This window comes from Amblyomma mixtum, chromosome 9, assembly GCF_055824585.1.
Source record: "Amblyomma mixtum isolate Tamu chromosome 9, ASM5582458v1, whole genome shotgun sequence".
NCBI classification, from domain to species: Eukaryota; Metazoa; Arthropoda; class Arachnida; order Ixodida; family Ixodidae; genus Amblyomma; species Amblyomma mixtum.
Genome location: NC_143020.1, coordinates 23,638,013 through 23,710,101, shown reverse-complemented (window position 1 = coordinate 23,710,101; position 72,089 = coordinate 23,638,013). Strand labels below are relative to the sequence as shown.

The 72,089-nt window shown below is 45.7% G+C and overlaps 1 protein-coding gene across 1 annotated transcript; it reads left to right on the top strand.

Annotated features, from left to right (window-relative positions):
* Positions 1–46,101: 46,101 nt before the first annotated feature.
* Positions 46,102–60,884, top strand: LOC149328513 (uncharacterized). The gene is made up of 3 exons (XM_089560691.1): positions 46,102–46,274; positions 55,808–56,128; positions 58,990–60,884. Exons 1-3 carry the CDS (start codon positions 46,199–46,201, stop codon positions 59,283–59,285), a joined length of 693 nt encoding a protein of 230 aa, XP_089416817.1. The 5' UTR covers positions 46,102–46,198; the 3' UTR covers positions 59,286–60,884.
* Positions 60,885–72,089: the final 11,205 nt, after the last annotated feature.

The window sequence follows — 72,089 nt, the reverse complement described above, 5'->3', positions numbered from 1 at the left end:
TCATTCATTTCTGTGAAATCTTACAGTCATCATTGAGATATCATAGAATATCATACGAATTGCATAGATTGTATGATATTCTATGATATCTCTATGATGACTGTGTGATTTCCCAGAAATGAATGACATTTGAATGATAATTTTATGTGATTTGTATGATAAGTCTATGACATTTGTATGATAAACTGTATGAGTTTATTGCCTCATAAAACTTTTTTCAGTAGGGATATCATGGATGGACGAAAGAAAAGAGCGTCCCCTTTGAAACAGTGTAGTGGCGGTTGCCAGCATGCTCGGCTTTTTATTCTATATTTTTGTTTAACTGCGCTGTAAATATATACTAAATCTCGCCGTTTTTTTTAATACGCTTTCCTACACCTATAACTTTGTCAGTTCCTTGCTTTTTAGCCATCAATCTTCGATTCACTTTTTGCAAACTTCAACAGCAGATTTTAGCGACAACAGCAGAGTTTAGAGAAAACAATTGCCATGCAAGTACTGCATGACCATTGTTATCGCTAAACCCTATGTAGGAGCTCAGGAAATCTTAATGTGCCTGCATTGACATCCGTATGGATGTCATTGCCTTTGATGATGAGGCGCTCAATTGTTTCTACAGATTTACCGCACATAGCAGATGCGTCATCTTCGTTAAGTTTATTTTTGTAACTGCGCGTTCTAAGATACCCAGACTTAGCTTCAAAGAGTAGGGCACTTTGGAGTTAACATGCAATGATTCCTTCGTGATCTGCTCTTCGATTATTGAACAGTTCTACATTATGCTTCTTTTCGATTGAAGTAATTCAATATTTACCATACGCCCTTTTTTAGCTGTCGTTTAATGCTCCTCTCCGTACTCGTGTCCTGAAAACTTGTTGGTTGGTTACCTAGTACATTCCATCATTATAAGTCAAAGCTCTTTCTGTATAACTCTTTAAATACTTCCGCTGCCTACCTTTTATCATCCAATTTTCTCACGAGTTCTTCATATAGTATTTTATACTGAGCTTCCCGTGCTCTGAATATGCCCACATCTCTCTGTACTGCCTCGATTTTCGTTTTTGCCGCGGGCACGTGGTCGGAATCTTCCTATGGCTCTGTGATTTACTGTGATCTATTATTATGTTCCATACGAGTTCCCTGTTCACGTAGTCGTATGCACCGATTATGTCCAGGAAGGCTAAATACGGAGGTTCGTTTTCCGCCTTAGCTATTTCTGGGCATTGGGTAAGCACGAACAGGCTATCATCTAAGCGCCTACCCCTTCTGAACCAGTTCTGAAGTTCTTCGAGTATCATATTACTTTCACCCATGCCTTTATTTAAAATATCGACGCCTGCATTGATGGCCTGTATATAACAGATACGATCGTAACCAGTCGGAAGGACTTGATGTTAACCTTCCTTTCCTTTGTTAATAAAAATCGTTTCACTGCCTCCTCCAATGTGCGGAACTTGCTTATTTGTTGTGAGTGTCTCCTTGTTTAGAATTTTGTCTATCCCTGCAGATGTGAATTCAGGAATATTTTCTCCTGCCTTTTTCCAGTTAAGACTGGTTAGTTCTAAGCTGTTTTATATTGGGCCGTCCTGTGTGGCTCCCTCATTTGGGAAGATTGCCCTATCGCCTCTTCTAAAAGACATGTATGAATGACGCAATGTTGTTCGCAGCGTCGCGTCCCTCTAAACATTTTTCCTCAGCAGCTTGAGTCTGTTCCTGCTTTCACCGATTCATTTTACGCAGCCAGGTTATATGGTTTCAAAATTTTCGCGGCCCCCTTTTTGTTGCATTGCGAACTTCAGAGAGCCAGCGATCAGATGACTGGGTTATTTTACCTTCGCCGAGGACGTGACCTTGCTTTCGCTTTTGTCGATAAGATTTACATTTTTCGCCTATTTCCTCTTCACATAACTGTGCCTTTTTAATTTTCTGTGTTTCCTTAAAACCATCCGTGGTTATTCACTGGCCTCCTTAATTTCCAAACTCTACCAGATTCGTGGCTTATTCTTTCCTCTCTAGCCACTTACTATTTTTTTGTTTCATTTCTGTTTTGGGAAGCAGCTCTAATATTAATCTTACGTCTATATGGGGCGTGTATCTATACTCCTTCCTCTATGCCGGCTGCTATTAGCTCTATTTGTTTTCGTTTAATTTTGCGCTCTCTTTTGGACCTCTCAGCTCATCTCTTTCAGGGCTCCTAATTGTAGACTAAAACGCTAATGATCGCTTCTCACACTGGACTCCCCCTCTTCTTCTATTTCCATTATTGCGAGCTTGCTTAAGATTCCCTGCGACATTAGGCATCAGTCAAGGGGTGTGTGCCTGTTACAAAATTCCCACGTGATTTCTCCGTCGCATTTAGTTTCCCTTTTTGCAATTACTACATTGTGCTGCTTACAGAAGTCTAACATTAACTTCCCCTTCGAATACGCCTACCCATCCAGATCCCCGATGTGTCCATTCATGTCACTCAGCCGAGTAATATCGGCACCGTCTCTAAGCTGCTTTATATCGTCATTGAGGCACTTAACTAGATCGTTGTTTCTTTGCCAGCATTCGTCCTCGGTCCCTAAAAAAACCACCCCTGCCATGTCCTTTTACCGGTAATTATACATTGATACAGAGACATGTTCTTGGCAAGTATACATCATTGTTTGCCAATCTTTTCCTTGAAGTATCAGCATACCTACCCCTCCTCCCTTGTTCTCCGTTGATCTTCTGTTGCTCCCTTTCCAGAAGTAGCCATCATAAAAAAGTGGAACTTCGGGATCCCTGAGACTTGCCTCGTATTGCGCGTATACACCAACTTCTTCCTTTAACCGTTGTGCTATTTTTGAACCATTTCGCTCTCTTTCTACCCCCTTGAATAATGATGTGACTGATCCTGGTGTCAAACTTCTATATCGCAGTTTTCTTCCTCGACCTCTTAGAGGCCATTGTTGGGCTCACCTCCATTGTTACACTTTCTACTTCACTTCTAACTACCCCTACGCCCTGAGCCGCCGTGGACCCCCTAAAAAGATAATGCCCGGCCCCATCCACGTGGCTGGCGCTGGAATGCCCGCCATTATGGCTTCTGATGGTGAGGTCGGCAATTTTTGTTTCTAATTGATCAAGCTGTTCTTGAAGTTTTTGCTTCTCGGCTCTCTCTACCTGTAGCTCTCTTTGTAGAGCATCCATACGTAACGCTAGTTTGGTGTACTCTTGGCCAACCGCTTTGAGGCGCGCACTTAGTACGCAATATTTGCGTATAAACTGTTCGCCTTCGGCTTCTTCTAGATTCCAAGCGTTTTTCCTTCAAATTCACCGACGCCTCACATTCCTTGCAATTAACCTTCAGTTGTTTGACCATCTTACCAGCACTCGATCATTGCTACCACAGAATGCTAGAATATACTACGGGCTAAAAAACACTTGCAAACCCGTGCTAATATAAAATACTGCCTACTGCAAATAAGGATCACCTGAGAAGCTGGCGCACAAGTGAGCGCGGAAAATCCTAGCGTCCCTGCAAGAACAAACGCGGCCGCTGGGTCACTGATCTAAATTCTGCTCACTAGCCTGCCCTTCACCTACCTACCTTACTTTCACGGTATTAAAGGAAGATACTCTTCTATTTGAGGCAGTCGTGTTACCCCGGCAGTGGACAGTCCGTCCATCTCCGGTCACACGCGTAATAGTAATCTTCTGGCGGCGCCATCTGTCGACGACCAGCCGAATGTGCTGCGCTCCGAATTATTTTGTGGGCGCCTGCAGACCAAGAGTGCCCTGAAATCCAGTGTGGCGATGTAAGTGGAGTGAAATTATCTGTGGAATTTAATATATTGCCACGCGCCTAACGCGCCGCGCGGCCTCCGCGCTGAGTCGAAGACGACGACGAAGCGGCGGTGGGCTCTCGAGGCGCGCTTGTTCTGTTCGGTGTCCTGGAACCTGGCGCTGTAATTAAAAGAAGGCTCCCAGTCTTTGGTTCTTCCCGACGCCTATCTCCACGGCCCCTCTGGTCGTGACAATATCATTTTAGTCTGTATTTACATGTTGACAAGGTTGCCAACAAAAACCGTTCTGAAGTTTTAGGTCTGTAGTAAGGTCTCTAGTAAGATCGAATTTTACAGGCAGTGGATACTGTCGTCTGCAGGGTGATGGCGGACAGAGGGGAAAGTTGTTGGCTCATCGACATTGTTTGAAAGATGATCAGTGGCTGTGGTTGATGAGCCTCGGATACCAACTCCAAATTTGGGAATATCATAAAACGTGTCTTCTGTGCGTCCAAGCTGGCTCCCAGTGTCTTGTTGTATGTTTCATAATTCAGTTGCTATATGTATTCGCTGTAGATACCGGATGGTGTTGAGTGAAAAAACTGCAGATAGTATAACACAAAGTCTAAAGAATGTCTAACACATTCTCTTTTGGTTTCGATTTTCAACTTCTGGTGCTCCCCATTTGAAGTTAGGCACAAACTTCGCCTTTAGCGTGGCACGTAATGCATTATGACTGAAGGCGTTGCGCGCCTTGAGCCAAGGTAGCCCTAATTCGCTAAATGTTAACGAGAAGCGCACCGTATCCCACCACATTGAGCAGCATTGCTCAAAAGTCGCTGCGCCGTACTTGTGCAACAGTGGCCCTCCTGCAGGGACGGCCTGTATACTCTGAAGGTTTGAGCAATACATACTAGCATTTTTCTCATACGCCATTGCGTTATATCTTTAATTAAATTGGTTCGATTACAGTACCCATTCTTACGGCCAGTTAAGGATGCAGTAAAGAGGAGAATAATCCTGTTAGGTGTTTCCGAGATAACAATTATTTTTGACAGAAAGCTGTTCACACTCTCGTTTATGAATGATGCTTTTCCGCGAGACTGCCGACACTCAATTAGGCAACATTCCGGTTTACAGCTGAAGATGGGGGAAGAAGGGCCACCACTCTGCGTTCAGTATTCACCCGAGGATGCTTCAGTGAAGTTTGTAGAAAACATCGACGGCACATCAACAGCACCGCAGAAGCAGAAGGGAGTGCAGAACAAGCATTCTCGCAGAAACCGGCTCCTGCTAATTGTGATAATATCCTTACTTGTATGTTTAACTGCTGCCGGACCCACTTTGACGTTCTTTTTCCTTCGTCACCCTGAAAAGGTAAGAAAATATTTTCAAGCAATTCCTTTGGGTCAAAAGGAATTCTGCTCGTTCCCATTGGGAATACCCTGGAAGGAATACATCAGCACCTTACAGTTACATTTGCTGTGTTGTGTTCGTTGTTTAAACAAAACAGCTCATATAACCTGTTTTTATACGGAAACAATACTGCTGATATTCTTTTATGTGAAAGTAAAATCAAACAGGAAATCACACAAGCACAGCAATGTGTGTTCAAGGAAAGTACATATTTGTCTCTCTTTTCATTACTTTGCATTGCTGTCTTGAAAATATATGTGCTGTTTGCAATTTGTACCTCATGGGTTCCGCTCAAGTGGCCGTTTATTTGTCTTCATTGGTGGTGGGGCAGTTAGTAGGACGACTATGTCAAAGTAACGGACTTGGTTAGGCGTTCGTACTTGTACTAATTTGCAACCGGTAGCTAATTAATCTTTAGAAGACCGCCGGTCTTAGATGTTTAAGGCAATTCTAGACGTTCAAATTTTAAGGCACAAGCCTTTAATGCCTCATCGTTATAAGCAGGAGGTGTCGACAGAAATTTCACGCTTTTCAATTGGTCGAAACGGGCGTGACGTCACATTTCGCGAATTTCAAACGGGGCCAATTGTACTTTGCCTAGTAACCATGCAAACAATTAAAGGAATCGTTAGTGATGCTCCAAGTAAGTGGAACCGAGTTTAGTCAATTGCTTAATCACCCAATTAGCCTAATTAACCTTTATAGTCAGGCGAGACAAATAAATAAAACCGAGTAAGAAGCCCGTCGGGGTCGGGAATCGAACCCCGGTCTCCGGCGTGCGAGACGAGCATGCTAACCACTCGGCCATGCCAGCCTTTTTTATGCGAAGCATGCTACTTTAGCTACCACTTCAGCCCTTCACCGTGGTTATGCGCCTCCAAATCACGTGACACGATGATGCCACACCACGTGACACGATGACGTCACGGCAGTGGAGAAACGGGGGCCCACCTCGCGCCGTCGCTGTGGTTGTTCGCCTCCAAATCACGTGATACATGACGTCACACCACGCGACACGATGACGTCACGACAGTGGAGAAACGGGGGCCCACCTCGCGCCGTCGCTGTGGTTGTGCGCCTCCAAATCACGTGATACATGACGTCACACCAAGTGACACCATGACGTAACGACAGTGGAGAAACGGGGGCCCACCTCGCGCCGTCGCTGTGGTTGTGCGCCTCCAAATTACGCGACACGCTGATGCTTCGCATTCTCCAGGCTTAACCAAGTTAAGCCTCAGCAATTTTTTTCTTTATTTTCGAGATTGACATGAAAACAATAAGACCACTTCAGCTACACTTGAGCTGATACGGGTGAAGCTCGATGGTTCGGAATGAACGAAGGCGTGTCTAGTGAATACGGTGTCTTCGTTCACTCCCATCTTCCTCCCTTCCGGTTACGGTGAGGTTCAGGTGTCCACCGAGATATGAGAGACAGATAAATTTCCTTTCCTCAAAAACCAGTTTACAGACGAGCAAGGCGTAGAACCGAACGGGCGATGGCATTCTATACACTCTCTGGCAGCGTTGCAAGATTCTGTCGCGTTTCACTCTAAGGGGCGAAGCCTAAAATCTTAACAACGCATTAGCGACACCAGCAGAAACACCGCGCTTAAGGCTTTCGCCTCACCGCAGTATAGGTGAACAAAGTGCCCCCCTGAATTTTTTGTAGAAATGTGAAATTGCATTGAAGGCTGCAAAAAAAAAGCTTTCATGATTTTTAGGATTTTTACTTGCTTTCCCAATTAAATGTTTTTGCTGTTGTTTCTTACGTAGTACCCCCATCCGAGGGTGTGTAGGCTACATTGAGTAAATCAATGGCATAAAGTCAAGTGAAAAAACACTTTTTGTCCTAAAGTTAAACACCAGGTTAACAAGCTTTGAGGCATGATAAAATTTTCAACAATGACCTGTGCAGTGGATATATCCGTTTGCATTCAGATTGAGTTATGACTTTTTGTACCATCTAGAGAGTATACGCTTTCGGATATTGCGAAATTCCTCGAGATCAAGTCTGAGCAAAAATTTAAAAATCGCGAAAATAGCCTTAATGATAGAATGAGAGAGAAACAGTTAGGCTGATATTTGGGAACATTTTGCGAGCGATCAGATAGTACTTACGGTACTCAGTTTTATGCTTCAGGGTATACCATGTTATACACAACCGAATGAGTTTCGCGTATCTTTCCAATCATTCGCGGTACCAAACCAGGAAATATCTGTTAAAAACCCCAAATAATTTTCTGCGAACACTAATACACAGCTTGTTAATAATTATGTTGTAAGTGGTTTCATTCAGCTTCAAATCACACAATATGCATTTACGATTGAAGAGGAGGTGAAAATTGGGTAAATTACAAAAAATTACTCAACGATGTGTACAAAATCAATTCATTCAAACCTCGAAAGGAAAGACCAATTGCATTTATTATCAATCACATGCCAGCTGCTGATCTAAGCATGCAAAAATTTCCTCTTGCAGGTTGCGAACTCTGAAGACCATGCTGCCTATTCTTGTGAGTTTCCTTTTGAAAATTGTGACCGCTTTTGCACAGAAGTAGAATAGTAGCTCTTCATAATAAACTTCGACACTATCCATTCAACTATAAGCGATTTTTTCTCATCTTATTGGAATTTCTTATTGACTTGATAGTTTAAAATGTTTGGTTAGCATTAATATCCCGCAAGTCACAAAAGAGATCAAATGTGCTTAACCTGCCGATATCAATTTTATGATTTGGTGAAACCGAAACCACCAGTTAATCTGTATACAGTGACATTTCACAGCCCCATCTGTGTATTCATCAGCGTCTCAGGGTTTGAAAGGTGAATTCTACAAATGGTGCCGTAGTACAACATTGCCGGCGTAATAGTTTCAAACCAACGAATGACGACACAAGGTGAGATTTGAGTTAGACTTTATATGAAAAGCTCTCATTAGCCACATAGTTGCCTCTGGTGTCAAAAAGCTTTACGTCCGATGCCTGGTTTCTGGAGTGGAAAGGAAGGTAGGTATAACCACAATTTTGGGGGATCGGAATGACATCGGAATGACATCGCGTGAACAGTGAGGTAGGACAACTAAGTCACAAACGTAAACAAATCCGTCGATTGTAACTCTCCCCGTACACCGGCCAACAGGGGTGATTAGGTGCCCACCAGCCGTGCGAGTCTGAGGCCCAGTCCACGCGGTTAAAACTTTCCTCAGTTCCTTTTCTAGCCCGTTGCTCATAACCGAATAGTCCGCTCCCATATCAACCAATGCCGTAACTGCTAAATCGTCGATATCAACCGGTAAGTCCGCAGCTTCACATCCTTTGTGATCGTCACGTGTCCTCGTTTGATAGCCGTCGTCTGGTCGGGAACGCGATGGAGGATGTTCGGCTGTTCGCTCGTCAGCTGCCTTACCTCCGCAGGCCGCTGGGTCTAGTTTCCCCGGCGAGGACTCGGTGTGCGGCTGAAACGGCTTGTCGAAGGACGGGGAGTCGGCGAACGATACCGGGTAGAGGTTGGTGGGCGGTAGTCAGGGCGAGGGAAATCAGTGTGATCCCGGCGCGTTGACAGGTGCTCCTCAATTTCGCGGGACCGTTCGCCATTGAGCGGACAGGGGACTCGCGGATGAAATCCACGAATTCCAGCTCGGCGATAAGGGCACCACCACAAGATATGGCCAGTCTCACCGCAGTGGTAACAAACGGGCCGCTGCTCAGGTGCCCGCCACACGTCTGTCTTCCGCAACCTCGCTTCGGCCAACACAGAGATAGGCGGGCGCCGCGGCTGGAAAGCAAATGGGCTTGCAATCCAAGGGGTGAGGTTGCAGTTCTGCCGGAGTACCGACGCGTACGTCTGGCGCGGGGGCGTCGGTGTAAGGGCAGCAGGAGAAATAGGTTCAGGGACCGCCTGCTGCACTTCCTCTCGTATAATTTGTGCTAACGACGGACACTGCGGCTGCAACTGGGCAGAGAGGTGCATTTTGTGCAGCTCTTCTTTGACGATAGACCGAACCAGCTCCCGCAGGGTGAAAGCGGAGTCGCTGGAGGCTGGCGCAAAGTCGGCAGTAGACACAGTGTTCACTGCGCGATTGTAATAGCGGGCACGTTGCTGCAGTGTCTTTTCGACGGTAGTGGCTCCAATAGAAATTCCGAAGTGGCGTTAGGTTTGTTTCGCACAAGCCCAGCGAACAGTTCTTCTTTTATCCCACGCATCCGGTGACGCACTTTCTTTTCCTCGGCCATGTTTGGATCCACCCTTCTGAACAGTCGTGTCATGTCCCCATAATAGATTGCGACGATCTCATTGGGTCGCTGGTTTCTTGACTGCAGCGCCGACTCAGCTCGTTCCCGGCGGTCGGTGTTAACGTAGGTCGCCAGCAACTGGCTGCGGAACCATTCCCAAGAAGTAAACGTTGTCTAGTGGTTCTCGTACCACGTCCGCTCCGAGTCGTCAAGAGCGAAGTAAACATTGTGGAGCTTCCGCTCCGCATCCCAGCCGTTGTACCTGACAACGCGCTCTAACTGGTCAAGCCACTCCTCCGCGTCCTCAAACACTTTGCCATGGAAGGTCGGCGGCGTTCGCGGCTGGAGGACCAGGAAATGAGAAGCTGAGTTTCCGTTGACAGCCGTAGCTGCCGCGTCTCCGTTGTTAGCCACAGCTGCCGCGTCAGTCCTGTGCGTCACGGCTGGAGCCCTGGAGGGAATAACGGGCCGAACTCTGGTGACTGACCTTGGAGTCGGCGGCATTCATCCAGCGGGCTCAAGACGCCCGCCAACTCGCAAGGTGCCGGATTCGACATCAACAACAACTCGACGCCGGTCGCTACAACCTCCGACACCTACACGTTCGGTAGGAGTCCGGCGATTCTGTGTGGATATGGACACCTGTGCGCAGTCGCGTACTCTCCTAAAAGCTACTCCGACGCTACTTCGGTCCGTACGAGGTGGTTTGTCGTGTTAGTGACGTCACTTACGAAGTTGTCCCGCGGGACACGGCCTCCTTACCACGTCGGTGCCATCCGACCGGGACTGTGAACGTGGTGCGCATGAACCCACCATTTTACCAGTTTAACAGTTCTCCGTGTTCTCTGTCTTCCGCCCTCTATACCGAACATTACCTTTGCCCTGCATGTTCCTTCCCGGCGTCGGGCCGCCGCCTTGATGGAGGGGGTAAAGGCGCGTGCTCACGGGAGCGCGCCGACGATGAAGCCGAAGTGTGCGTGTGTCGGTCGACGAAGACGAAGTGTGTGTGTGGTTCGGAAAGCGAGTGAGCCATCTTGTGAGTTTTCTGCTGTGCGCTGAACTTTGCTGAACCTCGAGCTGGCCAGTCCTGTCTTCGTTACAATATATATATATATATATATATATATGCACACATTTTATCATTGCATGATAGTCGCGTAACATGAATAGGGCATGCATGTTTTGTGCATAACCTCAAAGGTGCAGTGAGGAGGAATCTGAACTCGTCTTTCTGCCGCGGGAACTCGATCCACACGTTCATGGCATTCGTAGAAACTTCGACTTATTGCCCTGTGTGGCCGATTTCGCTAATTAAATCCAATTAACGTCCGGCTCCCACTTTATTTTTGGAATTCTCCTCGTACGGTGGGCGGAGTCGACCAACGCGTGGAGTGCCTTTCAGCCAGCTCCGTGGAGGCTTTGCTTTCATTTTATTTTATTTTTTTGGTTTCTGGGAATAAATAGTTTCATTCGCCGATAATATAGCAGCGAAATAAGCCCGCAGAAATAAAAATACGCGCGGATTATTTGCTACTACGGATTACTGCATATCACTCCGCCGATGGAAGAGCGGCAAGCCGCGAGGGGACTGGGTGAAAGGCGCTCCACGCGTTGGTCGACTCCGCCCACCGTACAGGGAGAATTAAAAAAAAAAAAAGGCGGGAGCCGGACGATAATTCGATTTAGTTAGGGAAATCGGCCACACAGAGCAATAAATCTAGGTTTCTAAGAATGCTCGGAAAGTGTAGATGGAGTTCTCGCGGCAAAAAGACGAGTTCAGATTCCTCTTCACTGCACCTTTAAGGCAAGCGAGGTGAAGTCTTGGGCATTGTCTCTTTAAACATGCATTATGCACTATGCTTTGGCCAATTCTTCCAGCAGCTTCTTTTTGCTCTCAGCAACTGTTTGGAAATTTCTCCCTCGTTTTCAACTCTACTCCATGTGGTTATTTGCCATCAGAGAAGACTAATACTTACAGCTTGCAGCTTGCAGCTTACAGCCTGCCGTAGAACTCTGAATCCCTTGGGAGATCGGCGCGAAAATGAGTGATAGCTGCCTCAGTTATGATTTCTAACAGGAGAAAGACGATGCGAGGTTTTGTGGTCATTGAAAAAAGGGTACACAAGGCGGCAAAATCGAAATCCATGTTTTGATTGGTTTGGTTTGGTTTATTAAGGTTTAATGTCCCAAAGCAACTCAGGCTATGAGGGACGCCGTAGTGAAGGGCTCCAGAAATTTCGACCACCTGGGGTTCTTTAACGTGCACTGACGTCACACAGTACACGGGCCTCTAGAATTTCGCCTTAATCGAAAGTCGGCCGCCGAGGCCGGGATCGAACCCGCGCCTTTCGGGTTAGCAGCCGAGTGCCGTAACCATTGAGCCACCGCGGCGGGGCTCAAGTTTTGAAAGTAGTCCAGACTGCTCAAAAGTTCGCTATTGAAAAGGAGCAACTTTCTTGGAATGCATTGGATGAGACTGGTTAAAAATAAAACAATTTTCTAAAGGTCTACTGCTACAATAGTCCGTTTCGGTTGAGACGCTCGTCTGGAGTAGACGTTCAAAGTGACTCTTAATATTTTTTACGATCGCTATAAAAAAAATTGCATTTCTTTATACTGAGCCTGCCGTCCTTCCAATATAATCACCTACCATTTTGTGTTTTGGGAACCACACAATGAAAGCAGGGCCCCTTAAATAAAAGCGCACGTGTGATTTTTTGTAGTTGGCAGCAATCTCCAGCAGATATGCGTCGACATTTCATTTTTTGTGAAAACGACGATATAAAGAAAGGCCTCAGTGAATAGCAAAATGCTTCAATACTATTTCCAGGAATGTTTAGGTACTTCATGCCCTCTCTCTGCCCTGAGTTCTTAGAAAAAATAAAGTGGTGCGAATTCTTTTTGTCTGCCTAGCAAAAATGTCTTCACTGCTAAACCTCTCTGCCAGCAGATAGAGTAGAAATAAAATAGTAAGCAGTCAGCTATTAAACTTATGAATCAAATATTGATTTTTGGTTAAATAAGCCACTCATTGCACAACTAACTTAGGGAATCCAATAGTCAGCACTGTTTTTAAGACAGATTATTTTTTCGTATTTCAACGGCTACAATGCTTATAAAATAAATTTAATTTTTTTTTCCGAAATGCCCTACTGCTTTTTGCAACCGAACTAAAAAGCTTCGCGTATCCAAAAATATCGGTCAAATGTAGGAGAGACAATTTGGTATATGTTGGCTAGGAGCAGCTTGACCAAGGATATGTTATTGGGCATGTGTCGCCAGCTTCTTTACGCAGCTATAAGCCAATTTGCTGAACACTTTACTTGCCTGTGCTGGAATTAAGTTCAACGCTGTTGTAATGAATGCATAAATTCAAGTGCCGAACCAAAATTAGCACTTTCCAGAACCCGGAAATCTTAAAAGGAACATCTGCGGCCATTTATGTATATATAAAACATCAGCTATCCATGACCACCAACAAGTACAAAAGGCCGATAGGTATGAAAATTTTTTATAAAAAAGTTTGCTGCACTCCACAGTAATTAACCAATTTCCATGCAGTTCTTCCGGACGTCCTCAACCTAAGCCTAGCATCTTCGGCGGATAACAACTTCACCGTGACCTGGCTCCGGCCTGAAGCCAGATTTGACTATTACAAGATTGAAGTCACCCAAGAGAGTGACGCCAGCCGTGGAAACACTCAGCCGCAACTTTTGGGCGCTTGCTCTAAGGGTACCATCCTACATCCCCAAGAGACCCACGTCACCTGCAGCGAACTTCAAGCTTGCGAAAAAACCAACTTTACTGTGCACACATACATCAATGGATCTCCGGAGCTCACGTCACATGGAGTTACTCTTGAAAGTATTTGCCTTCCCGGTCAAGGTATAGTTATCTGCGGCACAACTATTTTTAGTCGGTACATCTTGGCATCAAATTTGTAAGCTGGCACATCATCTGATACTTTTCGCCGCTTTCTAAGTTTGGTATCAGTAACAATGGGCTCCTTTGATGACAAACTTAAATCAGGATGTTGCCCTCGATTTGCTGCATTTACGCTCAACAGCAGAAAAGTGCTTAACGAAAGAAGTTGAATTTCTGTTTGTTCAGGAAGGAGCAATGCTTATCAACCCATGGACAACGGATCACTGTCGAGACTAAATTAAAGGGCTTCTTTTATTGTTGGTTCAGAAAATATGACAAAAAGAAGAATCCGAACTCTCAATCCTCATTTCTCTCTCCCATACGTCCCTTATCTTGAACGGCAATAGATATTGGACTTTTAAAGTTTATGGTTTTTGGGTGTTCAACGTCTCTAACCGAGTGAGGCTATAAGGGACGCTGTAGCGAAGGGATGTGGAGATTTCGACCACCTGGGGTATTTTAATCTTCGCTGACATCGCACAGTACAAGGGCCTCTAGAATTTCGCCTCCATCGAAATTCGACCGGCATGGCCGGGACCGAGCCTGCGCCTTTCGGGTTAAGAGCCCAGTGCCATAAGCACCGAGCCACCGCGGCGACTTAGTATTAGACTTTTAAAAAGCACTCTCAATAAATGAACCAATACTGAGCACTTAAACTATTTAAATGAGTTGCGTTGTCGGTCTTAACGTGTGCACAAGCGATATCAACTGCTTATATTTCAAATTCGCACTCTCCCTGCAGCATAAGAGGGTTCTCACGCAGCTTCCACCCTCTCCGTTCGATGACGTTCTACGTCACACCTGCGGTAACTCAGGACGTTCTACGTCCGCCGCTTGTGAACGTGGGTGGCGCTGATGAACACTCTCAAGTTTAGGTTACTTGTAAACATAAATACCCCCGAAAGCAGAAGAATTGACAGCCGTCGCCGTAGCTCAGAGGTAGAGCACCGGACGCGTAATTCGGAGGTCGTGGGTTCGGATCCCACCGGCGGCAGGTGGTTGTTTTTTCTTCTGCTTTTCTAATCAGTTATCTTTAAACGATAGCATATTCAGTAATATTTTAAATTGATCAACACCACAAAATAAATAACTTAAAAAAAAATCCCCTGTGCCCCTTGGTTTCTGTGGCTGTTGGCTTCTGTCATATTTATAACGAGCCCCTCATCCCCTTCCCTTGTTTGCTTAATTGCTTAGCGAGGGCCTCGATTCTGGCAGCCTTGACGCCTTAGGAAGCATAAGAGGGTTCTCACGCAGCTTCCACCCTCTCCGTTCGATGACGTTCTACGTCACACCTGCGGTAACTCAGGACGTTCTACGTCCGCCGCTTGTGAACGTGGGTGGCGCTGATGAACACTCTCAAGTTTAGGTTACTTGTAAACATAAATACCCCCGAAAGCAGAAGAATTGACAGCCGTCGCCGTAGCTCAGAGGTAGAGCACCGGACGCGTAATTCGGAGGTCGTGGGTTCGGATCCCACCGGCGGCAGGTGGTTGTTTTTTCTTCTGCTTTTCTAATCAGTTATCTTTAAACGATAACATATTCAGTAATATTCTAAATTGATCAACACCACAAAATAAATAACTTAAAAAAAATCCCCTGTGCCCCTTGGTTTCTGTGGCTGTTGGCTTCTGTCATATTTATAACGAGCCCCTCATCCCCTTCCCTTGTTTGCTTAATTGCTTAGCGAGGGCCTCGATTCTGGCAGCCTTGACGCCTTAGGAAGCATAAGAGGGTTCTCACGCAGCTTCCACCCTCTCCGTTCGATGACGTTCTACGTCACACCTGCGGTAACTCAGGACGTTCTACGTCCGCCGCTTGTGAACGTGGGTGGCGCTGATGAACACTCTCAAGTTTAGGTTACTTGTAAACATAAATACCCCCGAAAGCAGAAGAATTGACAGCCGTCGCCGTAGCTCAGAGGTAGAGCACCGGACGCGTAATTCGGAGGTCGTGGGTTCGGATCCCACCGGCGGCAGGTGGTTGTTTTTTCTTCTGCTTTTCTAATCAGTTATCTTTAAACAATAACATATTCAGTAATATTCTAAATTGATCAACACCACAAAATAAATAACTTAAAAAAAATCCCCTGTGCCCCTTGGTTTCTGTGGCTGTTGGCTTCTGTCATCTCCCTAGATTAGTAATTCCTAAATCACATGGTTGCATATCTGCCACCGCTTTACTTAGGTTTCTTGTGCGGACATCAAGGAGAAGTTTAAAGACGCCCAAATAGTGCGCAAGAACTCAGTTATCTATGAATTTATTGATGTACTTTACACTTCTCAACTAGGCTACCGATACAAAAAACGACAGAGGAGGGAGGAAGTTATTTGAACTTCTTTAGAAGATTACCGTGACTCGAACATACAGCACAAAATAGGACTCAATGTAGCCTTCCTGCTTTTCCGCTGACAACGCTGCTCAGTGACAAGAAATTGCTTTGAACAGCCTACTCAGTGTTGCAAGGAATACGTGATTAGTTCGAAATTTTCAGAGTTAGGTGAAACTTGAAAAACCTTTGTAAATACGTTCCCACTTGAGTGGTTGGAATTCTTACCAGACAGAGAAATGTTTGCACACAGCAGTTTACATCGAGCACGGATGTAAATTGGCCATTTTCTTTTACGAACACTTGCTGGATGCGCGACGATGTAGACCCTGCGCGGTATTACAATGTGCTGAAAATTCTTTTATATGTAAATCTATTTCGTGTTTACTATAGAAGAAGGATTGTTATACATAGGCAGAAATGTCCAGTGACACAACGTGAGCGTTTCTGAAACAATGCATTGTTTTATAAATAAATCTTTACGCAAAAGGTTAATTTATTGCGTGTAATAATTTTCTAAAATTATATTATAATGAGGTATTCATACTATTGAAGATATATGTATTTACGCTGCTAGGCCAGTGATAGTGGGAAGTATTAACCACAACCAAGTTTTTGGACATATTCGAAATGAGAAATGTCTCACTCGATACTCGGCATCCAAACAAATGGGTCGTATTATACTTTCAAGTTAGCCATATTTTTATTAAACATTATATTTTTACTTGTTTAAGGTTAAAATTGCTGCGAATTTACCCGACGATCACATAGCCGCTATATAGGACATAGCCGGCGTGAGTTTTGTAAGATATGTTCGAACAGTGGAGAACAAACACATACTTACATGACGACACAGCTACATTAGTGTTGCTATAAATTTGCTTCGACGAAGTCCAGTTCACAGACGACAAATGGGCAGATTTGTGCACCTAATTATGTTTAGATTCGTGTTACGCCCACTGCACCAATGCTGGCTTCTAAGATCTGAATAAACAGGGGAATTATGACCACCGTTATTTTTGGAATAAATTACACAGTCAATGGTGAAAATAGAATTCAGAAAGGTCCATTACCTGGTAAAACTTTACATACGTGAGAAAGCAGAGGGCCCAAGAACGTTCCCTTCCCCAACGTAAGATCAAAGAGATGAAAAATCCGAATCTATATATTTGGCCCTTACTAAGAGTGATCACCTTGAAAGCTATGATTGGAAATGTGCATGTAAGCTACCCGCTGCTTAAAGGCTGCTCAATTTTAAAAAAAGACCGCCGTGTCAGATATTAACAAACAGCTTAAAAAAACACATAACCGTGCAATCTGCCTCAGCCATGTACTGAACGATGCATTCTATGCATCGATATGAAACATATAATTCGAGTTTCGCAAGCTCAGGACTTGCAGTAACTGTAAGGGTCATTGTTTGAAAAGCAGACGCAGTCTTAAACGTAAACCGGCTTGGAATAGGTGACATGATGGCTTTTGCGTAGAATGCTACTGAGTGACGGTGGTCGAAATTTATCGCGGCAAAGTTTTTAGGCAAAGTTGAGCAGTGCAGTGTCTCTCCCAGCTTTCTAGTAATTGCGAATACAGCCTACATTAAGCGATTGAGCATACAGTTTGGGTGTAGATATAATAGTGTTCTTGAATTCGATATTAATCAAAACTTTAAATAATGCCATCAATGCCACAAGATTAGCAAAATGTAAACTTTTAAATTATCCCCAATTCGCATTTGTAGGACTCATATTGGCCGCATCACCATCACCTCTGGGACTCATAGACGCAAAAATAAAGTTTAGCTGATGCTGAGAAAAGCATGTTTTCCTAAAATGCCAAAAGCTGAAGTTCCAAAGAAGGGGACAGCAGTGTATTCTGTTTTATGCGACGATTTTTTTTACTAGGAGAATATATAACCATGATAAAGATTTTGTTACTATATACTCTGCGTGCACCAAAACGCCACCGATGAGGCTTTTGATGCAGTGTAGATTCCTTGACGTTCTTTTAAACGAAATTAAGATCGAAGGACAACGCTGAGATTATGAACTTTAAATGTGCACGCTCAGGGGTTTCTTCGGTACTGTTCTCAAGACTCGAAATTGGGTCACATTAGAAGAATAATGACAGATAACTTGCTCTAGTAAATGACAGGCCAAGACCAGTTAGTGTATCAGGTGAGGCATTGGCTATGAGGTCCTGTGTGCATTGCAAACTGGATTTTCAGACATTATACGTGCTACACGAATGAAATTTGAATACTGAAGCAAGTAAACATGATAACTGTGGCAGAGACACCCCTAACTGTTTACGCTAGAACACGTTTGCCAGTGAGCCGCAGTTTAACTGCGAAAAGAGCCTAATGTCGCACGAACTAGAAAGGAGTGTTAGTGAGAAACAACCGTTCTTGATGCTTCCAAAACTATAGCAATGCACCCTTGCTGGAAGTAGACCAACTCGTGAGACTCGGAAAATCACAAATCCAATCGTTTCTTCCGCATTGATTTAAGACCAAACAAAGATATCTTAGTGGTATTAATGCTACCATCTTTTGCTACTGCTTTGGTGACGATTTAAAAGGTTGTATTTTATTTGGAATAAAAAAGCGAAATAGAGATGTGTGGCTACACGGGTGTTTAGAGCATGTTTTGTAATGTGGAGCAAAGCTTTACGATTGTTTGAACATAGTATTCTGCTGATAATGCATAAGCTTGCGCATTCAACATCCCGTCCGTGCTGTTCCATTTTGTATACCACTTTACAATCAGAAACAGAGATTCTCAGTCTCTTGTATGTTCAATTGCAGACCAGGACCCACCCACAAATGTCATCTTGACAGGACTAGAACCGACCCTTTCTCGTCTGCAGTGGGAGACGCCGGCGAAGGTATTCGGCACACTTAACCGATACATGGTTAAAGTTTGCAACACTTATACAGTCTGTGAAGAACAGCAGGCCATGAATGGCTGCACAGAATTCGAGACACGGGATACGTGGCTTGAGTTTAATAGTACTCCAGGCACAAAATACTGCGTGGTGGTCATCGCTACCGTGAAATGTGGAGTGGTGGATCTCTCCAGCCGACCGGTGGCAGCATCGTTCAGGACACCCTTGTTCGGTAAGGTTTTACTTTTGTAACACAAACTCATCTATTTGGTACTTTTGGACATGGAAAAGGGAACAAAAACACCTGTCCTTGTGAAAGCGTTTGCATTCTACGTAGAAAACATTAAGGATGTTCGGAATAATTGCGCATAGACAGCATAAGCATAAAAGCAGAACATGTGTACACCGGAGTCATGTGAGGCAGATGCTGCTGAGGAACTATTCATATGGAGAAAGAGAGAGAATGAGCGGGAACAGCTAATGCGAATAACGCTATTAACGCCAATGATAAGGGGCCAGAGTAACCTTTGGGAAAGAAAAACAGGTGCCTGATAAGATTGCAGTTTTAAGCTACCTCTTTTTACGACCTCTATCTATAATTATATTTTCCCTATTTATGGCACTGTGAATTTCTGGAAACGATTCAGCTGGAATAGCCATTTCGCACTGTGGTGTAAAATCTTGGTAGTTAGCGACCTTGGCTCCCTGTGTGCAAAACGTTGGCAACAATTGCGCACATCATCTGCAGTTTTTGTTGCCAAAAAATGTGCAGGAAATGTCTCATTTTTTGCAACTGGGAAGGTAGAACGCCATGTATTTATTTAATTAAAATACACTTCAAAGGTTCTAGCCATGGGGTATTACTACAGGAATAGTTTTTACATCAAAACTAGAGAAAACATGCATCGCTTAATATAAGAGTATAGTTTTTTTTAAATGAATTTTATACAATGCTGTGAACTAGAGTGGAGCAAGGCATCAGCAAGAAGATCATTCAAGTCTTTTACGAAAGATGCACAGTAGTGGTGGGAGACAGCGTGTAAACTATTCCCCACAACAATCGCATAAAGTTAAAAAATCATACTTAGATCCGAGCTTCACAAAAATTCCACACCATTTTGTCCGATGCACTAGCATGGCTGTAAAATATATTTTACATTCCTGACGTGAAGCAAGCGTTTAAAATTGCTCACTCCTTTTCATGTTCAGATCAATTGGTTCCAAAAAGCAGGAACTGTTGACCACATCCGTCTCAAACATGCTTGTGGGATAGTTCCTCCAAAATTAGCACATGTACTGGTATGGAAATTTTCCAGCAGAACTGCAATGTGGTGATGCATTGTGGATGACGTCATGCACCACTCCCCATTTGTCTTCTCCGCGTTATTACGAAACCGCTCTATCTAGGCTAGAGATCGCTCCAAAAGCCCAGCTCCCATTAGTCACCGCCGACCAATAATCAAAAAGAGGGGGTTTCCATAGGAGGTGATCAACCGAGGAAGGGTTTCTGAACTATCTCAATTGTTCAGGTTTCCCAATACCGTCTTAGATGAAGTTTACAAACCGACGCAAGATATCATCACGGGATAACAGCGGTAGTTCTCCGCCAGAGTCGTTGCAATATTTCATCCCTAGCTCTTATTCTGCGGTAATGGCGATGAGCTAGCTACGCTGGGATAAATTCTACAAATGGGTTTTAGGTAGTAATATTCATTTATGATCACCATGCAACCACAGTTTTCGAAAGATTTAATCACGATCTCAATCAATGCACTGTCCATTCCATTTATGCCCAGTATAATAAAAAGTTTATAATGCATAAAAGATGCATAGCAGACTTGAATAGTCACAAAAAGGCGCGTACGACCCTACTGAGTTAGCAACTGCACTTCGCATAATTTCACAGGAATTATTTTTTAGGCTAGCAGTAATCATATTTCTCTTGCCTTGTAAACATCAATGTACAAAAATGCACACTGCTGCGGTCATAAAGCTCGAATAATCTGTGTACTAAAACTATTATGAACGTTTTTTGCTGTATTTCATTAAACTTCAGCCAGCGCGTATTTCTTCCCTTCCTAATGTATTTTTGTACAGGAGGCTTTGCAAATATATATTGTTTCGCCATTAAGCTACCGATTCTAATCACAAATATGAGCTTTAAGAGGCGGTTCAAAACGGACTAATACTTGGATCAATATAGTATGATTATTGCATGAAGTCGTAATTTCTAGGCACTTATACAAAACTGATCAAATACGCATGGTTGCTGATGTTACTAGAAGCTACTGATTAAAATCTTATGGAAAGCATTGACTTAGAGGCAAGACCTGGTATACACAATCAAATTCAATGCAAGCGGCTAACATTATTTCAAGCCGCAATCAGCTGCTTTAATAAGGCTTGACAGGAACACGCAGATACTTTTTTAATTGTGCAGAAAGATTGTGGAAGAGAGTTATACCCATGGAGGATATTACATGCGTTTAACTCAAATCCACGTCTCTAGAAATACCAGAGTGTCTATTTCTTTTTAGAGGGCCCGAAGCGGGTCTCAGACAAAAAATGTGCCATCTTCTAAGCACGTAAGGCTCGAATATTAAGAAAGAAAAAAAATCTTATCTCGCCCCGCACCTATTGAGGTTGTCTAATTGCTTCTTATAAAATTTCGTCCTTGTGCAGCTTTTCTGTCGTCAGTCCCTATGATTCTTTTTATGAATTTCTTGTTCACAATAGCCTTATTGTTTGAAATACATAGGAGAGGTCTGACTTTCCGCTTTCAGCACTTCTTATCAACTTCGGATTTTCTAGTAGCCTAAGAAAGGAAAGTCTGTTGAGTCAGGCCCCCGTTGGTGCTCTACATGCTCAAAAATAAGCAGTTTTCGGACTGTTGTTATTATGAGTGAAATAGCGCTCATTAAATTTAGATCAAAATGACAAAATATTCTCTCACAGAGCCCCCTGATGCACTCAACCTGAGCCTTGAAGACGTAGTACCTGGCTCCTTTACCGTATCATGGGAGAAACCGGCGGCCAGCTTTGAAAAGTATTGGATAGAAACCGTGCACGAAAAGACCAGCACCGGCGACTTGAAAAACTACAACGCTAGGTCCTGTGCCAACGGTACCATGCTTCCTCGAAACCAGACGCGAGTTACCTGCGACGAACTGGAGACCTGCACAACTGTCAGCTTCACCTTGCACACACTCGTCGATGGGCCTCCGAAGCGCTCATCGAGAGGCGTCACGATGAAGAACATCTTTATTCCAGGGAAAGGTAACATCCTTTTTTTTAATTCAATAAGAAATTACCCCTGTGAAAAATGTGTCCATGACCCAAGAGTAAAGATCTGGTGCGAGATTACGCATCTTATTTATCAGGACACAGGGATCATGGCCGCATTACCGCTATCTCTTTTCTTTACACATTTGTTGCGTTTCTATAGGTTGCATCCGCTTTTTCGAAATACTGTAGACCGACCTAAATTCAAAGCTTTCGTGAACGCCCCAATGAGTCTCATTTTGCACGCAGGGACTTTCAAACAATTTTCATAGCTGCATAACTGTTTCTTGCAGTTGCAGCCAAAATTTTGCTCTTTATTCCTTCTGGCTGCTTTTTTTAGACTTTGATACATTAACAAATTCTTTACAATCATTTTGCATGCAGGATGTCAAAAATAGCTGAATCAAAGGCATGTGGCCCGCATAATCTTGCTGTGCCAATTTTTAAGCCTGCACTGAAATTGGGGCTTGGTGAAGTCTACAGTGGATTTTGTTCACCTGGAGCTAAAAAAAAGAAATTGTTCCAAGAACACCCGTTAAGGATGCGCCTCAAGAAGCGATTGACCGAAGCTATTCAAACAACTTTTTTTTTTAAGACCCGCCAATTTGTTATTACAGTGGACTTGTAGATTATATTTGTGACTTTTGTCTCCCTTTTTTCATTTTATTTTAACTGAACTATTCAAGCTGTTATCCCTGCTCGATTTTTCTCGGTGTCAGCGCTCCACCGGTGCTCCCATTCAACACGGTAGGCGCACTCGCAATTCTGTTCACCGAGTATCAGACACCTGCTTCGAGTTTGAATGGCTGTGGTGTTTCCGGATAACCAAATATCACTATAAAGCCCCTTTGAACCCTTTGTTCATATTTTCATTCCTAAACTATAGCCCAGGTGTCCTCCAGGTGAATCCATTCTACTACTACTTTTTTAGAACTGCTGATGACAGCTAAATAGCCGCGCTGGCAGATTCAGATTTCGACATGACTTTCGCAGCGTACTGCAACGTATTCAAGATTGCGCAGGAACCCATAACAAAGATGGTTGTATATGCACGGAGCACGGCCTGTGTGCAAGGCGTAGTCCCATGACCGCGGGCAGAAACTACGCGTGGTTGTGTGATGAAGGCTGTACAAGCTTCGCAAAAGAAAAACAACAAAGGCAGCTCTGGGCACATCGCGGAGGTGGTCGGATGATGCAGTAGGCGAGCAGCAACGCCGCTGAACGGAAAAGAAAGCAATAGCGATGCGTCAATAAAATTTTTGATACTACTACCTTTTAGAGCGCTCACTCCTAATTGCTAGCTTTTCAGTTTAGCCCTGTCGTCGTCAGTGTCGTTGTTGTCGTTAGCGCACGCAACACCACCAGCATCGCTTGGCGGGTGTAAAAGTACACAGAGGAAATCCCGTCACTATTTTTTAGGAAGATGGGCTCACTTGAATAGAACACAGAGTGGAAGGCAATGAATGTAAAAATAGAAAAATAGAGGTGGGAGACAGAAAGTGGGGCAGAGTAGAGAGAGAGACCATGGTTGTCGACGGGCGTCCGCTTGAGCGCCGGCAGCTGTTAGTTCGGAGCTTACCGCCTAACAAGGCTTGGTACGAGCACACCCGAGCCCATATCAGGGCTTTGTTAGGGGTTCTCAAGGGAGAGGCTCTGCAAACTCTGTTTTGTCGTCTCGGGGGCAAACATAGTTTCGAAAACCGCAGACTGCAAATAATGTGCCGAGTTCCTAGGGGCGTTCAAGGTCAAGTTCGTACGCTCTAATCGGGATGTCTATGGACATCTGCAGGTTATCAGTCACGCATCTTAACATTATTTCGAAGTAAGCGCCATTCAGACTGTCACTGCAGTCCTGGAGAAATTGGGATTCAGCTGCTGCTGTACCGATTTGCGAAAAAAAAACACGTTAGGAAAAAATTATTTGCCCACAGAAAACAGCTAACACTAACACTTTCGCGTTGCGACCATACAATCGCCCTGTGATTTTTTCTTCTGCCAGAGGTATCTTCTTGTATCAGGGAAGATTTGCACATTTAACGGACTCCTTGAATATAAATTTTGCCACAAAAATTGCCAGAGCTCACACCATTTCCCCTGAAGTTATCCAGTGATGTGCGGAGAGGATACTAGCAAGATTCCTGAGTTAAACTGTGCATTTCAAGGGACTTAGAAAGCCATAACAGGGTGCAGCAGAAAGTGAGTTGGGCAAATGAAATTAAGATGTTCACACATATGACAGGGTGTAGCTTGCACACTGAAGTGTTTTTGTCAGCTGATTTGCAGAATCATTTGTTCAGCAGGGTAGTTACCAAAAGAATGCAGAAAACACCTGTCCTCATCTCAACAATGCATGTCCATTGATGAAGCATTCTAAAGCATTTACTAGGTTGGTCGTATTGAAAAATTTTATTTATTGATCCATAGATCTTCGTACAAATTGTTCAGTTATTCTCACCTGAGTCGCGCACTCACTATGCATCTGGGTTTTTTTCCAGCCCCGGAATCGCCTACAAGTGTAACCGCATTGCAAACGGGGCAATCGGTGGTCCAGCTGAACTGGAAACCTCCAGTTGCTACTTTGTCGATCAGCGTTGCCCTCTACTCGATCGAGGTCTGCGAATCTTGCTCAGGCGGTGAACGGGGCCTCTGCTGCTGGACTAAGAACACTTCGCATCCTTCTCTGGCGTTCAATCGCACCGAAGACGAGACCTTCTGGGTGCAAGTAGCAGCCGGCCGACAGTGCGGCGGGGAGGTGACCTGGAGCAAACCAGCGAAAGCAGAGTTTGCCTTCGGTAATTGGATGATTTATAAGCTAGGCACAGAAGACTTGTCATTGTAGGCGTTCGCAGTAGACCAGGTACCACGTAAAATTTGTGAAGTGAAGATGCGCTGCTCATACGGATGTTACCCTCTCTATGGATATTTAAATTCTTAACTACCTGAGTGACAATACTTGATGTACTATCGGGGACAAAAGTGGTATACTCCACGCGGCGGGAGCCGGAGCAACGGAAAACTGCATTGCAACGCCACCTGCAGGCGGCATCTCGTACCCAGACAGCCAATCTGTGACCTTAATTATCAGCAGCCATGTCGCTTGGCTCGTTTCATATATATATATATATATATATATATATATATATATATATATATATATATATATATATATATATATATATATATATATATATATATATATACATGGTCTGTTCTGAAAGTAGTAGGACTGGTTTTTTCCTGGGCCAAAGGGCGGACGAGAGGTGGACTGCGCGTGCAGGATCGTTGAAGGGGGATATTGGGAATGCTGGGGAAAATCGGCAGTCGGGTCTCGGCCGTTAAAGAGAGGAGGTCGCTTGTACTGTGAACCCCTGTCGAAACATCTCGTCACGCAGAATCATCGAACGTTTACTGGATCAGCAATACGCGATCAAATTTTGAGTAAATCTTAGTAAAACGGGCAAAGAGACTCACAACATGATTAAGGAGGCCTACGGTGACGCTTCCATGGGTAGATCAGGTGTTTTCGATAGGCACAAGCTTTTCCGAGAAGGTAAAGAAAGAGTGGAGGAAGACGACCGCTTCAGACACCCTTCGACCAGCAAGACCAACGAAAATGTGTAGCGAGGGAAACATTTACTTAACAGTCATCGTATAATGAGTATCAGAATGATTGCTGATGACTTTAGCATTCCTCAAACCCAAGTTTTTGGGATCGTGACAGAAAACTTATCCATGAGGAAAGCGTGCGCGAAGTTGGTGCCGGGAGTGTTGTCAGAGGAGGAAAAGGCCAACCGGTAGGATTTTCTTCGTCATCTGAATGAGGACCCAGATTTTTTGTCCAGCACAAGGCGGCAACGCTGTCTCAGCACCCCTACAGCCTCGACTTGGCCCTGCCAGACTTTTTTCTATTCCCGAGAATAAAATCGACCCTCGAGGGGAAGCATCACGGATCGGTAGAGGTGGTTCAACAGGCCGTGACGAGGGAGCTAAACAGCATTCCGGTCCAGGCGTTCCTGGCGGCGTACGAAAACTGTAAAACTCATTCGCAGCAGCGTGTAGGTGCGGAAGGGTGGTACCTTGAAAAATTGTATTCGTTTGTACTATACTCTTGAATAAATGTTGTTTAAAAAAATGAGTCCTACTACTTTCAGAACAGACCATGTATATAGTAACCATAAACAACGAGCGCCGCGAAAGTTTCCGTACATTCTGCGCCAAACACCTCCATTCATTTCGAGAAGGTTCTGAGAACACGCCGGTCAAAGCATACCAAAACAAACCGAATCTCTGAGTGTCACTCGCCATTTCTGTTCCTTTTAGATGCCAATGTAACAGTAGTGAGACGACTTCATGCTGCAACGTTTAATGCATTATTAACGTTCCAGCCCCTCCGGACGTCACGGCGTTACGGGTGACAACTAGTGGGTTCAATGTGTTCACCGCTACCTGGAATCGGCCAAATGTGCACTTCGATTATTACCTGATCGACGCTACCGGCACAGATGAAGGAAGCAAGAACATCGGAAACAATTCTCTGCAATCTTGCGAAAATGGCACCATCATTCGCCCGGAAAGGACGCAAGTGACATGTGGGCTGTTTAAGGTGGACTCGATCGTCAGTTTGACAGTGCGCACGCATAGAATGGGACCACCCGAAAGGACATCCCCTGGAGTCACCGTAGAAGGTATATGCTTCCGTGGAGCAGGTTAGTCACCGCGCTTCCCAGAAAGGGGACTTGTATGCGCGTACCGCACATGGGCGAAAGAGCATGCCGCTTGTATGACGCTGATAGCACGACTCCAACTTTGCTTTTCACATTTTCTGTCTAAAGTCAATGTTTAAGATTTTGAAAAGTTATCTTAATTACTAATTAATTAATTACAAAACAAAAAATTGCCTATGATGCGCAAGCCGGTTGGTAGAGGTAAGTAAGTGGTTTCCTTGGCCTACTTCAAATATTTTATTTTTTAACCTTTGGCTAAAGTTAGCCTGGACACCCTGTATATATTTTACTGAGAGCATGTCTGGGTGAGCTTCTGGGCTGTTTTTTTTATTTAATAGTGTTCTTTTTTTGGGCAGTAAAAATGCTCCATAGGAATTACATCAAAACCTTCAGCTGGTTGTCTTTCAAGCTTGCTTTGTGGGTTCACATTAACGCTCTGTTCGTAAAGTCAAGTGTTAATTATTTAGCTACCTAGTTAGAGTTCACAAGTTTAGAGAAGAGCGCTCCAGAAAAAAAAAATGTAGTTTGTGAGCTGCATTTTAAGGCCAGTGAAAGCAACAACTTCTGAGTGCTATTTTAATTTAAAAACCAATTAAATAAAATTCTTACCTATATACAATAACAATATAAGGCAATCTAAGGAACAAAAAGAGACTACGACGAGCAACTTTCAGAGCGTGGAGTTGGTTTGACTAGGTTAGGGTACTGGTTCTTTTTACAACGTTTGGTTTATCTTCAGCCAGAAAACCTGGGATATCTATGGTTATTTACCTAACGCAGCCAGCCATTACTAAAAAAATCAAAGTTTGTACTAAAAGTTTTTTTTAGGCATTCAAAGTGGTGTGCGGTATCAGGATGTCGCTTTGTCATGCTAATTAGCAGGCTGGTGAGCTAGTTCTGAAGAATTAAATTTTAACTGTCACTGGCAGGCTCTTTATATATTGGAATACTTGTAGCTGATTGTGGGTAATATGCATTTCAATTCTTGGAATCTTTAAAAATGCCATTGTCGTAACTGATACAGCGCAAAAGAGTTTTGGGGCCACAGAGGGCCGCCTACGAATGCGCGCCACGCATGAGTCCGCCTAACACGTGGTCTCTTCTCGCTCGACGCTTATACTCTGACTGCGCGTACGGTGTTCGTGGCATCTCTACCGGTGTACAATGCTTGCTCGTCAGAGTGCCTAGCGTTCTATCAGGACGCACGGTTCCTCTGTGTGGGCATCGGAAAATTGAAGTTCAGAATGGCGCAAAAGACACACACACAGGAAAAAAGGGGATGACACAAAGAGCGCCTCTTTAGGCGCTCTTTGTGTCATCCCCTTTTTCCTGTGTGTGTGTCTTTTGCGCCATTCTGAACTTCAATCATGAACCAACTAGCCCCAAAGCAAGTTCTTCTGCATGGGAAAATTATTGCGCTGTATCCGCGACAATAATGTCATTTTCAGAATTAATAAAACTGATGCAGATAATATTTGTGATATGCTAAAAGTCTCTGATTAGCTACGAGCCTATCTGTATAGATAGAAAGTGAAGTATTACCTTGTATTTACCGGGGCTGCTTCTTAGCTCATGTTATCTGTATACTGATGTACTACACTAGTCACAAAGCTACGCCTGGAAAACCGGTCGTAGAAATTTGAAAGTCTTTTTTTAAAAATTCCTCACAGTATTAGAGAAACACCCTGCAGATATTGAACGCAGATTTATTGACCTAATCGATGCAACAAACCCAGGTTGCACTAAGAACTTTACAAATGTTGAGAACAAACCGCTGTACTCGGGTCAAGCTAGCATCTCACCTCGGATTAAGCAGTGGCTTTGATCAAGCGAGGCATTTTTGCTTTTGAGTAATGCTTGTTGTTGTTTTTTTTTTCATTTCTAGGAGATATTCAAGATTTCTCAGTGAGTGCAACATACAGGCAACACAATATGATGGATATTTACATTACATTCGGACACAAGATGACAAGGTGCCTGCTGATGAGCTGCCATGGAGAAGTGCGATGTGACAACGACTTACCTACCCGTTTTAAATGCCGCAGCCGTACTGGTGTTATCTTGTATCGCAGACTGCACCTTACGTACACAAGTTCCATGTATACCTGCTACGTCACTCTCATGAGCCCACTCAATGGCATGAAAGCTACAAAGTCAGTATCAGTTAGTCCTTAGAAAGAGAATTAAGGCGCGTATGTTAAAAATTTCTCTTTGTTCCTCCACCATGGATATCTACTGAAAAAAAAGACTCCTATAAAAAAATTGACCTTCAAATAAATCTGTTATCCCACTCTGCTTTTGATGTGCCATTTTGCTGAGTATTACGTTTTTTTTGGTGACTGGAAAGAACATTCTACGCAAAGCAATTAACGAGAGTCATTCATAGTTTAAAACAAGAATCGCGTAAAGAATCTAAACTGAATGCAAAGAAAGGCAACCCTAGAAAAGTAACCGCCATTGCGTGGTAAAGGTAAGATAAGGCTTCCGTCTTCGTGATATGAGTCTTTATATTGTGAAAAATAACACTCAGGCTAGCGAGCACCTAGATGTACATCACGATTGCCTCGATTTAGTTTTGAGAAGTAGAAATGCAAATTCACCCTGTTTTTCGCCTACTGCAATTTTCCGATCCTAGCTAAGCGCTGAGAAGATTGGAAATTGTTAATAACTGCTGGCGAACTTGGCGATAACTCTCAGTGCAGCGCAGGGTGATAGTTCAGGCAAGCGAAGTGGCAAACCATGATGTTAGATAAAGAATCTCCATGTGGTCCCAGTTCTGGAGGAAGGAAAAATAGAACTGTGTGTGTAGCGTTGCGAATCTAAACATATTCAGGCAACCCACCTCACAAAGGTTGTGTCGTAGTAAACATATTGTGCGTGACCTCTTAAAACAAGAAGTTTTGTGACTGCCTATTTGCTATCTTCAGTGCAGAAACTATTTACGTGCTCCACGAGACTGTCTAGAGTATGATTACTGCACCCCCCGCCTCCCTATTGCTCGCGTATTTTACATGAGAGGTAAAATGAACTAGTGAGTGCGACTTCATCCATTATAGAAAAAAAATTATGCGTACATGACAATATGATGCAGAACGCAGCGGCAAACACAGCGCCAAGCCCGCGTATTGGTTGTGCCTTTGGGCGTGACCCTGCGAATCTGGAAAAAATCTGAGCAGCGAGAAAGTGTGCAGCGTGATTCTAGCCAGATATCGTTAAATACAAAATCCTAAATAGAACGTTTTTTCTCTGTTCAGTGTAATTATGGTGGCCACACTGATTGGACGGAGTGTAAAAACCCGTGCTGACGGCTGCTGGCTCCAGGCGCTTTGGCCATGCGCTGGATGTACACAGGTGTCCGGCAGCCTGTTTCAAACAAAAACAAAGAAACAAGTGAAGGGCGGCTCCATTCCGTTCTTATGGGCGACCGAAAACAGTGAGGTCGCATGTTATGTGAAGTGTAAAATTGTGGCGTGTCACCCTTGCAGCTTCAAGCAATTCAGCCTTCCTACGATGTACTTAATTTCTCGCTGTGTACTTTCCGTCAAAATCCAGAATAACGATAAGCTTTATATCCCCAATACGCAAAAAGTACTATAAAACATATTAGAGTAGTGGAAAATGCGAACGCATGGTACTAGATTCGCATCGCTAGGAGTCACTTTATAATCGTCTCAGTGCTCGCTTTATTACGATTGAGCGACTTTTATAGGAACTAAAGGTCCCGTACAGCATCCAAAAATTGCTTTCAGAAGCGTGGTTTTCTGAGCAACGCCGTAACATCGCTGGCTGCCACAGCCACCACTCGTTACCTAGTTCGTAGATTTCGGTGACGAGGGCGATGAAGTCTCTTTTCGGAAGCACCAGCGAAGAATGATTATGCAGTGGAAGCACAGAATGACTAGGACAAGCTGCTATTTGAGGACAACAACGACAGAAAGGCGAAAATTTGTGCAGAGTGCCGCACACGCTCTTGAGTGGATTACGAAACTATGGCTCAACAGAGCACAGAAGAACTTCTGCCAGCAAGCACTCACAATCCTCGGACTGCGATGTTGCAGAAAAAGTGTTCAGATATTCAACAAATTCACACGGAATAAAAAAAAATGCCATTTGATTCACCGTTATACTTTAACAATGAAATGAAATAAAAGTTGTTGATTGTGCATGCAGTGTTATGTTTGCTAATAATCCTTCACGCCCACTTATAGGGTGATTGGCAGGACTGAATGCTCAAACACATGAAAAGCTGACCTTTTTATCCATTTTACGGTAGCGCATGAAAGAGAATTCTCGTGATTCCAGGGACTGAGGTTGAAGGTGGCTTTCGATGGAGAATAATTTTAAAAGAAAGCAGTTCATTATGTTCACCACACCAACATGGGCAGGTTAGAAATATGTCTAAAATACGTGTAAACAACGCTAGGATAAAGTGTAGAGGCCACAGCAAAAAATTCAGAAAGCGAAAAGAAGCGGCTGATTAGTCAACAAAATTCCTGCAGTAATCAAAGGACAGACATACCATAAACAATATAAATCCTATGTATGGTCCAAGTTATTTCTTTTCTTGTAGAATACTGGCGTGCGGAGTAACTGTAAATGTTAAACATTATATTGGCTTCCTCTACCTATCGAGCGTAGCTCACAACACTAAAGGGGAAAAATGCCATTCCACAGCGGTGTTGTGAGGAGCCTCGAATTAACTGCGTTTTTGCTTTGCACAACTGGGCTCCCTCTGTGTCTCGGTCGGCCGTCTCCATCATTACAATTACACAATGCAGAGTTGCAGCTTGGCACCTGAGAGAGGGATTAACTGATGTGAGCCGTGCAGCCGCTACTAAAAGCTCTTCTTGTTGCGGATGGATTGATGTAATATATATAGCATCAACTGGCGTTTCCTTCCATTTTGAATGAAAAACAAAGCAGCCTTTTTTTGGGCGTAATCTTCACCCCATAATTAAAGTTGAATGCGATCGGGCGCATGCTGCCCACAGCGTGGCCGCATTTAGATTGAGTGACAGCTTCTAACGCGAATCATACGTGGCAGCTACTAGTAATCCTGACGGTGAGAGTTCTTACGCACTTCAGTCTGCGGGTAAACCCAGCGTGGCATTTCTGTGACATCGTGGTATTTGGTATTTGTGGATTTAGAATGCAGCAAGCACGACCACAATTTTGGTTCGAGGGTGTTTCAAGAGTGAAGGAAACGTTGCAAATAAGTACGTCCGTAACATAAGGGAAATTTGAAATCACTGCTATACGTTATCGTTTACCCAGTATTCGGCCAAAAATACAGAGTCTGATGAATAAAATTTACATAAAGAAAGCGAAAATCCCATGTCCGACGCTTAACTATATTATGAATGCGTACCAAAGTCTACGAAGCGAGTGTTCTGGAAGAAGAAAAACATGCTCAGTGATAAATCTATCATTAATGCTGAGATTTTATGGCACGTATATTGCAAAATTCTTGATATAAATCGCGGATAAAAGTTCAATGCGACCAATCTATACCAAATTAAAAGTTGCTGGAATTCCTGCTCCATGGAGAAATTCGATCAATACCTAACCTTAACCCCAATATTCTCTAATGCCCGACATGATTTCTCTTTGTGATCTCTAACGCACCCGCGCACTAATATCAGTAATAAGATACTGATTATATGTAACCTAGACTGCTGTAAATTGTGATATCTGATAACATTGATGTTTTAAAATGCTCACGTTCTAGGCTATGCAATAATTTTTTTTGCTAACGTTCTTTTTGCGCTGTTGATACAGCTGCTCACTTGGTCAGTATTGGTGCCGCTGTATAACAATATTGTAAAATCTTTTTTATTAGTAGATATCTCGTACTTCTTTTGTGTTCCATAATTTCATTATATTACTTAAATTGCTGAAATGGTGTTCCCGGATGACGTGGAAATGAATGAAATGCGTTTTTGAGCAAACAAATTGGCGCAGCAATTGTCTCACATATCCCGGTGGGTTTGTTTATGGATGTTTAACACCCAAAGCGACTCGGGCTATGAGGGACGCCGTATCGGAGGGCTCCGGATATTTCTACAACCTGGGACGCTTTAACATGCAGGGACATCGCACAGTACACGGGTCTCTTAGAATTTGGCCGCCGTGGAAATTAGACCGCCGCGGCCGGGATCTAGCCCAGATACTCCTGGATCAGTGTTCAGAGTCCGTGCTAGCGGACGCGCTTCCTACGTGCTCCGCAAACTTTATCCTTTATGACCGCATTTACTCATTCCAGCTGACTGAAAATAGTATTATCAACCTCCGCTTCACGTAAGGAACCTGCCGATACTAACCTTTTTCCGGTTTTGGCAAACACATCAACAGGCAAGTTCATATCTTTCCCTCACAGCACTGCGTTAAGAACTTAAGTCTCGCCGCCACGCAGTAACCACTGATACGGAACCCCTCTAGAGACGCCGTTTTGTGCGCGGACCACCAGCGCGTCGGCGTCTCGACGGCGGCATGGAACCTGATGGTGGAACTCTTCTCCCACCATTACTCTGAATCTGCCTCAAGCCTCGGCCGGGCGCCTTCCCTGCCGCCTCAACTTTCTTCTCTACGCCTCACCAAGCTGCCTATCGACGATCACAAGATCATTCTCCGTCCCCGTGGCGGCCTCATCCTTCCGACAGTGAATGGCGCTGTGCTTCGCGATGCCATTCTGCAAGCAGCCCGCCTCGGACCTCAAGAGGGCAAGCCCGGCGCAGTCATTATCAATACCCTCCAACATCTCATCCTCATCAACACTCCCCATCCGCACCGCCGACTCCGCTACTTCTCCATCAAGTCCATGCATATCAAAGGCACCCCCTTAGACAAATGCTCCTATCAAGCGGCCCCGGAAGACTGTGACTGCGGCGCGGTCCACGGGGTCTCCCTCGGCCGCTCATACGAAGATGTCAAGGACCGCCTCACTCACGAGCGGAGCCCTTCCATCCTCGACTTTAGACGGATGGGCTCGACAGAGTCCACCATCATCCTCTTCGAGCACGACTGGGTGTCCAAGAACATCCACTGCTCCTCTGTTCTCTATAGGTGCTAAATCTTCTAAAAGAAGACTGAGCACTGCATTTACTGCGGCGCACTCGGCCACCGCTCGGATGTGTGCCCGGCTCCCAAGCAACGCCGCTGCCCCGGCTGCGACCAAGTACATCCCCCCAAGGACCACTCATGCGCGCCGCAATGCAACATCTGCGGCAAAGCACACCTGACGGCGGACGGAACGCGCAAGGCGGGCGTCCGCACCCCATACCTCCTCAAAAAAAAAAAAGGTATTCCGATGGGAAGCGAGCCGCCAAGGCCAACACCAGCCAGGCTTCCACCACTAAGGCTGCACCCCAACACCACAGCAGCTCCACTACTCGCAAACCCCAGGCCCCGCGGCTCACCACGGAGTCCTTCCAAGCACTGCAGCCTGCCGAACTGACTGGTAGGCAGCTGTTTCGACGCTGCATCCTGCCGCACCGAAACAGCTGCCTAACCGTCAGAAGCCCAAGGCCCCGTCCCACTCCTGGACCCGAACTAGGCTACCACCACATCCAGTCTCCCAAGACCACCTGCTCCAGCAGCCGGCCGCTGCACCAATCAGGTTAGGTTGGTTTATTAGTTTATTGGGGTTTAACGTACCAAAGCGACTCAGGCTATGAGGGACGCCGTAGTGAAGGGCTACGGAAGAATTTCGACCACCTGGGATTCTTTAACGTGCACTGACATCGCACAGCACACGGGCCTCTAGAATTTCGCCTTCATCGAAATTCAGCCGCCGCAGCCGGAGGTTAGCTGGGCAGGCGTAGTCTCCCAGAAATACGCCGATCCCCTCTATGAAGAGTTCTTGCGTGTGTGCGGGCAGCTCGCCTCCCTCCAAACCACCAACCTCCAGGCTCAGCTGCGTGCTCAGCAGCAGGCCCAAGCCTCTACCCCGGCCCCAGCTGCCCCGGCACCCTCCCACAGCCTCTCTTCCATCACCACCTCTCTCTATTTTTCCACCCCTACTCGCGAAACAGCAGCCAAGAGGCGGGATGTAACACCCACCCTGACAGCTTGTGCTGCCGCACGGCCTAAAAAGGCCAAGCTCCACAATTCTCTAACTGCACCACGGCAAGCGGCACCTTCAGTGATGGAGAGACCACACACTAGACTCTTCATCTGGAAGCGGAACTGTTGTGGCTTTGGTTCCAAGTGGGGACGGGTTCACCAGTTCCTAGCTTGCATAGACGGCCCCTTGCGGCAGAGGGCTCTTGTTCGCGCTGCAAGTGCCATCCTATCCACTTACCCTGCCCAGCTACCTGCCCACCGTCCCCATTTCTTCTACCCCCTCCCCCCCCCGGGTTGCATTTATTGTATGCAGTGTGCTACCATCACCCACCCCTTATACGTCGCTGAAATATATCTTGTCATCGAACTCGTGCTGCAGCACACTAGGGATAACAGTCTCTTCATCCTCAACGTATACAGCCACCGAAGTGCCTGCGACACGAGTTGTACCGAAAATTCACGCACACAAATTCCCCCTCCTAATTGTAGGGGACTTCAACGTCCCTCACACGGCCTGGGGCTACAGAACCGACACCCCTAAAAGCAGGAGAGTATGGCTCGCAGCTCAACAGGCCGGCTTCTCCTTTCTCAGAGACCCCGCCAACCCTACTCGCAGCGGGAACACCATTTTTGCAGACGCTACTCCCGACCTTACCTCCACCAAAGCCTCCCTCACGCTGTGTGGGGTAACACCCAGGAGAATCTGGGTAGTGATCACTACTTTCTCGAGATTCTCGCACAAACCGGCCAAACACGCAGACTCCCTCCATGTGCTACTGTCACGAAGTGGAACTCCTTCTGCGCCTCCGCTGCAGCTCGTACCCTAGACACCATATCAGACATAGCTACTTGTACCTACCAACTCTAGCGTGACACCCTCCTAGAGGGCTGCCCCGCAGGATTCCCATATCCAGCACCTATGTGAGGCCAAGGCGTGTCTCGAGCGGAGGTGGCGGCGCCAGCGCTGAAGCAGAACACTCAGACACCGGCTGTCCCGGCTCAGCGAAGAGATTGAGATGCATGCTGCAACCCTATCTCGGCAAAATTGGGAATCCCTTTGTGACAGGCTGGACGGCATCATGAGCCCGCCCCACACCTGCAACCTACTTCGCCTTCTCATTGATTCCACTCAGTCCAAGAGACACCAGGAGCACCTGATAAAGCTCATACACACTTCTCAGGTCTAACCGCAGGAACTCGTTTAGGAGCCTCGTGATCTCTACTTCCCTGCATATCCCTCCGCAGACCATCCTGACTGCACAGGCTCCCCCAACGACTCCCTCGACCGATCGATCACCGAGACGGTATTTAGGGCAAATATTCAGCGCCTCAACGCGTCCTCCGCTCCTGGCCCCGACGGAGTGCACAGCAAGTCACTCCGCAACCTCGATTCCCACCCCGTCGAACCCCCTACCGACTACTTCAACGAATTATGGTTGGCCGGCTCAACCGGTATCTAGAGAATAACAACCTCATGCCATCGCGGATGTTTGGTTTCCACCGAGACTTATCCACCCATGAGGTATTTATACAACGCAAACACCACATCCTTGACTCCCTCGCGGGCATCACCAAGGCTATCCGCGGTGTCGACTTGACAAAAGCTGTTGACAACGTTACCCACGTCGCCGTCCTAGAAGGCCTCCATGCCCTAGGCGTAGGCCCGCGGATGTACAATTACGTCCACGATGACGTCTCCGAAGGCACAGCCGCAGTCACGTTGGGCGATCACCAGCTCCCTGGTGTCTCACTGAGAGCACGGAGAACGCCTCAGGGTGATGTGCTGTCTCCTATCCTCTTCAACATAGCCCTTTCCAAATCCATCACAAACTCGCCAAATTTCCCGACATACACCTCAGCTTCTATGCTGAAGACATCACTGTCTAGGCCAATCGAGGCAGAGATGGTGACATGGAACACAACCAACAGTCGGCCCTCAACATCATTGACTCGTACGTTCGCGCGCGCGGCCTAGCCTGCTCCTCTGCCAAATCAGAACTCGTCCGTTACCGCCCCAGGCCGCACGACCCCGCCAAGCCTCCTAGCTTACTTACGCTAGGGAACCACCCCATTCCTCTAGTCTCAAACATTCGCATTCTGGGCCTCGTCCTTCACTCCCCCGGTTGGCAAGTCGACACCATCCAAGTTCTCCAGACAGAAATACAGCAAGTCACCCGTCTAGTCCGGCGCTTGGCGAACCGGGGCGCCGTACTGCGAGAGCGAAGCACTTTCGCCTCACCTAAGCCTACATCATAAGCCGCACTGCATATTCTTTCCCCTACCTCCCCTTAAAGCACAAGGAATGGACCCCATCAACGCGCTCCTCAGGAGCTGCACGGAGGTCGCCCTCACCCTAATCCCCGCACCTGTACCTCCCGGCTCCTCAACGTCGGTACACACAACAGGTTTGAGAAGCTGGTAGAATCCACTCTAACAGCACAGCTGACTCACGTGTAGGGTACCACGGCAGGCGGCACTCTACTCTGCCACCTAGGCATTGCCCAGGTCACCGATCCTGCCAAAGAGCCCTTCCTACCTCCAGACCTGCGCTCTCATATCATCATCCATCCCATCCCAGAGAACATGCACCCCGAGCACGACGGAGAACGCAGGGCAGCCCGCGCAAAAGCCCTGCACATGCTGTACGGCGACAGTTCCGTGGTAGCCTATGTGGATTTGGCAGCGTACTCGTCGGGCTCCTGATAGTTCCCGCCGTCGATAAAAATCAGGTCCGATTACTCGAATCATGCTCTATCACCCCAGGCTCATCAGAAATTGCAGAGAAAGCAGCCATCGTGCTCGCTCTCACCTCCACCTCTGCTACCCAAATTCTCCGACTCAAAGTCCGCCCCATCCAGTTTCGCTAAAGGCCTGATAACCCGCACCGCAGCTCGCCCTCTACGCTTCTAGCACCCCACCCGTCCCGTAACCCTTATCTGAACCCCCGCATATCCAGGCCTCCCGAGTGACGAGGAGGTCCCTCCCTCGCCCGAGGTCTCACTTTCCGGGCTGGAGTTGGACCCCCTCCGCCATGCCAGGAGCATCTGCTTACCTTCAGAGATATCCTTACCTACTACTGAGACATGCGGCACGCTTACGCACCGCCTGCTTTTTCCCTAACCCTAATCTCGGCCTCCCACTGGCCTCGACTCCAGACCCGTGCTGCTTCCTACCCTATTCTTCTTCATGCCCGCTACCCCGATCAGTTCATCTCCTCCTATAAGCTCTCCCTGAAACCGGGAGACTATTCACATCCTCCTCACATGCCCTACCTTCCCAAGCCATCAATCCCCAACCGTGCCTGAGTCATACTGGGAGACTCTTCTGGCCAGCTCCGCTGCTGCTGACCATTCTGGATAATTACTGACGCCTTGAAGCGGATAGCCCTCCAAGGGCTGTTCTTTGCCCTTTAAGGTCAGGCCCCTAAGGGTTTCCTCGTGCCACATAAAGGGGGGGGGGGGGGGAAGCACCTCCGGGCACTCCGGCTCAGTAGACGAGCGCCCTGACCACTGGCGGTCTCTGCCGGTTGCTGCAGCGCATTTCTGACGCTGCCATTTTGAGTTGATTGTTGGCGGTGCTACCATACTTCCATGCTTTCACCTCACCGGGCTTCAAACATAGACAACACTGAAACTGTGGGAGTGTGGCCATAAATGCTTTCTCGCTGAAAGAATATTTTAGGTGCATAAACATGCGCTGGTACCTACCTGAAAGCGCCGCTACCTACCTGAAAGTCCTGCACAGTGGTAGTTTGCATACTCATTTGGAATAACCAGATGACTTTTGCGACTTGATGTGTGTTACTCTCGTCATTAAACTGCAATCTTCCAGCAGTGATATAGCGAAAGAGTAATGCACGCATACACTCTTCGGTAGGCGCGGCGTGCTGCACATTAGAATTTTTTCATGCGCTTTTAAGCAGTCATACTCAATTCGCCTTGGCTAGCATCACTGTATCTTTGAATTCTTGATGCTTCATGTTACTTAATAGAGAGAGAGAGAGAGAGAAAAGGACGGAAAGGCAGGGTGGTTAACCAGGCGATGCCCAGTTGGCTACCCTACACTTGGGGAGGGGAACAAAGGGAACTCAATACAATTGCCCCCTCATATGATTTGCGAAGCTACCGTCACGAAAAGAAGCACGAAAAAAATATTTCCAAACAGAAGCTTACACAGGTGTCATCGGTGAGACAATGGTCCAGGACGCGTGAGTGGTCGTAAAAAGCGTATCTGGTAGCAGTGTATTTTTATTGCTGACTTCATTCGTGCTGACATTTTCATGGATCAGACATCAATGTACTATGGCACCAGTTCAAAAAAATGTGCAATCATTATCTTGCCAATTTTATTGTGAAGAAAACAAGGAAGCGTAAAAAGTAAACACTTTGGGTCACCCGATGTATCTTAGAAACCAAAAACAAAACTGCGCGTTTGGAACGCAGCGGGGCCTGTCAGGATCTTATCGATTCTGCACAGGCTTTGCTTACACAAGCTGTGAGCAGTGCCGAACGGCAGTATTTCCTGGTCACGTAGACTAACTTTATAAAGAACAAACCCGGCAAATTTTGGAGCCATTTATCCAAAATAAGATAACCAATAGATCAAATATTGCAAGTGCCTTTGTGTTCGAATTGTGCATATGTGGTATTTTGTTTTTATGCGAAGCATACTAAAATAGCCCAACCCAGCTCCTCGAGCGCGGCGGCGTCGTTACCATTGACCTTTCGTGACCTCCATGTCATACCACGTGATGCGTGACGTCACAGCAGATGAAAAACGGGGGCCCAACTCGCGCCGTCGCGCGAGGCGTCGTGACCAAGGATGACCACGTGGTCCGTGACGTCCACACCTTCCCTGGAACGGAAGACCAACTAACACAAGCACTCAGGGAAAAATGCTACGGAACAATCATGCACCCAAAGCAAGACCAAGTATACACCGGCGAAAACAACCCCGAGATGGATAGGCCAATCACCGAGGAGGAAGTAAGGGCAGCCATAGGGAAAGCAAAAAAGAATACGGCAGCTGGAAAGGACAAAATAAATAACGCTACCATCAGAAACATGGGAGACACGGCCATCGCCGAGCTTACGAAGTACCTAAACGCTATCTGGGAAAAAGGAATCGTGCCGGCGGAATGGAAACATGCAGAGGTAATTATGATACCCAAGCCGGGTAAAAGACTCCAAATTGAAAACCTAAGACCAATCTCCCTAACCTCCTGTCTAGGGAAGATATACGAGAGGGTGATTAATGAAAGGATCACAAACTACATGGAGGACAACGGATATTACCCTGATGCCATGTTTGGCTTCAGAAGGGGACTGTCCACGCAAGACGTACTCCTACAATTAAAGGAGGATGTCCTCACTGAAATACCAAGAAGCGGCGAACACATAGTGCTAGCACTCGACATAAAGGGAGCCTTTGATAACGTGGGACATGCGGCCATCATGGAAGGTCTCAATAACATAAACTGTGGAAACAGAGCCTTCCGTTATGTCAAAGCCTTTCTCACGGAACGAACAGCTACGATAGGCATCGGAGATACAAGATCGGAGAGCTTCAAGGTGCCAAACAAGGGTACCCCGCAAGGCTCAGTAATATCACCGCTACTATTCAACATACCGATGATAGGACTCACGAAAGTACTGGTCGAAATAGAAAACATCAGCTACGCAATGTATGCAGATGACATAACAATATGGACAACCACAGGCTCCCTAGCAGCTAAACAAGAGCGGCTACAAAAAGCGATCGACCATACTGAACAATACGCCAGGGCCAGAGGATTATCGTGCTCAGCAGAAAAATCAGAATACGTAAGAATCAAAAAAGGTACACGAAAATACGACTCCCAAATCACCCTGAAACTCGGAAACGAGACAATACCTGAGAAAACGGAAGTCAGGGTACTTGGAATGTGGCTGCAAAACACAGGCCGATGTAGCAAAACCATTGCCTCTATTAAGAATACAACAGAGCAAGTCGCCAGAATCGTGCGAAGAATCAGCAGTAGAAAGAAGGGGATGAGAGAACAGGACACCCTAAGACTCATTGACAGCCTTGTCACGAGCAGAGTTACGTACAGCCTCCCCTACCACGAACTAAACAAGCAAGAGACTGTACAAATCGACACCATACTACGCAAAGCGTACAAAACGGCGCTCAAACTTCCAATGTCCACACCAACCGAAAAACTAATGGCCCTGGGAGTATCAAACACCTTCGACGAACTAAGAGAAGCGCAACGTAGTGCGCAATTAGACAGACTCACTCAAACCAGAACGGGAAGACACCTACTGGAGAAATTACGGCTACCTCTAGGTACACAAAGAGACAAGGAACAGATTAATAATGCAGACAGAAACAACATCCGGGTAAGACCAATACCACGACACATGGATCCGAATTTACATCATGAAAGACGACAAGCCAGAGTCCGAGCACTCACCAGGGAACTCAGCGACAATCCCAACGTAGTCTACACGGACGCAGCAAAGTACCGATACCAACGCAAAACAATCGCCGTTGTAACAGACGAAGGAGGGCAAGAAATAACCAGCGCAACGATAAACAACCCAAACATAGAAGCAGCTGAAGAAGCCGCCATTGCTCTGGCAATATCGCACGGCAACGCAACAGGACACAACCTCACTATAGTGACGGACTCCAAACAAGCATGTAGAAACTACACAAGAGGCAGGATCGACAGCATCGCCAATCATATTCTACACACGACGAGAAGACACAAAAACACTAAACATAGTATAGTGTGGGTTCCGGGACATGAGGGGATGAGGGGCAACGTGGCAGCAGACGAGTTAGCTCGAGGATACGTCAACCGAGCAGACTCAGCACTTTGCACCACAGGCACCTTTGACCCAGTTACCCCCACGTACTCAGATATACTCGATCATTACAGGGGTCAGCGGAAACGCTACCCAGCCCCACACAAAAGGCTCACCAAAGAGGAGGCGGTAGACTGGCGCAGACTACAAACCGGTACCTACCCACACCTTCACAAACTACACAAGATTTTCCCTACACAATATGCAGACGAATGTCCGTGGTGTCAGGGTAAACCTACACTAGAACATATCACATGGACCTGCCCTAAGGCAGACTTAGAGCCAAGAATAAACCCGAGTGTGATGCAGTGGGAGCACTTGCTGGCCAGCGAGGACGAGGAAGCGCAACGATTCCTTGTGCGCCGAGCCACGATGGCAGCAGTCAAGTGCGGCATCCTGGACCAAGGATCGACCACGGCGCCCAGTGACCCGTAAGGGTGAAGAACACCTTAAATTTATCAGCAATAAAGTTTTTTCCATCCATTCATCCAAACGGGGACCCAGCTCGCGCCGTCGCGCGAGGCGTCGCGACCAAGGAGGACCACGTGATGCGTGACGTAACGACATAGGAGAAACGGGGCCCCAGCTCGCGCCGTCGCGCGAGGCGTCGCGACCAATGTGTTTCCTGCTTCTGCCGCTAGGTGCGCTGTAGTGAACACGTGATGAACACGTGATGAAATTTAACGAAAAAGATGACACATGTGCAGTGTGTGGTAGATCTGTGGAAACAATTGAACACCTCATAATCAAATGTGATGGTATCCATCCGGATGTCGATGCAGGCACAGTCACTCTTTCTGAGGCCCTAGGGTTTAAAGATAACAATGATCATGTAAATAAATCTGCAGTGGAAGTCAGCAAAAAGCGATTGGAGGATTGGTGGCTGAAAAGCAGAGATGTGGCATAAGGTTAGAATAGTAGGAAACCGTAGGCAAAGTTGATGGAGAATCTTAATGAGAATTGCCAACACAGTAAACCAAAAAAAATAATAAATAAAAAAAAGCTGAGCATGGTGGCAATTGCCACCACCCCGTTTCAAAGGGGACGCTCCTATCCATCCATCCATCCATCCATCCATGCTGGAGCGGCGGTATACAAGGGGGTGCGCCTGCCTTTGCTAGGCGTACACTGGATAGAGATGCCTCCTGGAGACAGGGCTGCTCGTTGGAATGAGAAGCAAAAGTTGCGGCGTGCTACAGAGATTGATGAAGAGCGTGAAGAACGTCTAGCCAAGCGGCGTGCTCGATATGCAACTCGGCGACAATATGCTTCGCATCTGACTAGGCTTAACCTAAGCTAAGCCTCAGCCATTTTTTAATTTGATTTGTATTGTCAAATGTTACCCTGCCTGCGGCCCCTCCTGCCTCGGCCTACCAAGGATGGCAGTATTGAATGAATGAAATAAATAAACAAAATAATTTCGCGAGAATGGTATTCGAGTACTTCAGCTCGATATGCGATGCAAGAGCCTGACAGTGTGAAGCTCTGAGCTGCTGGCACAATCTAAAAAGAAATACCACTTTCCGCCTTCTCTTCAGGATGAAGGCCATTGCGGGAAGCGCGCCAGCCTGTTTCTTATCATTTGGGCTGCCTCCCGCACGAAGCCCTAGAGCAGTAGGTACCTGCCAAGCACTCCATGCTGCGCTAAATTGACGCGCCATAATCGGAGGGCTAGCTCTGTGCAGCGAGGCATTGTGCGCCTGCGCGTCTCGTACTAGCACTTGTGTATTGAATAGCATTTTCTAATTTGATTTCAAGGTGACCACTTCAGGCTTAACTCACTTTAATTAAAATTAATTAGGGCACAACTATAGCTAGCGGAATGATTTTTGTGGACTAAGGGATCATCACGCAAGGAAATATTTTATCCTGCCTTTTAGCCGGAACGAATCTTATAACCTGCAAATTGGCTATCCTGGGCACATACGATAGCTTTATCTGGCACTTTTTACCGCAGTTTCTTCTTAGGAATCCAGAGGCAGCCGAGAGGCAACCAAATCAAAGCTATTTTAGAATTCGATCTGAAGGAGGAATTTGACAATTATCCGCACAAGACAATAATAAACAAACAGTAGAACATAAACTGCGGTAAAAGGCCGTAGATATATTGAATGCTTCCCGGCCAAGCGCACTGTCAATATAAACTTAGGCAAGACAAAAGCAGAACCCATAAAAATAGGCGACACGGGGCCCCCACAAGGTGCAGTATTCTCATGAGTAATATTTAACATCGGCGTGCTGGGGCTCCCACAGCTACTCCACGCCATGGAGTGCATAAAGAACGCCCTCTACGCTGAGGACAATACAATACAGACCAACAGTGGAGACGAAGGAGTAATAAAATCCCGACTGGAGAAGCCTGCAGAAAAGTACAAGTGTATACAGAAGAAAGCGGCCTAAGCTCTGCCGCGAACAAATCAACACTCCCAATAATAAGGAAAGGGAGAAACGGCAACCCTATTGAGGAGGAGGCGGGGGCGTCCTCACGAAGTTAGCATTCAGGAAATCCCGCATTCAGGAAACATGGAGCCGGTATAGCACACAGAAAGAGAGGCCTGATCTTCCTTTCATAGAAAAACTTTGAAGGAACAGAAACGGATTTTACAGACACGCGGCACAACTGGAGCAGTCACCGAACTGGAGGAGGCGGTCACTGTGCGCGCAATAACCACTCAGAAATGAACCAATGTGATCACAGATTCACAACCAGCGCGCAGGAACAAGATGAGAGGGAGGATAGGGCAGCCAGCCATTGTGATCCTGAGGGACATAAAGGAAGCCGTAGAGCAAGCAAAGCTGGTATGGGCAATAGCGAATCATTCCGCACAGGGAAATGAAGGCGCATACGGCGCAGCCAGCGCACTCCTACCCGGGCCAAGCCAACACGCGGAGATAACTAAAAATATCAAAAATTCATTTCCCTGGGTGAGAAACATTTTTCATTTTTAAATAGTGCGCGGCCCCAATCAGTCGTCTAAATGTAAAAATTCCAACAGTAATTTAGTTCGCGCAAGACCGAGATTTTATTCAATCGGTATTGTGCTCAGTGTATTGCAAAAATGTGAGTTCTATTGTGGTCCCTCCCTCACTCTGGAGTGAGCAATGAAAGTAAGAGTTCTAATACAAACTACAACTTGAAATTATGTTTAATTTTGCAGATTTTGTGTTTTTTGCTGCAGCCACTACCTTTGCTCATATTATCCCGTCTATTATTTTTCATTGATATCTTTAAACTATTAGTTACAGTCGTGTCTACGGTGCAATGAGTTATTGTTTGTAGGGTGTGTTTTTTCTATCCTCCAAATTTTACTGATAAAATACTTTTTTCGGTCCCAAAATAAATATGTGGTACATCGACTTCGTTGCAATTTTTGAATTTTTCTCCCTCTCGTTTTCTCATGTGCTGCAGGGCAACAGTATTTGTGTTTGTGGGATATTATGTCTGACTGCTGCGTAGTAAAGACTAGTTCTTGTAAAGTAAGCGTTCAGGGTTACAACGCAATTTGATCACTAAGTTTGCTTGTGAAACTACGAGCATGACTGGTGGTTTGCTTGCCTTTAATAGTATTAGACAGTTAGCCCACAGTTGAGTTCTTTCGTGCTCTAAGGTATTAGAGGAACACATTTTTGCACGACGTTCGTAAGAACGTGAGTATTTGAAGGAGGAAATAGATTTATTTCCTGAATATTTTCGACAATTACGGGACAGAGAGCATCAAAAATGATACCGAATAAACTTTTAAAATATTTGCAATACAATTTACTTTATATTTATTGATATTTATATTAAAACTTGCTGAATTAAAAAGGAGAGGCTGTTTTTCCTACAAGCTTCTCGCAAGTGGATGTATTTTTGAGCGATGTTTCCAAAATTTGATAGATCATTATGCTGAGATTAACCGTGTTCACGAAATTCTACAAACTCATATGGATATTAAATAGGGTCGAATACACGTCTATCAGTTTTTAAGAAGCCTAAGAGCAACTGTTTCAAAGTTAACTATAAAGTATTAGTTAACCAGCCTGCTAGTAGCCACGCCTTATCAGTATTCTGATGTGCCACATTGCTGACAATGCTATGCCGAAAAAAGTGCTCTTCTAAATCAAAACCTATTTTCAAAAATTTCGTAAAATCCGAGCTCAAACACCCAGTATTTAGGCTCTGGTAAATATGTTGCACATCGTGTGAAGGGTTTAAAGAGAGCAAACAGCCCTCGGTGGGGAGTGGTGAAAATTTTTGTACCTTACCTCAGGTCTGGCCAGCATCAAGAAAACTCTCTTCCAGTTTGCGTTGACGGTTCAAAGTAACACTATTCAGAAGTTAACCCTTTATGCGAGAAACTTTTTCTACCATTTGCACGCAGAACTTTCCTTACCTGCTATCTTGAATATAATGTTGCGTTGTAATTGGGTCTGGAATCGCCATGTGATACGAATACATCCTAACCACAACTCAGCCTATACAGGCTGCAGCTTATATGAGCAAAGTGCACTGTACCTTTCTGCCTGGCTCACGTAAAGTGCCAGAATTTGTCGGAAAAGGCCTCTTATCGTTCACGATGAAGGCCACATACAAGAGTAAGTGGCACTTATCAGTGCCGGCTCATGATAACGAAAACACGCGCCATCGCCGTTCGAGTATGTCGCCACACACGCATCACTGACATCGCTGGCAGTCTTGCAAGGCGAAGAAAGGGAAACGCAAGAACTGCGGGATACACACTTTCGTTGTCCAGCTCCAATAATGACATGGAAGTTTGTGGTACCTTTGTGCCTGGTCCTAACGGGGACCCCTCTGAGGACTTCAGGGCTTCAGCACGGTAAGCTGTGCAGCAATCATTTCGTTTCGATTTAGACGCCATCTTAGATTGAAATAAAATATTTTGTCCCGAAAAAAAAAGGTTGTTCTGAGCTATCAGCCCTGTCACGCGTAAATCAGACACCCTCTGTTCAGTGCTTGGCGCCCGTACGAGCGTGTAATGAGTGTATGAGAGGAGGACGTGGCGAAAAGAAACAGATATGGTTGTGCTGAAAAAAGTGTATTGAAATTTAAAACCGCTGTTTCGCCTTCTGAAATATGTGTAGGATATAGAAATAACTGTACCAAAGCAGCACACGTAATCGGCCTATTATTAGAAAAAGACTGCTGCACTCTGCTACTTTGTAGGACGAGGGCCGATCAGTTCTGCTGCTTGAGTATATTTAAAGCATGTTCCCACATGGAACGCTGGCGTTGTCACTGTATTGTTGGAAGTGTTTTGCGATGGTGAGACACAAAACAATATCTCCGTAGCAGCTAGTGTAAGCAAGGATATTCTCACTACATGAGTTAACATTCGCAGCTAGCACGGTTAAGGGAATAGAAATTGACGCAGATCCTTGTCTTGTCAGCTTTATGCTGCTCCTCGCCTTCTGTGTGGATGATTTGCTTAGGTAAATAGAACTCTCAGCCATTCACTCTGTACACGCGCTGAAGAATACAACAGTGACATCTGAAGATATCAAAATTTACAAAAACCCGCTTGACGATCAAGTATGCAAGGGGATTCAGACTATAGGAATATGCTATATTTACGAGGGGGTGCTGAGAAGTTCCTGGCTTTGCACAGAAAGAATGTAGCCAGAGTTTTGAAAGTGCACATTTATTCCACATATTCCCTCCTGAGTCTCATGCACTCGTTGCGTCGTCCTTTCAGCTTTTCTCGTAAATTAAAATAAAATTGTGTGACAGGTCGTCAAACCAGCTTTCAGCAGCAAGTTTGACGTCAGCAATGTCGTCGAAATCAAGACCCTTCAGATTTTTCTTCAAGTTGGGAAACAGATGGTAGTCAGAAGGGGCCAAATCGGGTGAATAGGGGGAATAGTAGACCATTTGAAAAACCCAGAGCCTTAAGTTTGACAGCCAAAACTTTGGACGTGTGCGCAGGTGCATTGTCCTGCAACAAAGGGATTCCTTTGTACAGCTTTCCCTGGCGTTTCGTCTCAATTGCCTGTTTCAGCTTGTCGAGAAGGCCAGCATAATATTCTCAGCTTATACTACAGCCCTGAGGTGGGTAGTCTACCAGCAGAATTCCATCTTTGTCCCAGAAAATAAACACCATGACTTTTTTGGCCGATTTCTGGGCGCAGAATTTTTTCGGTCGAAGGGACCCACTGTGGCGCCATTCCTTTGACTGTTCCTTGGTTTCGGGATCATAAATGTGGAGCCATGTTTCATCCTCAGTTACTAATCTATTCAAATTGGGCTTTTGTAGTATCAAAATAGGTCAAAACAGCTCTGGATGCCTCAACTCGAGACTCCTTCTACTCACTGTTCAAACATTTCGACACCCACTTCACTGAAAGCTCGCGCATGTCTAGGATATCGGTAATAATAAAACCAATGCGCTCTTGTGAGATGACCAGAATCTGGGCTATCTCTTTGGCGGATATTCCCCGATCCTCAAGAATCAGCTTATGGAGAGAATCGCTTGTTGCCGGGTGTGTTGAGGTTGTGAGGCCCCCACTACGGGGCTCATCTTCAACAGGTAAAGGCCCAGCCTTGAAACGAGCAACCCAGGTTTTGACAGTGCTGCAGGAGGGACACTTCTCCCCTAGTGTTTGTGACATCTCACTGTGAATGTCCTTTGCAGACTTTTCCTCCAGAAACAAAAACTTCATCACGACCCGTAACTCCACAGGCGTGAAACTTGCTTGTGCCTCTGCCATTTCACTTCTACCTGAAATTAAAAATAGTTATAAAAACAAGAATCATCTGATACTTGCACAGTTACATAAAAAGATATCATGCTTTTTTATGGTACCAAACTAATTTTTGAATTCGACATGAAAGGGGGCAAAGCCAGGAACTTTTCAGCACCCCCTCGTATTACCAGTGCACTTTTTGCGCCGAAAGCGTTCTCATTGTTACTTTGGCCGCAGCGGTGGCTCAGTGGTTATGACACTCGGCTGCTAGCTCATCCGATAGACGGGAGTTCGGTCCCGGCCACGGCGGTCGAATTACAATCGAGGCGAAATTCTAGAGGCCCGCGTAGTTTGTGATGTCTGTTCACATTAAAGAATCCCAGGTGGTCAAAATTTCTGCAGCCCTTCACTACGGCGTCCGTCTTAGTCTTAGTGACTTTGGGACATTAAAACCCAATAAACCATAAACAAATCACTTATATTATCGAATAGCATCTTCCAGAGGGCAGCAAAACATCTTTTTTTTTGCTTTCTTATGCGCTTCATATTGAGAACGAAGCGCGAGCTTCACCTGACGAAGCGTTTACGTCAGACGCATTTGAACACTGGCCATGGAAAGGATATGGAGATGGTTTATAGCCGGTACGCTTCTCAGCTTGATCTCTGCAGTACGGGTTCCCCTAGGCGGACAGCGATTACAGCGAGCAGTTGGATGCCGCTTAACGTTCAGTTGGGAAATATAGTCAACTTAGCCTAACATACCGCCGACATCACGCGTAACACGAAAGCTCGAATGCGTGTTATCAGAGCCGCTGAGCGCTGGACGCTGTGTCCAAGACCATGCTGCGCGATGTGCTTGGGGTGGTTACTACAGCTGGTGGTCTGCTTGCACCCTATTATTGTCTCGGGCCCAGCGGCCGAAGCCCAGCGGCGCTAATGTCAGTAGAACACACGCACTCGAGCGTTCTGTTTAACCGTGCTGCCGACAGTACACAGTACTTGACATACGAAGTCACGAAGCGGCAGCTAAATTACTTTTTTTCGCAGCAAACACAAAAGCCATTGTAACGGGCACAGGTTACCCAATATAACGAGGAATTATGCGCTTAGGAGACTTTCTGTAGTAGAGGGTATACATCTAAGGCTTCTACTGCAGTTGTTGGGGTACACAGATTATATCCGTGCACACCGCGCTACTGGTGGAGGAGTTTTTTGTGGTTGCCAGTCGGTTGCTGTCATCTTTATTGCCATGGGCAGGTCCTCATATTTGATTATTGCCGCCAGCATCGCACAATCGCACTGCCAATTGACATCACATGCAGGGGCTGACACATTCCGTATTTACGCTCGTGCAAGCACCTGGGCGGGCGACTGGTTCTTATGCTCTCGGTGGTTGCAGGAACCACCTTTCTAAATAACGTGGTCATTTTTTTTTTCTGGGCAGCCTAATTTTTCTTTAGGAACCGCTCAATTGCGGGTACACAGGAGCTCAGGCTGCAGCCTCTGCTTTCGATTTCGTAGCCTAGGCACCACACTGATTACACGGTGCTTGAACAAGGCATCGGGCTACATCAACGTCAGTCAAGACGACCATACGGACACTTTCAGGCCTGCTTCAGTCAGAATACTTGTTTTGGAATGCGAAACTCGTTATTTGCGCGGAGGCCAGATTTTAGCGTAGTGCCGATTACATTATAAGGTAAAGGCGCCAATCATCCTACTTTTGAGTTCTTCACCTTTTTCCTTACTTGGGCATAGTAGATCATTTGCTTGAAATAAAATTTTGCCACATTCATCCAGATCATATGTCATCTCGCTGCCTCACGCCCCAATATCACACTCCTTTCGCAGGCGGAAGTGTAAGAAGACAACAGCGACCTCGACTATATCGGCGACCGTGGTCCAGTCTGAGTGCAGATTCTCAGCACATTTACGCATTCAGTCATAAAGATGTAGTGTCGAAGACACCGTGGAAGGCACAAGCGATGGCACAACGTTCAAGTTGCGACAGCCAGCATGGCCCACAGCCATGCACAGGAATAAAGATAGGGGAGTGTGGAACAAAGAAAACGTGTGTAATAGTGTCGCAGCTGAAACTTACAAGAACAAGAAGTAAGCATGTGTCGCGCTTGTGAAACCAAAGAGGTAACAGATGGTTCCTAAGTATAACGCTTTGGATAGGAAGAGAAGGAAAGCGTAGCAGTGAGTGGCAAGATGGCATTAAGTGTATGAGATTATGAACCCCAATTCGATGAAGTGGCCGGAGCCGGCACAGCTAGGCAGATTTCGAGATCTATGGGAGGTGCCCTTGTCCGGAACTGAACAGAGATGCCCTTGTCAAAGTTATGAAAAAGTACGCGCTCTCTATACCTGCAGGCCCAGCGGCGTTGAAGGCTCAGGTATCGCTTGTTTGTGGGCCGTCACCACAAGATAACACTGCATTATCAGCCGGTTGCTGCACTGCGCACCGGCGCATTTTTTTTTTCCATGGGTGCCGCAGCGTAAGCCAGCAGGGGTCAAAGGAGCAGCTGCCGGTATAAGACCTCCAGCTGCTAGGTCTTTACTCGTGTGAAGCATATGTATGCGGTTCTGTTGGCGTCCTTTGGCGAGGCAGTTACCCTACGGCGCTTGGTGTCCTGGGAGAAGCCAAAGACGATGATTTATCTGCGTATAATTTGATGAAGCCGTCATCCGCCCAACCTTCTCAGTTCCTTCCAAAATCTCTCCGCAGCCCACGCCTCGATACTGCAGCGCTATATTTCGCACAAAAAGTTGTAACTTTGGTAAAGCGTTCTACCCTAAAAAATATTCCATTCAACAATAGTGACCTCAGTGTACTTAACAGTAATTTTTTATGTATGATAATAGTAAAAGGCTGTCTCAAATTTGATGGCAATCGAGGCTAACAAGCTAGGGCAGCGCTCAAAGCTCACTGCAGTTCTTGCTGCAGCGCGAGATGCAGTACAGCGAGGAATAGTAATGCCAACAAGTTTCATAATACCGCTAGCCACGTGCCTGAGTCTTCGTCGGTCGTGAAACGGTGCTTAGAGCCGGTACTAAAGGCTAGATGTGTCTGGAAGATTTCAGTCGAATACAGTTTTCTTCTAGCGGAAAGCTTTGCCCGAAATTGGCTTCAAGTATAGGCCACGCCTCGACTAGTGCTTGCAATTCGAGTCGTCTTCTCGTCAAATTCTCTTTTCGGCACTGTGGGCGATAGTTCCTACAATCCAGTGCAAAACGGTTTTGCAACCCAAGCCTTGTACGGAGTGCATGTATCGTGACTGCATATATGACTCGCTTCAGAGCATTTGGCGCTATAAATCAGCAGGGAGTACATTAAGAACACGTTGAACGACCAGTCCTCTTCCTTAGCTCGTCTATTCATATAGCACTACTGTCGTCCCTTGCTGTATTTTGTATTTCATATCTCTCGAAGCAAACCGGTTTTCCTAAGCGGCGATCCGCTACCTGTCCACTCGTGGCGCTGGATAAGCCTTGTAAGTGATCTATGAGAGGGCTTCGACGGCAGTGTTCGTACTCTTGTGCTCAAGCTGACGATGCCACCCAAAAGAGCCGGCTAAAGATTTCGCTGAGTGATGCGCAGTGCAGGCGCGTACTTGTAATGAAATATTTCCTGGCACACAATTTCACCCGTTTTTTTTTTCCTCTTTACTGAATCACAGCCGTTAGATGAAACAATTCGTTTTCTTTTCATTTCAGCTTATCATCTGCTATTTGTCACTGCTGTCAGTAACGTAGCTTGTGCAGATCATATCACGCTCTTCGCAACAGAAATACGCCACGTTGACATGTTTTTGTATGCGCGCTACGCGCGGCGGGCGCTGATTCTGGTAGACGGGCGTTGTAGGCGCGCGAATTCCAGAGAATCGCAGAGTTTACGGCACGTCAGATGCGCATGACGATTTTCCCCAGCGCTATCCCCGCCTTGGCAAAGGAATTGTGATATCCGTGTGATGAATTTTAGGAGGCTTGTTTCTATGACAAAGCCCAGCTGGATGTGCAAATATAAAATTAAAAGGGGAAGTTCTGCGTAAGAGGTTGACCTCGCCTGTGGTAACTCATTTGAGGCAATCAACAGGAATATTAAGTTTCTTGCAATGGAAGGGCGTGGTAACTTTTTTACTTCCTATTTTTTTTCTAGTTAGTACATGAGGAAGGCACAAAACAGGGAGTGTAAGAAAGAATAGAGAAAGAGGGTGACAGTGCTGGGCTCTCTAGCATTTGTAGAGAAATGTAAACTTTAGAAATATGCTCTCCTCTTCCCCCTCCGAAATGTGGTGAACTGGGCTTTTTATTTCACGTTTATCTAGAAGCAGTGCGAAGACGGGACGAACTGATAAATTCAATAAACAAGCGGTGACAGTCAACTGGAATTTTTTTTTTCGGAAAAGGCTTGGTTTGATTTGGTTTTTGTGGGGTTTAACGTTCCAAAGCGAATGAGGCTATGAGGGACGCCGTAGTGAAGGGCTCCGGAAATTTCGACCACCTGGGGTTCTTTAACGTGCACTGACATCGCACAGTACACGGGCCTCTGGAATTTCTCCTCCAATTTTCGGAAAAGGCAGGAATACATAATGTGCCTCTGTGACAGACATTACAAACATATTCAAGGTGAAAAACATGATAAGGCAAAGTTAACGGCTGGTGTCCTGCTCGAATTAAAAGAACCATAAAACTGCAGAGCCACTAAAACCAACAAAATAAGTGTAAACTGGTGTGAGCAAACAACAATAAGATGATAAGAATGAATCTCGTCGTTTGACGCGTGTCGTGACTGAGATGCGCGTGGAAAATTCGAAAAGATTTTATCATGAAAAAGAAAGGTACGAGTTGCGTGAGTGCGCAGTCAATAACAGTGCTTCTGAAATAAATTATATTTCTTGCACATCGTAGCCATCACACCCGCAAAACCGCAAGTTGAGTGTTCTTGTAATATTGTTATTATTTGTGCTCAAACATTTACACTTGTTTGGTTGTTGCCTGTTGTGCATATTCATCTTCATTCTCAGCAGAGGAGGGCACCTACAGGTGACTTTGGCCGTGTTGTGCCCGTTGCACCTGTTTGTGTGTTTGGTTTCGAGCGTACAGTATATAATCCTGTCATTCGAAAATAAATATTCTGTTGAGTGCCAGCGCTTGTCTTGTGTGTCTATCAGTTGTCCCGTTTTCACGGTATTGTAAATAGGTTCCTCTCCCACCTAAACGCGGACGCTGTGCAAATGATTTCACCCACGTCTACGGGCTCACCACAGTGTTATAACCAGTGAGCTTAACTATTTCGCACTGGTCTTGTTGCATATTACTTCTGTAAGGTAATCAGAACTAAATGGGTGTTCCGAAATATACCTTTGTTCTTTACCGTAGAAGAAACCGTGAATATACAGAGATAGTTGCCCTTACAACAATTCCTGGGAATTGGACAATGGCACAGTTATTCAGTATCTTTCGGTGGATTCTTATAGTGCGCTGAAAGGAAGCAGCGAAAGGAATTAAGAAGGCGGAACAGAAAAAAAAATATTCATAAGGTCCGTATGTCTTGACATATGCATGATCTGGTTTTACATCCTTTGTGCTTGGATGCATGGCAATGAGCCCAACTTGCGTATTTAATTCGCCTCCGTTAGCGTTATAGCAACGAAGAGAAACATGGCATACATTAGTTTGAACTACTGCAGACAAAAGTGCAGAGCAAAGAAACAGACAATAGCAAATTCTTGATAACCTTTTTTCATCCGATATAGAAGCATATTCAGAAAAACAATTTTTCTCCGCAGTGAGGAAAGCACACAAGATGGACGCGCTTATTTTCGAAACATGTAATCAATAAAATCTGATAACCGTACAGACTCATCGAAGGGTAGTAGATGACTAATTGAATTTTTTTTACGGAAGAATGTAACCTCCGAGAGGAGGTAACACCATATTCATTGCAGATGTGGCAATAAATCCTTTGAATTGTTGAGACTATTTTAATCCCATCCCGATTCCATCCGGCGTTGGTACGGCTGCAACAATATATCGGTGTGCCTGCACTAATCCAGTGCTCCTATTTTAGAGCTCTGCTAGTTACGGCGAAGGTTCCCGATTAGGCATACTTGAGTTTGTCATAAAAACGTTCCCCTCGAACGCAAGCAGAGTCGGAGCGCTCGTCGGCTCGAAATTGTGAACGACAGAGGCTACAACGTTGTGACAGCAAGCCAAGGTCGTTTGGATGAGCCCCGCCGTACTCACCACCGTAGCAATATATTCATCAGTCGCAATGCGATGTCGCCCATTCTTCCAATGGCCTGGGATGAAAAGCGTGGTGGCACAACCGACAGCAGCGCCTGCTGACATTTGGAGGGATCGTGGCCGTATTTGCACCTAGGGCCCTTTAATAATTACCGTAGAAAATTCGCTAACCAGTGACTGCACAGTGTAAGACATATACCTCTCGCATGTTTGCTGTGTACCTAATACGCTGACTGGCTGACAAGGCTTTCGAGGTGCGCATAGAAGCTCTCGGTAGTGTCTTACGACCCCGTGTCCCACTCGATAACTTAGATGTTTGCATGCACCGCCTTTACCTAATGTGAAGAAGATCCACGGTTTGTTACTACGCCATGTAGTAGCTGAGCACTTATCGTGCCCCATTAACCTGAAAATTCATGTAAGACAAATAAAACCCTCTTGCTCTCGTTTCTAACTGATAACCTTCAGTGGCGCCGTAGAGTGTCCACTAGACGGCTGAGAAACATCACCCACTTCCCGGTAAATTTTCCCGAAAACGGTATCTATGTAACTGCACAAAGAGAAAAAGAAAATGTACATGAGCAAGTCTACTCACTCCTATGAGTGCGACTCTCACTGCATCGGTATAATCAAACTGAGCAATTACTGAACTCAGAGAAATATAGAACATACACACGCGCCGAACCGGCCAGCCGTGAAGAGGCGACAATCGCTGCATAAGAAACTAGACACTATATGCAACGATTAGAGCAGATAATGGAAATGTCGGCCGCACCTACAGAGGCGCATCTCAAGCGGAAGATTCCGGGCAAACGCGCACTAGTGTTTGTCACCAAAAAAACCTCCAAGATCACGTGAACAGAAAGTCGACACTGCTCTTGCTTAGCGTGAAAATCGAAATCTGATGCTAGAAAAGAAAGGTCCCAGTGGGGTGCGTTGTGGTTTGAACATGGAACTAACGCTGTTCGGACGCTCACCGCAAACACGCCACTCTACAAGAAGCTTAGTTCTATGCCATCGAACTTTTTACTGCATAAAGAAGAGTTTTGAGATTCTAAAAACAACACATCTGTCACACACTTATACGTGGCAGCAGCATTTAACACAGATGCGGCAATATCGAAAGTACAATATGGACAAACTAGCACGGATATTCCCAAGGACCATGGATATATACCCCAACAAATAACTTCTCGCGTACGCACACTGCAACGAAATGGTGCGGCACTCTTGGAAACGATCAACTTCAAGTGGCATACGTTATAAAAAAATCACTTATTAACCATTTAGCTGTAATTATCCACATCAAGACTGCTCCCCGCCTTTTGGCAACGAGGAAAAAGTTGACACCTATAAGAGCATGGGCATTTCTGATACATTGTCTGCTTACTTAAACCAATATGCTATTTCTCCCCAGGGCCTCCTGATGCAGCCAACCTGCGCCTTGTAGCCGTTGCACCTCGCAACTTTACTGTAACTTGGGAGCGGCCGGAAGGGATCTTCGACTTTTATTGGATAGAAATGGTTCATGAAAAAAATGACACCGTTGATTTGGAACACTACCACCTGGGGTCCTGCGCCCATGGTACCCTGCTGCCTGCCAACCAAACACAAATTACTTGCAGCAACTTTGTGACCTGCGCAAAAGCCACTTTCACACTGCACACCCTCGTCAGAGGGCCTCCGGAGCGCTCGTCCAGAGGAGTCGCCATTGAAGCTTTCTACATACCAGGAAAAGGTAATGCACGTTGCGCTCTTAGGATGAAGAATGATTGCGAAATGGCATGAATACATCTGAAAGCTAGGATAAGTATCTCGCGAGGCTGTTCCTTTCATTCTCACTTGCTCTTTCAGATGGAAGGCTCGTAAAGGCAGTAATAACATGAAAAGGCGCCTGCCTCTGTCGTCTTTCATGTCCGCGCAGCGCTTAGAGATACGCCGAGTTGGAAGGGCATAAAAACGATGGGACTCGTGTATAGGAGAGAAGCGTATCACCGAAGACTCGCATTTCGTTGTCGTTATCGCTATTGTGGCCTCCGTTTCTTCCCTTTCAAGGCAAACTACACTTATTTGGTAGATAAAGTCGGAGAATGCACAAGACCCGATAGAACCACCCAGATTACAGAAAGAGAAATCTTTACGCGGCTAAGCGCATAGACGGTGCATTCGTCAAACAGCAAGTTATGTCATGCCGTCACAAATTTTAGCGGCCGTCTATGCAAACACTGTAATATTTAATGCGTAGAATTTCGTGTCACATTACAACTACTGTCCCTAGATAAGTTTCCAGAGTACCACGTGCGTTTGCCCGCGCCGCGGGCTGGGAAGAAATACTGCTGCCGCGGCCCTGCGTTGCCATAGCCGCGAGCAGTATGCTTTGCGAAGACTTTCGACAGAAGGACGAGCTTCCAAAGCCTGTGGGCTTTCATCTAGGGCCCGGATATATGCCCATGATATTTTTTCTAACGAGCCACAAAAATTATTGTTTCCAGTTTATTCAGAGTGACCGTTCATGATATTTCCGGTCTTAGCAGTACCAACTACGCACAAGTTTAATTTATCACATAGGAAACAGGTTGCGAATGCATTCTGGGAACGTCAGTTAGCGCCAGCCATAAAGCATATAAATCCGATGGCGGGAAGAGGAGGTTTGTGCTACTCTGAAAATTTATCCAGCGACTCTATTCACAACTGCTAGCTAGCTTGGCGCTGAGCCTTAAAACGCACTCTAAAGCAAATGCTCATTTGGCCTTTCCTGGCCCGGCGTTGAAATCTATCTCAGCCGAGTTCCTCTTTTTAATTCATAATTCCGCTTGGTCGTTCGTTCTTTTATTTCTTTAAGGCTGGCGTGAAGGGGAAGGTGGCTGAGAACCACATATACTGCCGCAGTATTTTTCTGCGAAATTATTCTTGCATGAGTACCTCGTTCTTAAAGCTACTGAAGTTCTCTTCTTGAATAATTCTTCGCGCCTAGAATAAAGCGAAGGAAGAACTCTTAGTGCCTTAGCACCCCCAACCAGCGCAGGTAACCAGCCCAATATTGGAAATGGATGGTTTAACTGCGGTCCTTTTGAGGACCGTCATTTCCCAATACGTTTCCAATATTGGTCCGATTGGCTACGCAGCTGGCGAGGCTAAGTGTGAAGCAACAACTCCAAATCCCGAATAATTACAAACAAAGAAAAGATGACTTCGTTCAGCATATCGTTATTGAAAATTTTCCACATTTTTAGTAGTTCCGCTGGCGAGGAAAACACAAGAAAATCAACAACGCTACGTCATGCCACGCAAGCAGCGGAACTCTGTGACACGAGACGCAAACTTCGCCTGCTTTATTTTTAAATATTCTCGATTTAAACCCTTTCGCCTCTGTTTATTCCGTGCCTACCCGGTACGGCCCAGATATGTACCAGCTGTAACCCTGTTACAGCGCGTATCATTTTAACCACTTATATCCCCGACACTGAAGACAACACAGCCTCTTAAGGCCATGTTAAATGTTTGGAGGCAATTTGCGACCGCTGGCACCCCAGATGAAAACGGAACTTTGTACTAAGCACGAGGCACGGGCATCATGCACGCATTGGACACGTGATTGCTGGAAGAGGACGCGAATTGGGCGAGAGCTACGCGTGGTCGGTGGGAGATGGTGTTTAGTAAGCATCTCGCTTCAATGCGCCGTATGTTCCACTAGGAGTTGTGATCTCCAACTCCAGGCGCGGAAACTCGCCGTAATTCTGTTACTCCCTGGAATATAACCCGCGCACAATACAACCGCCAGCGCTTAATATTCATTTAATACCCATATTTTTTTTCCATTTGCTTGCGCACCAAGTGTTCGATGCCTTTGTTTTATACTTGAATGTGATGCGTGTATATTGATTCCTTGATTTTTTTTAACACTGCTGTACTGTGAAAACGGCTTGTATTCAAACATATTTTTCTGATGCCACATATTTGCCGTATTTTCTTCCTAATATTTTTCGTTATCTCCGTGGCCAAATTAGCTATGCGATTTTTTATGTATTTCTAGCAGGAGGTTTGCCTGTTAGTGCAAACTATATGTATTTCTTTATTTTCACGTAATTAAAAATCTGAAGGTATTCCTTGCCCACACAAACATTGAACCTCCTACTGCAACACAGTTTAACAAGTGGAATGTATCGCGCTTGGAGACAACAAACTGAAACTATACTGTCATGTATTATAACGAACAGGTGCACTCACCTTACTGTGAAATAAAACACTGTACAAGCATCTCACGTGAAAAATTGCGAATATCTCACCTGAAATCTGCGAAGAAAAACACTTGATGGCAGCTTCAGATAGGTACAACATGTTTCGTTTTGTAATCAGTCCCCAGCGTGGGCAACCAGGTGAGGATACAGCTTTGAAGAGCGGCAAGAGTGCTTTCGATAAGTCTCTGTGTTGGGATAATGTCCCTGGCTACATCTTTGTAGTCTTGTGTTTCCCAACCGATTGCTTAGATATTGGTTTAATATCCCATTCTCCTTGTGTGTTCACTCCTCTGACATCTACGACGCAGTTATTTCTTTGCAGCGTTTTTCATTTAAACTTTTCCGTCTATATTTCTATCAGTCCCAGAACCGCCTTCAAAAATCAGCGCTACGGTGACGACCGTGAAGAGAACATCGTCGGTGCGGCTCGATTGGAAAGGCTCACCGGAATCTACCTCGAAGTGCTTTGCGGGTTACTGGGTGAAGGTGTGCGAATCATGTGCTTCAGCAGACAGCGATCTCTGCTGTTGGGCAGAAAAAACGTTCCACCCGTTTCTGGCCTTCAACGTCACCAGCCAAAAGCAATATCGGGTGGAAGTCTCGTCTGGCGTGCTCTACGGTCGTTTCTCTATGTGGAGTTCACCGGCTTTCTTTTAACCGCCATACAATAAAAACGGCTGCGTTTTGTTTCTGTCCACGCGCGACCTCCTTTTCTAAAATTCGGAGTGATTTTCAGTAATAACACGCCTAATTCGAGAAAGCGAGCCACTTTTGTAGCTGCGGGGGCAAAGTCTGTGAAGTTCATTTATTTCTAAACTAACGCTACCAGCTGTTCAAAACCATTGAGCGTTAGCAGGGTGTAAGTTCATTTTACGTCCCGAGTTTTGAGGCCCAGAAAGTGCCAAAGGATACATTTCCATGTGTCAGAAAGAGCCCTCAATGTTTTTTGTCATTTTTTAATCATGCGTTCTATAATCCCAAACTACATTTCTCTGGACATTTCGCTGCTGCTTTGATGTATCATAAGCATGTCACATCTATTTTATCCCTTATCAAGCAATATCTTGCGGATATTTATGCTCCTGATTTTTCTCAGTTATTGTTCAGTACTACAACTCAAGAACCCTTCAAGAAAAGCTCTTTATCTTCTCAGAAAACATTACAGAATAAAAGGTCCATCAGCGTGAATGGCGGCTGAAGGCACAATGGTTTTTCACAAAATTCTTAACAAAATTTCTACAATATAGCCCTCGTCCAGGTATTTTTGTCTTGTTTGTGAGAGTTACGCTAGCGATGGGTTCATTGCAAGAAAAGTGGGTACTTTGCTGACTGTAAAACTACTTTAAACCTGGCCACAAGAAGCTGCACTATAGGCTTTCATTTTATTTTACTAGCTCAGATTTTCTATAAAGTTAGAGCTTAGAGCCCGTGCGCACTACAAAAATACCTTATAGTGTGCCTTCAGCACAAGTCGAAACAATTCTGGGACCAGTGAAACTCTACAAGCAGCCGCTTGCGCTCATTTTTGTGCCTGCAATGCACCGCACTTAAAACACTCAATAATTTGACAAGGACGAATCTTGCGCACCCTTCAAAAGAATAAAAAAGCTGTTCCGCAGATTTGCGCACAAGAAAACTATTATTTATGCATGACATGCGTTTGGCCACTCAAAATTACATTCGCTGAATTATGCAACATATAGCGCTAGAAACGAATGCACACATTTGGAACAAGAGCGGATCAGAGATACTAATTTAGGTATAAAAGAAGGGAGATTCTGAAAATCAGAGCTGTTTATGAATACTTATTCAATATTTAGTAACTCTCATATGAAGCTTTCCAGGCCCTCAATAAGCGTCAAAATACGCTGAATCGATCGGTATCCCAAGTAAAAAGTCATTAAGGACTGTTTCTTCAAAAACGGCGTGCAGACTGTAAACTATTTCTTGCAGTTTTATTGATGTTTTGATTGTTATAATGTTGTCCTCCTTTTATTTCAGGCATTAATACTTAAGTCCTTAGTTTTTGCTTTCTCATTCTCTGTAACTTACTCTGAACTATGCTGTTAGTTATCCTATGTCATTCATTTATGTGTTGAAGTACGTCCGAGCAGAGCGTCGATGTATATTTTCAATTGTTTAATTTCCAGTAATTTTTAGTTTCAGTCCTGTTCTAATTCATGTATGAAATATGCCATAAAATGCACTTTTTTCTGCAAAAGCTTCATGGGCGAACTACGAGGAGCAGGCCCCTTATATCTGAGGCTTTATTAGCCTGCTTGTATCCTCTGTGCTCCAGAAATTATCTGAAATAAATTCCTTGATTCATTCGTTGGTTGGTGTGTCGATTTTCTCAGGTCTGAAGCAGAACAACAGCATATCCGAGGGAGAAAGGTGGTCATGTATCACCCCTTTGTTCTCTTGTTTACATTGTCTTGTTTGTAAAAACAATATCTGCGGACTCAGTCGCAGAACTCTATCCTCATCACTTTTTCAGGTCATTTTCAGCATAAAAGAAGAACAGTAATCGGGGATGTAACGCAATTCCTCCTCACGCATTCTGATCACTTCGCTAATGGATGTAATTTTTAGCGAGGGGGCTCGACTCGACTCGCTGTTATTTTTGCCTAGATTTATGAACCAATTGTTATGGCTGATATACAACTCATACGCCCTTACACTATTTTAAACATTAATAAATATTCGACGATTTCTTTTAAAAAAGCCTTCGAAAAATCTACCCACACTGCGTCCCATTACATTCTCGTGTGTAAGCTATCGAAATGATGCTGATGACTTTGGTAATCCGAGTAAAAGTTAGCGACACTATCGGAAATTGCGCTCAGTAGGAAAGACGAGTATACTTCGAGATAGCTCGAAGTTAATCGCGACCTCACACGCTATCATACTCTGGCACCATTTTCGCCTGAATTGACTGAACACGAATCTCAAATCCACGGTTTTGGCACTCTGTGTTTGTCTGCCTGACTTTCACATTCCATGGAACATTGCTGGCATTAGTGAAGCTTATCTGTTCGCACGGTTAATTTTTTCTATACGTAGAATTGTACTTCAAGGCTTGCTATGTTCCTAAAAGACTGTACAAAAAACAAGTACAGTTTACTTTTATAAAAGCTCTAAACATCTCGAGTTATTTCCGACGTCTCTGTCCAATAACGCAAAAGCGTTAAGCATCACGTTGTGCAGAAATTCTGGCGTCGCCAGCGACGTTGTCTTTGTTGTATACGAAAAATTAAATGGCCAATTCTGCACATACTTAAGATGACCTTGTGAGGCAACACAAAACTTTGCCCTCACCTTCCTGTAGACGCCATTTCAGGCAGTTGCGAGTGACGGTAGTCGCCAGAGCATTTAATTTACTGAGATGTCTGATGTTCCAATATTTTCATTCGCAACATTTCGGCTTTCCTTTTTTTTGTCTTTTGCGTTTTCTTTCCTGTACCTTAGGTGCAGAAAACGTGTCTTGCATAGCATAGGCACTTTTATGATGTAATGTTTAGGGATACAGGCGCTGTGGATTTGGATAGCTTCAAAAAAATAAATGGCTCGATTCAGTTAGCGGTCCCTAGCCTTTTTAATCAGCAAAACTGACGCCTAAACGCTTGCCTGAATGCTTCTAAGACTGACTGAATTGAAAAAATGTACAAAGAATGTTAAATGAATCCGAAATTAAGCTTCTCACTCATAACTTTCGAACGTTGTAACCTCCCGCCATCGGTTGACGTTGGCTATGTGAAAAGCAAAGGCGGAATCTAAAGTTCAAGCCTACTCTTAAAGCATTGCTTTAAGTGCTTAATGTGTAGCTAGGGCTGCTATAGGTGCCGCTGTGGTTCAACCTGTGGTGAGGTGCAACATCGTCTCCACAACAAGCATAGGAATAAAAATAATTCACATAAACAAAATATAACCATAAAAAATCAAGTGGCGAGTAAACATAGTTCCAAGCAACACATGTGCCGAATGGCGCGACGTAGGCCGCCGCGCTGGAGTGTACTCGCCTCCCCCCCACCCCTTCCTAGAGTCACACTAGGTCTGGGCAGACGCTGATTCCTCTGCTTCGCCATCACCAAAGATGACCCTGGTGCCTTGTGGGTAACAGGATCACGAGGGATATCCAGCTGAGGAAACCTCGCATTATCCCGTAGCAGCACTGTTAGCAAGAGCTTCTAGAGCCAGAATAGAGGTGATGAACAAATATCACACCCGTGCTCGGCGTTCACTTAGGTTACGCGGAGTGTCTCTTTCTTCATTGCATGTAAGAAGAACGCTGTCCTATCGCGTACTCTATCCCCTCCTACCTCTTTCCCTCCAAACCTGCGTGCGTATCGTCTGTAATGCACATTTCTTAAAGCGAACTATGTCATTTCCCTCGAATACAGTTTTTGGTCAAATAAATAGGTGCCGTACAACACCATATTTTGTATCCTCATCGCAAGCTGCGGCAATGTTCCTGGCGAAGACGAGCCTAAGTGCACAAACTCTCAAGGTTCCTGTGAACCGGAGAACTCTTCTAGCAGACAGAGAACATTCTATAAGAATTTCAAGACTTGTCGCCACTATCGTCAACAGCTCGTTAGAGTTCCTGAGGTATAATTTATGAGGTGGCTGGAGACCGGCCGAAAAATCCAGGCGGTTTCGTTAAACCATTTCAATGCAGTCTGCTATTTCAAATACAAAAATTCCAGGAACCAGGAAGAAATTCCTTAATCAGCAAATCAGATTACGAGCTTTCTTAGTGCGAAAGCATTAATCCAGACGTTCAGAGCCTGGCAAAATTGCTTCTTGCCGATGCTTGTGTAGCGGAAGAATAATAAAAATAAGAACACAAAATTAAAAATAAGTCTACGACTGGGAATCGAACCAATGGCGGCTCAAACAAATCAGCTTGAATGGTTGCTCCGCGAGAACACTAGACCATCGCAAAAGTTTTTATTTCCCTATTCCATGGAAATGAACCTAGCTTAGCTATAAAATTGTTTACGTATATACGCAGTATTCCGTAAAGCAGACGCACATTCTGATGTCTTGTACACTGCAATTCATCTGATTTGCAGGAGACATACACATGCGTCAAGAATGAGCAACCAAGAATCATGAACACCCCACACCAACGGCGCGCTGTTCGCTGAACGGAGACGGATGAATAAGGTGGTTCAGCGTGCCACACGGAATTCCACAGTTTTTCACGACCGGCAAGAATGCAGCAACCTGTGTTGAGAGAGGGACGAAAAATTTGGGCAACATACCTAAGGCGCACTAACAACTGGGAGTTTGTCTTCTAACACAGGTTATACCGGGTGTCCCAGCTTTAAAAAAGGCGAAGTGTCATAGTGCAGTGAAACTTACTCAGGGTTGTTCATAGTCGCGTGGCCTAGTATTGAGTATTATTTCGCTCTTCAAAGTTACTTTATTAGTCAAGTTTAATTAGATAACTTTTTAATTATTAACTTCAGGAAGAAAATGTCAATGCAAAAGTTTTAGATCACCTCGAAAAACCGCTATTATTGCTGTTTCCATCAAGTTACGATTTACGTAGCTTCATTTATTCGCCTTTAAAGAAAGCTGTTACGGGACCAGCTGCTCGCTCACTTCTCTGCCCCAATGTGCACCCGAAGTCTCATCGAGGAGAGGACTTCAGAAAAAAATTGATTTTTTTTCTTCAAGACGTGTCTTGGGACATTGAAGTGGCACAGTTGTCATGTGGAATTTTTTTCTTATTGTGCGGGTTATGGTTAAAGGCCGGTAAAAAAACTAGTGTGCGCAATTATTACTTTGCTGCAAATGTCTCAGTAAGCTGTTTCTCAAAGCGATCTACAACTTTTCTATTGACACTTTGTTCCTCAAGTCAATTTTTTTAAAAAGTGAGTTAATTAAGCTTAACTAATTAGTCAAGCTTGAAGAACGAAACAAATACTGCAGACTAGGTCACGCGACTCTAAACGACGCTCATTTGGTTTCAGACGGCTAGGACACCCCGTTTTTGTTAAAAGCTTGGTTACATTTAGCTGGGACACCTGGTATACCTTCAGCCAAGGGAGAAACAGGAAGAAAAACTGACGTCATGCTCATATAGCGAGAACAGGCGCCGCTGAGCCCCAGAAACGCTAGTTCATTTGCCGATAAAGACACTGAAGGGAAACTGATGCAGGATTCACGACGCTTCCGGATTTCCAAAGGTTCCAGTATTTTTCTGGATATTTGGTTTTCCGCTTTTTTTTTAGTACGCTGGTGTTCTTGAAGTCAGGTCCACATTTATTTCTTGCAGTCGACACTTATGTGATTCGGTAGCTTATTCTCTCTCTTATAACGATGCTCATACAATCTGCCATTCACACATCTTCACGTCGATCCTATGTATTTGGAAACACAATTCAGCGGAATATAGTACACAACTCTAAACACAACTGGCGTGCGTCTGGCCGTGCTTTGCTGTTCTCTAAAGTCCAGCTGCCGGCGTTTTCAGTTCACATTGACACACATAATTCTTAGTTGCTTCCGAGCAGAAAAAAAAAACACTTTGACACTTGCCTGGTCTTTTATTTTCTGCTCCCAAGCGCCTAAGACTGATGTGCGTCAAACTTAATTTAGGTCGTCTACAGCTGGCCTGTAGAAAGAAGCATGGCCAGAAGCATGTCAGTTGTGACAAAATAGTTGTGTACGCCATTCCGCTGAATTTTGGCTCCACATACGTAGGACAGACAGGAAGATGTGTGGATGATAGATTGCAAGAGCATCATTATAGGACAGACAATCAGCTATCGAGTCGTATAAGTGGCCACTGCAAAAAAAAGAAATACCAACCTGACTTCAAGTACATGTCATTACTAAAAATAGAGCTGAAAACCAAATAACCAGAGAAATATTCGAATCTCTCCATACCGGGAAGCGTGGTGATTGCTGCAACAGTAGCCCCTGGGTATCTTTACCTGCAAAGATAGCATTTCTGGGGTCCAGTGCATGAACGGCCCGTGTTCTGACCAGATGTGCATGACGTGAATTTTTCTCTTGGCCGAAGATATATATTCTGTGTTAAAAGAAGTAAACTCCCAGTTGTTAGTGCACCTTACGTGTGTAGCCCAAATTCTTTTGTCCCTGTCTAGGCGCCGGTCGCTACACTCATGGCCAACCAACTCACCGAACAGCACGTGCTATTGCTCCTCATAGCGTAAGCAGATATCTGAAGGCCCTTTTTGATTATTCACAAAAGTATGTCCAAGAAAACAATGCAGTGCGGTAGCTCACAAAGCAATGATCGATCATCTCTGATTGGGCGCATCGGCCACAGTTCACCGACAATGGCGGCACAAATGTTCTATTGACCCAAGGCGAGTCATTCACGGCTAGAATGGAAGTGTCAAATTTAAAAAAGTAGGTCTTTCCAGCTGTTTGAAAATACATTCGCTGAAGGACTGTGGAGTTTTAAAGGGAGCGTTTTTCGAGCTGACTTAATTTCACTTAACTCGATTCAGTACACTGGGAATCATTAAACGAAGGCTGAGAGATTCTATTATACATTTTTTCCACCTGCCTCCTTTAGGCGTCGAATAAATGTCGTAACAAGAAGTAAAATGTCAAGAAATGAAAAATATCAGCAACACCCTTCAGGAAACTCCACGAAGCAAACAGGTGAGAGAGACAACACAGTCGCCATCTAAGCACCGCTAGCAGAGAGGGATGGCTTGCAGCTTTGAAGAAGAAAAGCCGTGAAACAGGGTGCTGAACAACAAAATGAGCACGACCAACTCCTTCAGACTCGCGAGGAAGAAACGCATTGTCTGCAAAGGAAGGTCACGAACAGTCTGCGCAGCGCTTGCACCTTCTTCCTCTCACAGTGCATGGCTTGCAACGCATAGAAAAGCTGTGAAGCGAAGAAGATGATGCAAACTTGCGCCCGAGCAAAAATTGAAAGCTTTTGCCGACTCCACGCCTGCGTTCCGCACCTTACATGGAGAATGCCCATTAGTCCGGATCTGATAACGGAGAACCCCTGGATACTGTACTCAGGCTATGAGGGACACCGAAGTGAAGGGCTCCGGAAATTTCGACCACCTGGCGTTCTTTAACGTGCACTGACATCGCACAGCACACACACCTCTAGAATTTTGCCTTGATCGAAATTCGGCCGCCGCGGCCGGGATCGAGCCCGCGTCTTTCGGGTCAGCAGCCAAACGCATTAACTACTGAGCCACCGCGGCGGGAAGAGGGGAAGCGGCTGGCGTAGTGTAGCTCTTGCTACAAAACTTTTTCCTGGCATTCTATCCAGGGGAACATTTATTTCAGGTGCGTAGAACATTTTTATACTCTAAAAAATTGAATGGGAAAAATTTGTCCTGATGTGGGGCTAACCCATCCAACCTATAAAGCAGATTTAACAGCCGTCGCCGTAGCTCAGAGGTAGAGCACCGGAGGCGTAATTCGGAGGTCGTGGGTTCGGATCCCACCGGCGGCATGTGGTTGTTTTTATGCGAAGCATATTGCTAGAGTTACCACTCACGCCGTCGCCGTGCGACCCCCATGTGACACCGTGACGTCACAATACGTGACACCGTGACGTCACACCACGTGACATCGGATGAGAGAGCCGGCCTCCACCTCGCGCAGTCGCCGTGGGACCCCTAGCCGTCACGCCACGTGACACCGCGACGTCACACCACGTGACATCGGATGAGAGAGCCGGCCTCCACCTCGCGCCGTCGCCGTGGGACCCCTAGCCGTCACACCCGCGCATTCCCGCGCATTTCGAACGCGCGTTCACACTCGGTGTAGGTGAAACGCTCGCTCCACCGGGCAGGCAGACGCGGCTTCCGTGGCAATCCAGGCGCTCACCCAACGCGCGTCTCGGGGTTAGTCGGCGTTCCGCTGTAGCCATGCCGTTGTCTTCCCCCACGACGAAGGCTTGTATTAAAATGACAAAGTATTCAACGAAGGAAAGCCATATATTACCAAGCCTAGCCACTAATATGCTTCGCATTCCCCAGGCTTAGCCAAGCTGAGCCTCAGCAATTTTTCTTCTGCTTTTCTAATCAATTAGGTTTAAGCCATAACATATTCAGTAATATTCTAAATTGATGAACACCACAAAATAAATAAATAAATTAAAAAAAAATCCCCTGTGCCCCTTGGTTTCTGTGGCTGTTGGCTTCTGTCATATTTTAACGAGCCCCTCATTCCCCTTCCCGTGTTTGCTTAATTGGTTAGCGAGGGCCTCGGTTCTGGCAGCCTTGACGCCATAGGAAGCATAAGAGGGTTCTCACGCAGCTTACACCCGCTCCGTTCGATGACGTTCTACGTCACACCTGCGGTAACTCAGGACGTTCTACGTCTGCCGCTTATGAACGTGGGTGGCGCTGATGAACACTCTCAAGGTTAGGTTACTTGTAAACATAAATACCCCCGAAAGCAGAAGAATTAACAGCCGCCGCCGTAGCTCAGAGGTAGAGCACCGGGCGCGTAATTCGGAGGTCGTGGGTTCGGATCCCACCGGCGGCATGTGGTTGTTTTTTCTTCTGCTTTTCTAATCAATTAGCTTTAAGCCATAACATATTCATTAATATTCTAAATTGATGAACACCACAAAATAAATAAATAAAAAAAATCCCCTGTGCCCCTTGGTTTCTGTGGCTGTTGGCTACTGTCCAACGTATTTGTCTGATGCAGAGGGCTGACTTTGTGGGCCGACGTTAGTTTTTTTCACGCACAGGCTAAAAAATTGGCGGGGGCTTAGCTTTAGTTAAGCCTGGTAGGTTGCGAAAGCGCGCAGCGCCTCCAACTGAACGAACGCAGTGCGCCGTGTCTACAGGTCACGCGTGGCTACCGGCTTTTTGAGGAAAGGAAATGGCGCAGTAATTCTCTCTCATCTCGGTGGACACCCTAACCGCACCGTATAGGAAGGGAGGAACGCCTCCACCCGTTCGGCGCGATGCCTTTTTGTCGTGACTGAAAGAAAGTGAACTTGTAGAACGCCACCGGGCTCGCCATTCTGCGGCATAGGCGCGTTGCTTAGCCAAACGCTCTTGTCTTTCTTGATCTGTCTCCTCGGCACGGCGCCGGCGTTTTCGCGCAGCACGTTGCACCAGCTACGCCTTGTACAACAACTCAGACATGACTAAGCGGAGCGCGCCCGCGGCGCACCGTGTGGATGGATGGATGGATGGATGGATGGATGGATGGATGGATGGATGGATGGATGGATGGATGGATGGATGGATGGATGGATGGATGGATGGATGGATGGATGGATGGATGGATGGATGGATGGATGGATGGATGGATGGATGGATGGATGGATGGATGGATGGATGGATGGATGGATGGATGGATGGATGGATGGATGGATGGATGGATGGATGGATGGATGGATGGATGGATGGATGGATGGATGGATGGATGGATGGATGGATGGATGGATGGATGGATGGATGGATGGATGGATGGATGGATGGATGGATGGATGGATGGATGGATGGATGGATGGATGGATGGATGGATGGATGGATGGATGGATGGATGGATGGATGGATGGATGGATGGATGGATGGATGGATGGATGGATGGATGGATGGATGGATGGATGGATGGATGGATGGATGGATGGATGGATGGATGGATGGATGGATGGATGGATGGATGGATGGATGGATGGATGGATGGATGGATGGATGGATGGATGGATGGATGGATGGATGGATGGATGGATGGATGGATGGATGGATGGATGGATGGATGGATGGATGGATGGATGGATGGATGGATGGATGGATGGATGGATGGATGGATGGATGGATGGATGGATGGATGGATGGATGGATGGATGGATGGATGGATGGATGGATGGATGGATGGATGGATGGATGGATGGATGGATGGATGGATGGATGGATGGATGGATGGATGGATGGATGGATGGATGGATGGATGGATGGATGGATGGATGGATGGATGGATGGATGGATGGATGGATGGATGGATGGATGGATGGATGGATGGATGGATGGATGGATGGATGGATGGATGGATGGATGGATGGATGGATGGATGGATGGATGGATGGATGGATGGATGGATGGATGGATGGATGGATGGATGGATGGATGGATGGATGGATGGATGGATGGATGGATGGATGGATGGATGGATGGATGGATGGATGGATGGATGGATGGATGGATGGATGGATGGATGGATGGATGGATGGATGGATGGATGGATGGATGGATGGATGGATGGATGGATGGATGGATGGATGGATGGATGGATGGATGGATGGATGGATGGATGGATGGATGGATGGATGGATGGATGGATGGATGGATGGATGGATGGATGGATGGATGGATGGATGGATGGATGGATGGATGGATGGATGGATGGATGGATGGATGGATGGATGGATGGATGGATGGATGGATGGATGGATGGATGGATGGATGGATGGATGGATGGATGGATGGATGGATGGATGGATGGATGGATGGATGGATGGATGGATGGATGGATGGATGGATGGATGGATGGATGGATGGATGGATGGATGGATGGATGGATGGATGGATGGATGGATGGATGGATGGATGGATGGATGGATGGATGGATGGATGGATGGATGGATGGATGGATGGATGGATGGATGGATGGATGGATGGATGGATGGATGGATGGATGGATGGATGGATGGATGGATGGATGGATGGATGGATGGATGGATGGATGGATGGATGGATGGATGGATGGATGGATGGATGGATGGATGGATGGATGGATGGATGGATGGATGGATGGATGGATGGATGGATGGATGGATGGATGGATGGATGGATGGATGGATGGATGGATGGATGGATGGATGGATGGATGGATGGATGGATGGATGGATGGATGGATGGATGGATGGATGGATGGATGGATGGATGGATGGATGGATGGATGGATGGATGGATGGATGGATGGATGGATGGATGGATGGATGGATGGATGGATGGATGGATGGATGGATGGATGGATGGATGGATGGATGGATGGATGGATGGATGGATGGATGGATGGATGGATGGATGGATGGATGGATGGATGGATGGATGGATGGATGGATGGATGGATGGATGGATGGATGGATGGATGGATGGATGGATGGATGGATGGATGGATGGATGGATGGATGGATGGATGGATGGATGGATGGATGGATGGATGGATGGATGGATGGATGGATGGATGGATGGATGGATGGATGGATGGATGGATGGATGGATGGATGGATGGATGGATGGATGGATGGATGGATGGATGGATGGATGGATGGATGGATGGATGGATGGATGGATGGATGGATGGATGGATGGATGGATGGATGGATGGATGGATGGATGGATGGATGGATGGATGGATGGATGGATGGATGGATGGATGGATGGATGGATGGATGGATGGATGGATGGATGGATGGATGGATGGATGGATGGATGGATGGATGGATGGATGGATGGATGGATGGATGGATGGATGGATGGATGGATGGATGGATGGATGGATGGATGGATGGATGGATGGATGGATGGATGGATGGATGGATGGATGGATGGATGGATGGATGGATGGATGGATGGATGGATGGATGGATGGATGGATGGATGGATGGATGGATGGATGGATGGATGGATGGATGGATGGATGGATGGATGGATGGATGGATGGATGGATGGATGGATGGATGGATGGATGGATGGATGGATGGATGGATGGATGGATGGATGGATGGATGGATGGATGGATGGATGGATGGATGGATGGATGGATGGATGGATGGATGGATGGATGGATGGATGGATGGATGGATGGATGGATGGATGGATGGATGGATGGATGGATGGATGGATGGATGGATGGATGGATGGATGGATGGATGGATGGATGGATGGATGGATGGATGGATGGATGGATGGATGGATGGATGGATGGATGGATGGATGGATGGATGGATGGATGGATGGATGGATGGATGGATGGATGGATGGATGGATGGATGGATGGATGGATGGATGGATGGATGGATGGATGGATGGATGGATGGATGGATGGATGGATGGATGGATGGATGGATGGATGGATGGATGGATGGATGGATGGATGGATGGATGGATGGATGGATGGATGGATGGATGGATGGATGGATGGATGGATGGATGGATGGATGGATGGATGGATGGATGGATGGATGGATGGATGGATGGATGGATGGATGGATGGATGGATGGATGGATGGATGGATGGATGGATGGATGGATGGATGGATGGATGGATGGATGGATGGATGGATGGATGGATGGATGGATGGATGGATGGATGGATGGATGGATGGATGGATGGATGGATGGATGGATGGATGGATGGATGGATGGATGGATGGATGGATGGATGGATGGATGGATGGATGGATGGATGGAT

Coding starts and splice junctions, on each gene's coding strand:
- LOC149328513 (XM_089560691.1), top strand. CDS start 46,199: ATGACATGGAAGTTTGTGGTACCTTTGTGCCTGGTCCTAACGGGGACC. Junction 46,275..55,807: donor GACTTCAGGGCTTCAGCACG/GTAAGCTGTGCA, acceptor ATTTCTCCCCAG/GGCCTCCTGATGCAGCCAAC. Junction 56,129..58,989: donor TTTCTACATACCAGGAAAAG/GTAATGCACGTT, acceptor TATTTCTATCAG/TCCCAGAACCGCCTTCAAAA.